General features: G+C 36.7%; 1 protein-coding gene across 2 annotated transcripts; it reads left to right on the plus strand.

Annotated features, from left to right (window-relative positions):
• Positions 1 to 21,675: 21,675 nt before the first annotated feature.
• LOC131162339 (ubinuclein-1-like) lies at positions 21,676 to 56,368 on the plus strand. 2 transcript variants are annotated; one of them, XM_058118700.1, is made up of 9 exons: positions 21,676 to 22,241; positions 24,502 to 24,588; positions 25,165 to 25,257; positions 25,382 to 25,458; positions 37,481 to 38,096; positions 54,746 to 54,845; positions 54,974 to 55,083; positions 55,346 to 55,384; positions 56,003 to 56,368. In XM_058118700.1, the coding sequence occupies exons 1-9, from the start codon at positions 22,008 to 22,010 to the stop codon at positions 56,273 to 56,275; spliced, it is 1,629 nt and encodes a 542-aa protein (XP_057974683.1). In that variant the 5' UTR covers positions 21,676 to 22,007; the 3' UTR covers positions 56,276 to 56,368. The 2 variants fall into 2 exon arrangements, with proteins under 2 accessions (XP_057974683.1, XP_057974682.1); XM_058118699.1 differs by lacking the exon at positions 55,346 to 55,384 and having other exon boundaries at positions 21,696 to 22,241; positions 54,974 to 55,101; positions 55,982 to 56,368.
• The last annotated feature ends 15,721 nt before the right edge of the window (positions 56,369 to 72,089 follow it).

Here is a 72,089-nt window from a genome sequence, read left to right on the forward strand (position 1 = left end):
AAGCTAGGGATGCGGAGTTGGTTGAGACTGTGGAGAAAGTACAGCAGGGATTGGCTACGGATTTTAACATCTCTGAGAGAGGTGTGTTGAGGTTTGGGATCAGGCTGTGTGTTCCAAACAACGATGGGATCAGAAGGACGATTCTAGAGGAGGCACGTCATTCATTGTATACGGTACATCCGGGCAGCAAGAAGATGTATTGGGATTTGCTCGAGTTCTTCTAGTGGAGTGGTATGAAGAGGGATATTGTCCGGTTCGTGGAGCAGTGTCTGACGTGTCTACAGGTGAAAGCTAAGCATCAGAGGCCGGTAAGGCCGTTACATCCCTTAGCTATTCCGGTGTGGAAATGGGAGCACATTTCCATGGACTTTGTTACCGGATTACTGCCAGCGCTTCATGGGCAGAATGCTATCTGGGTAATCATGGATAGCTTGACAAAATCTGCTCACTTTGTACTGATGAAGGTTAGCTACCCTTTGAGTAGGCTAGCAGACTTGTACGTGCATAAGATAGTAAGAATGCACGGGGTACCGGTGTCCATTGTTTCAGATCAAGACCCGAGGTTTACTTCTTGATTTTGGAAGAGCTTGCAGGAAACATTAGGGACAAAGCTTACTTTCAGTATAGCGTTCCACCCCCAGACTGATGGATAGTCGGAGAGGACAGTACAGATTTTGGAAGATATGTTGCGGGCTTGTGTGTTCGACTTCGGTGGTAGCTGGATACAGCTTATGCCATTGGTAAAGTTTACCTATAACAATAGTTTCTAGGCTAGTATCGGGATGGCACCATTCGATGCTTTGTATGGTTGGAGGTTTCGATCTCCTCTGTATTGGTAGGTTTGATCCGGGATAGGATTAAATCGGCTTAGAGTCAGCAGAAGAGCTACGTAGATGTTCGCCGTTGTGAACTAGAGTTCAAGGTGGGGGATAGGGTATTTCTGAGAATCGCTCCGATGAGAGGAGTGATGAGATTCGGGAGGAAGGGTAAGCTAAGCCCGAGGTATATCGGACTATTCGAGATTTTAGAATGAGTGGGTCTAGTGGCGAATTACACTACCCCCTACGCTCTCGAGGATCCATGATGTATTTCATTTATCCATGTTGAGGAGGTACATATTGGATCCATCACATATTATTAGTTACGAGTCCTTGGAACTTGGGGATGCTTTGGCATATGAGGAGGTACCAGTTCAGATTTTGGACCGAAAAGTTCAGAAGTTACGTACCAAGGAGATACCGTTAGTGAAGGTTTTGTGGAAAAATCACGTAGTTGAAGAAGCTTCTTGGGAATTAGAAGCGAAAATATGTCGAAAGTATCCGCAGTTGTTTTGAGTAGTAGTTAGATAGCAGGGTTGGCATGGGTATGTATGTATGTATGTAGTACTCTGTTATCGTATTAGTATCGTATGGTTAGTCTCTAGGAGAGTCCAGTTTTATTGTGAGCTCCTGAGCTCGTGTATGTATGTAATCACGGTATTCCTTTGCCATAAGTGAGGGAATGTATGTATGTATGTATTATGACGGGGCTACGTATAAAAAGCCGCCACTTCTTTGTAGAGTGTATATGTATTCGGTAGTATAAATGAGTTCATAATAAGAGATTGCAAATTTCAAGGACAAAATTTTTATAAGGAGGGGAGGTTGTAAAAACCCGAACCGTGATATATGGATTAATTATATAAAATAAGGGTAAATTGGTAATTGAGCATAGTTCATCGACGAAGCTAGAGTTCGTTGATGAAGTCCATATTCTGCTCGTCGACGAAATTCAGACGCTCGTCGACGAGGAGAAGCTAAGATATTTCGAGAACCCGGGAATCTCAAGCTCATCAACGAGGTCACCATATTGTCGATGAGGTGTCTTCAGCAACTCGTCGACGAGGACTTTATTTCGTCGACGAGGACGGTTGAGTCAAGGGCTATAAATATCAGTTTCCCTTACTTTCAAGCTAAGTAATCTCAAAATATCCTCTCCCTCTCTCTCTAGAACTTGAAGATCGCTCTCTCTCTAGATTTCTTCACCGTTCGTTGCTTGAATCATAAATCCGACGTTAACGCATAGATCAGGGCAAGATTCTCTTCGTGAATAGTGGGTCGGAATCTCATTTTGAGTAGTTTTGGGTTTTGGTTCAAAATCGAGGTAAGGCTCGATTTCCATTTCTGTTTCACAATATGTGTAGTAGTATGAGTTGTAAGGAAGTATTGTTTTGCGTTGTTTAGGTTTTGGTTTCTCGGTTCGTAGTTTAGGGAGTCGAAGAGTTCGTGGCTCGGTTTCAGGTTAAGGTAAGGATATTCTGTTTATAGTTTATTTTTTGAAATCGGGATCGGTAAACCTGTAGGTTACGATTGTATGTATGTTTTGACTATTTATTTAGGGAAATCTATAGGGTAAAAATGCGAGACTTTCGGGTTACAGTTTTTGGGAAAATTGGGATTTTCGGGTATCATCTCTACTTTGATTGGAAAACTGTACGTTGTGTTTAAACTGTATTATTGAGATGACCGTATCCATATTCATATAAAATTGTATGCTTGAATTGGAAAACGATATGATTTATGGTATACCAAATAACTGTGGAATTTATGGTTGTATGTAATTGTTTCAGGTATTTTGTAAAACAGCTAGTGGCAGCTAATTACTGTATGTTGATGAGTATAGGAACATGAGTGAAATCAGCTAGTGGCTTCTAATTACCGTACGCTAAAACAGCTATGTGGCGGCTAATTACCGTACACTGCGCCATGTATCGATTCATTACAGTGGGTGAGAGTGTCCGACTCTATATCTGAGGATGTGAAATATCACCCATGTGTTTTGGTTGGTCTCCGATGGGTGTGAGCTACACCATATTGGCGACGTACCACTATGAGGCTTCAGTTATCACAGGGTATCGGTTGCTCTAGTGTGACGACACTGACTGTATGTTTGGGTATCGTATGAACTGGAATGGATTTGTGAAAATATTGGAACTGTATAGAACTGTATGGAAATGTTTCGAAATTGTATCGTACGGTATAGTGTTATGTTTTACATAAAATAACACTGGTATGACACACACTGATATAACCTGCTTTCATCCTTACTGAGAGGTGTCTCACCCCGAATGTATATACAAATGTTTTCAGATCCTTCGAGTAGCCGAAATTAACATCCTAGCATCGGGAAGCGGGGGTGTCGTTTAGCTACAGTTAGTGTCTGGATAGGTACGAGTTTTGTAACCAGGTGGTCATGATGGTTTTTGTAGACACCCAGAGTATGCTTTGTAATTATGGGAACGTATATCCTAGTGTTGTGTAGACTCTGGTATGGTATGTTATATGGATAGAATGAATATTTTCCGCTGCGTATTTGATAAGTACGGATGTGAATGTATATGTTTTCTTTTAGGGCTTCTGTGTACCCCACGGGGTCGAACCCTCTTCCAGTATTGTATCATGTATGTTTAATTGATACAGAGACAGGTTAGGTTACTATTTTCACACCTGGGACCCATCTGCGGGTTCGGGGTGTGACACGGGGTGCTACTTTAGTAATATCTGTATTCCTGATACCATAATCATCATACAAAAGCAGCGAAAATAATTTAAACATCTTCAAATACATTACTAGAGTTCTAAAGTGCCATCATACAAAGAGGTCTCCAAATACCCATATTACAAACCAAAAAATGAAAGAAAATTATCTCAGTCCATACAAACCACTTACTACTATTACTAGATATTCTAAACTTAGCCCCCTTAGCCCGCTCAGCACGATCCTTGACACCTCCTGAAAAGTAAAACGATTATTGGGGTGAGACACCTCTCAGTAAGACGGATTAAGTTAATATCGGGGTGTGACCAACATGAGTTTTAGTAGAATCAAAAAATATTCATTTATCCATTTAATAAAAAATAGCATTTGCAGAATTGTACTCACACCTCTACCTTTGGAAATACATATTCACTCCCATAGTATAAACCAGTTCGATTAATAGATAACACTATCACATAAATTCACATATGTGCGTAGAAGACACCGCCTAGGACAAATGACATGATTAACCCCGATGATAGGTTGTGCGTCCGGAAGGTTGGACTTAGCTTGGGTGATCAACCCAAACAAAACCTTCTGCAAGTATGTCTGCAGGCATCTGCAATCCTAGCTCCAAGTCAGATTGCCTTACCACTTCCTGGTCTAAAACCCAGGGAAGGTACTATAATACTTTGTAGGCCAACCGGTTAAGACCCCCTACACTTCCACTACAGTGTGGCTGCACTTGGCCAAACAACTAACTAGCAACGGTACCATGCTCTCAATACAACCAGTCCTCAGGGTTCTTAAAACATATCATGCAATTTAAGTAATGAAAATTGTAATTTAAATCTCATTTTCATCACTCAGTACAAAATATGACATATCACAACCCGGTATACTGCTACCATATCAAAACTCGGCATGCCTCTGTCATATCAAAACCCCACCCTACAACCGTCATATTACACTTCCAATACTTTGCATAACCAGTATAGATCCCAATTTTGTTGTAATAGCATACCAATACTGTAATGACCCGAAGTATAATGGTATTTAAATAATAATTAAGAGAGAGAAAAATGGGAATAGAAAGGGGGCGCAATAGACTTCGTCGACGAGGGTATGTCTCGTCGACAAGAAAATACTGAGAAGGGTTTTGGCAATTCTGAATTTCATCGACGAGGGGTGAAGGTTCATCAACGAAACTCTTGAGGGACTCATTGACGAGGTGATGTGTCTCGTCGACGAATCCGGCTCTATAAATAGTGCAAAAACTCGGTTTTACATACAAAAAATAAAAAATTTTCACATTCTCTCTCCTCCCTACAGTTTCTCTCTCCTCTCTCTTTGATCTCGGCTCCGTCGTTCGCTAGATCAACGATTTGAGGCCACCACGATGCTCCTGGAGAAGTTCTCTCCAAATTTGCCGAAGCAGATCGTTGGTAGAAGCAAGTTGAAATTCATCCCTGAGTTGAGGTAAAACTTTTTATGTCAAATTTGGTCTTTTCATAGTTATAAGAAATGATATTCACAAAAAAATACTAAAGTTTAGTTCTGGGAGTAATTGTTTTTAGGGAGTTGAATGGGAAATCCTGCGAGTGCAGGACCAGAATTTTTAGGGGGTTTCTTTCCAGTGTCAGGTAATGGAATAAATTAAAACAGTTATTTTCCACGCGTATTAGTATTATTTATCAGCAAATTAATTTTCAGGGAAGCATGTGTTATATTTGAATATTATTGAGAAAATGCATATTTGGGAAAATACTGTTATTATACAAAAAATGTGATTTTAGAATGAAATGTACGAATCTACTCAGCTTTGTGTGGCATGAATATTATTTTTCATGGAAAATATTATGATACGACAATTTTGCGAGTAAAACATGTTTTTAGGAATTATGAAATAATAAAGTACATTATGATTTTGAAAATACATGATAATTGATTTATTTATTCAGAATGATATGTATGAGATATTCGGCGCAAGGTCATGTATGTTATATTGATTTCGGCGCAAGGTCGTATTTATGAAATGTTCGGCGCAAGGCCGTATTTATGAAAATGTAAGAATGCTATCAATCTATTCATGTTAAACGTTATATTATTATGTATTATATGATATCAGAACCCAAATATTAGTTTAGTACAGTTTCAGGAGCACGGTACCGTAACTATACAGATCAGATATCTATGTTCAGACTTATGCTAAACACCCCACAAGGGGGTGGGAGATGGATAGTCAATGTGGCTTTTAGTGTAGAGTTGTAGACATTCACCTGACAATCCGGACCAGGGTGTGGCGGGCCCATCGTACTTATAGACATTTTTTACTCAACAATGGTCGGCTTGCCATTGTCGGGTCCAGCCTTTAGGCTGCACAGCCCGTCATGGGGGGTAATACATAACATCAGCTAGCTATTAATCCCGGGTATGTTTTTAGTAGTATCAGTTATATCAGACATTTTATGAACTATATGATTTATTAAAAATACGAAAATATTTGATTATTCAGTATGTTATGATGAATATTTCAGATATATAAAATGTACTGCATATGTATAATTGTATCAAATATTCATGTTGCCACACAACTGTATGTAGTTTATTTTCTCTTACTGAGAAGTGTCTTACCCCCGAACATTAAATAATTTTCAGGAAACCCAGAAGGACCAGCTGGTCGTGGCTGCCGTTGAGTCTGTTGAGTTACCCCGCTAGGAGAGTAAGTTTGGACTAGGATCAGAAGTTTTTTATGTGGGATCCTAGAGATATATTTCGTATTATATAGATATTTTGTGGTTATCGGAATGATGATTTATATTTACTGCTGCCTAGGTTCCGCTGTGCATGACAGGTGTCCTCGATACCCACGGGTTCGAGTTGACTATTTTACATATTATGTTTTATTATATGTTAAGAGAAGCAGGTCGTTACAAATACTTAGGTTGAGTTACCTAGTACAACAATGTAGATTATTCTCATGCCACACAATTTTAGTATTAAAACATAATCAGATAAACAATTGGAACACATTTCATAATAGACTTAGTTTGCATTGATGAAAACCAGGGCCTAATCGTCTTCATGGTTCAATTTACTTAACATATATATACATAGTTACAGGTTTTATAAAAATACAGATGAACGCCCCTCACCCGTTTTGTTTCCCAATTTACGTGTATGATAACAAAACCTACAAATTCAACCGTTCAAAATCCTGGACAAATTACCATATGAAAATCCCATATTTATAAACTCAATTTTATACTGTTGGATTAAAAACCTGATATAACTTAATCCCCTTACATGTTCTTGAAAATAAGTCAATTATGTTTCGGAAAACGGGAAACCCTAGCTTTCGAACTTGCCGCCGGAAGTGAGTAGGCAAGTCGATAGAGGAGAGAAAAATGATCAAGGACCGATGACGAACTCCATTGATCTTAGAGAGAGAGAGAGAGCCACGTGAGAGAGTGAGAGTAGAGAGAGAGAGTGTAACGACCCAAATTTAAAATGAAATTTAAATAATAAAGAAAGGGAAATGGAAACCGAAAACAGAAGGAGTTCATCGACGACCTTGAACTTTATGAGGGAAAATGGAAAAAGGGATCAGTAGGACTTCGTCGACGAATACAGGGGGTTCATCGACGAAGGCTTAAGAGAATTCGTCGACGAACACATGGCTTCATCGATAAGAAAATACTGAGAGGGGTTCGAAGGCAACTTGAATTTCGTCAACGAATACAAGGTCTCGTCAACGAAATTTGTGAAGGACTCGTCGACAAAGAACGAGCTCGTCAACGAAATCCCTTGTTTTATATATATGAAAAGCCAGATTTTTAAAACTTCTTTAAGAAGCTAACTCTCTCTCTCTCCCCCTTTCGGTTCTCTCTCTTTCTCTCTCTTCTCGTTTTTGGGCTATTTTTACTCCGGATCGACGATCCAAAGTCACCACGACACTCCTGGCAAAGTTCTTCTGAATCTGCTGGAGCGGATCATCCATGAAAGCAAGGAGAAAACCATCCCAAATCTAAGGTAAGACTTTATACTCAATTTTTGGTTTTCTGACAGTTGAGAGAAGTGTTGTACGCATTAAAATATTAAATTTTAATACTAGAAGTTTCCGTTTCCAGGGGTATTGATTGGGAACATTGGGAATCATTCCTAAGTTGAGGTAAGGCTTTTAAGCCTAATTTGACTTAGTGATAGTTATAGAAAATGTTGTACATACGAAAATACTGAACTTAAGTTATGGTGGATTTCATTTTCAAGGTATTGAGTCGGAAACCCTGCGGGCGCAGGGAAGAGTTTCTTAGGGGCTTTGCAAGAATCAAGTAAGGGGATAAACTAAGCTAGTTTCTGTTTTTGAGAAAATGCTTATATATATATATATATATATATATATATATATATATTTATCATTTGATTTATGGAAAATGTATATGTTTATATATATGTTTTATATTTGCAAAATACTGTGAAAATGATCATATGTTGAATATGTGGAAAATCTGTTGTATGGCATGAGTAAAATGTTGGGAAATACTGTTTTCTGGGAATGTGGATGGTATGGATTTTTATGAGGGAAAAATGGCGTACGGGCCAAGATATTTTTATATATATATATGTGATTTGCCGGTGTACGGGCCGTGCTATGTGGATATGTTTGCCAGCGTACGAGCCGTGCTATATGGATATGTTTGCCGGCGTACGGGCCGTGCTATGTAGATGAGATTTGCTAGCGTACGGGCTGTGCTATGTGATTTGCCGGCGTATGGGCCGTGCTATGATAAAATGTGTAATACCAGCATACGGGCCGATGATTTTCATGATACACGTATATATATGAAATGATATGATTGATGTGAAAATAAATGATATAAGATATCTATGTATCACAGATTTAGTATATATTATATGATATCATAACCTAGTTTGCTTGGTCTAGGCTAGCACCTGTACAGTACCGTTGTTATGTGTCCATGGTTTTCGTGATCATGATATCTGTGTTAACGCCGCTGTACAGAGTGATGTGAGATTGGATGGTCGATGTGGTTATTTTCAAGAAGTGTGCTGTTATCGCCCCTAGTGTACAGACCAGTTTGCGTAGACCCATCGAAACTACAGACTAGACTATTAACTTGGCAGTGGTCGCCCAACCATTGTCAGGTCCCGCCTTCGGGCCACACAACCCAATCATGTGGGGGTAATACATGACAACAGCCAGCTAACCTACCAGGGTTGTTTTATGTTATTATTATGATATGAGATGAGATATGTTTATGAAATGCAGTATGTTCTGTCATGTTTTGATGTGCTTATGTTTTTCCCATATTTGATAAACAGTGCTAAATGTGTTATATATGATATATGTTGAACACGAAATACTTATGTTGCCACACACTAGTATTAGTTTATTTCCCTTACTAAGAGGTGTCTCACCCCTAAATTTCATAAACTTTTCAGGAGCCCTAGATAGGAGAGCGGGAAAAGCCCCGCTGACATAGTGTGAGATATTAGCCCTTTTTGGAAGGGTAAGTTTTTGGTAGGGACAGTTGGGTTTTTGTGGGAATTGTCCTTAGATTCCATTTTTGGAATGTATATACGGAGAGATAGTGATTGTAGTACTCTGGTATGTTGTATTGCACATTATGATGAGATGTATATGATTTTATACTTTCTACTGTGTAGGCTTCTGCTGCATGTTCTGATGTATCCCTGGTATCCACGGGTCCAGGTGGATTGTGGCTTGCTGAGCTGGAATGTGAGATGTGTGATGTTGATATTATTATATATATAAAAAAATTTTGTGAAAATGAGCGGGTCGTGACAGAGAGAGTCTCAAAAACCTAATTTAGAGAGAAAGGGAAATGTTAAGTTATGAAATAAAATACATTGCTTACTACTTAAGTAAGCTTGCCCAGAGGAAAGCCATCGATGGTTTTCTTGGGGTTTCTGAAACCGTCGATGATTTGGTAGTTCACTGCTCTCGATTGTTTGTAGCCGTTGACGGTTTCTCCTGAGCTTGGTGAAACCGTCGACGGTTTAGGGTCCTGCCAAACCGATTTCCTTTTTTTATTTTCTTTTTCCTTATTTCTCTTTTCTTTTATTTATTATCTTTTCTTTTCTGGGTTCGGGTCCCTACAATCTCCCCCCTTACAAAAATTTCGTCCTCAAAATTTACTAACTATTACCAATCACAACCTTTGGAGTTTTCCTTAAATAAAATCTACTTTTATAGAAGAGTCGGTAGCCTCCCACATAATGGCCCCATCCCAAGTTTTTTAAATACCCTCACTTACAATGGTAAAATACCGCGGTTACACACAATGTCTCAGGAGATTACAATACCCATAGAAAACTCTCCGAAAAACCATTCATATACTAAAATCGTAAAAACACTGATAAAACTAAACAAACCTACTTGACACAACTTGTATGCAAAATCGAACACTTACCTGTGCTGTCACACTGACCTGTCTAGTGTTGAGTTTCTCTGAAAAGCTATGGATATTTTTGTCGTATTTCTTTTTCTTGTTCCCAAGAAGCCTCCTCAACTGCGTGATTCTAGCACAACACTTTTACTAATGGTATTTCCTTAGTATGCAATTCGTATATTTTCCGATCCAAAATCTGAATTGGTACTTCCTCATAAGATAAGGTATCTCCGACTTCTAAGAATTCATAGCTTATCATGTGCGAAGGATTTGGAACGTACTTTCTCAACACCGACAAGTGAAAAACATCATGAATCCTAGACAAAACTGGGGGCAACGCCACTTTGTAGGTAACTTGACCAATTCTCTCCAAAATCTCAAACGGCCCAATGTACCTAGGGCTCAACTTACCCTTCTTTACAAACCTTATAACTCCCTTCATCAAAGTAATCCTCATAAATATCCTATCCCCCACCTCAAACTCTAGCTCCCGTCAGCGAGTATCAGCATAACTCTTCTACCGACTTTGAGTTGTCCTAATCTTATCCCTGATGAGTTTGATCTTCTCAGAAGTCTGCTGCACAAGTTCTAGTCCTAAAACTTGCCGTTCAATGACCTCATCCCAATACAGCGGAGATCGGCACCTACGACCATACAAAGCTTCATATGGTGCCATTTCGATACTAGCTTGATAGCTATTATTGTAGGTGAATTCCACCAGTGAAAAAAATCGAATCCAACTTCCTCCCAAATCCAGCATATAAGCCCGCAACATATCCTCTAATATCTGAATTGTTCGCTCTATCTACCCATCAGTCTGCGGGTGAAACACGGTACTGAAAGTAAGTTTAGATCCTAAAGCTTTGTACAAACTCTTCTTGAACTGAGAGGTAAACCGTGGATCTCAATCAGATACTATTGAAATCGAGACACCATGAAGTCAGAATATCTCTTGTACATATAGCTTTGCCAGCCTATTCATGGAGTAACTGACTTTAATAGGAACAAAGTGCGCAGTTTTATTTAGACGATCCATTACCACCCATATAGTATTTTTTCCATGCACCACTGAAGCAACCCCATTACGAAGTCCATAGAGATATGCTCCCACTTCCACTTAGGAATACAAAGCAGTTGCAGTGGTCCCGCTAGCCTCTGATGCTCTGCTTTCACTTGCTGGCACGTCAAACACTATTTTAAGAAGTGAACAATCTTTTTTTTTCATATTGATCCACCAGAAGGATTCTCGCAGATTTCTGTACATCTTTGTGCTTCCTGGATGAACAATATAGAGAGAGTAATGAGCCTCCTCCAGAATCATCCTTTTAATCTCCACGTCGTTAGGTACACACAGTCTAGTGATCTGAGAATCCCATCATCAGAGATACTAAAGCCCATTTGTTGTTTACTCCGTACTTTCTCCTCAATTATTATCAACTCTACGTCTCTCATCCGAGCGACTTTAATTCTTTCCTGTAAGGTTGGTTGAATAACTAGACTAGCCATGAACGTCTGGTGATTTCCTTCTACTAAATCCACACCCAACCTTCCTAGGTCCATCCTGATCCGATGTTGAGCTACAACTGCTGAGACTGAAGCACCCACTGATTTCTGACTCGACGTATTAGCTAACACATTAGCTTTTCCTGGCTGGTAACTAATGGTATTGTCATAGTCCTTTATGTACTCAAGTTATCTTCGTTGCCTCTTGTTCAATTCCTTTTGGGTGAAAAAGTACTTAAGACTCTTATGATTAGTAAAGATCTCGCACCTTTCACCATATAAGTAGTGCCTCCAAATCTTTAATGCATAAACTAGCGCTGCCAATTCTATATCATGCGTCGGATAGTTCTTCTTGTACTCATTAAGTTGGCAAGAAGTGTACGCAATGACTCTTCCTTGCTGCATTAAGACACACTCGAGTCCTTTCGAAGATGCATCACTGTAGATCACGAATCCACCATCTCCTGATGGAATGATCAACACTAGGGTATTGACTAATCATTACTTCAAATCCTAAAAGCTTTGCTCGCATTCACTTCTTCCTCGTAAGCCGTGTTAAAGGACCTGATAATCTAGAAAATTCCTCTACGAACCGACGATAGTATCCTGCCAAACCCAAGAAACTTCTGACCTCTTGCATGTTCTTTGACCTCGCCCAGTTAACAACCGCCTCTATTTTTCTCGGGTCCACTGAAACACCTTTCTTGGACACTACATGTCCCAAAAATGCAACTTGTTCCAACCAAAATTCGCATTTCTTAAATTTAGCAACAACTTCTTTTCTCTAAGTACCTGAAGTACCTGTCTCAAATGAGCTTTATTCTCTGCAGGGCTTCTCAAATAAACTAGGATGTCGTCGATGAACATAACCACGAACTAATCTAAGTACACGTGGAAGACCCCCTTCATCAGGTCCATGAATGCCGCAGGAGCATTGGTCAAATCGAAAGGCATAACCAGAAATTCGTAATGGCCATACCTAGTGCGAAAAGTTGTCTTTGGTACATCCTTTGATTTAACCTTCAACTAATGATACTAGGATCGCAGATCGATCTTGGAGAAAACATGTGTACCCTGTAGCTAGTCGAATAGGTCATTAATACGGGGTAACAGGTACTTTTTCTTTATTGTCACTTTATTGATTTCCCTGTAATCGATGCATATCCTTATCGACCCATCTTTTTTTTTTTATAAACAACATCAGTGCTCCCCAGGGTGATACGCTTGGTCTGATAGACCCCTTGTCAAGCAATTCATGTAACTTTTTCTTTAAATCCTTTAGTTTATCTAGAGTCATTATGTATGGAGCCTTAGAAATTGGTGTCGTCTCTGGAATTAAATCAATAGCAAACTCCACCTTGCGATCAAGAGGCAATCTCAGTAAGTCCCATAGGAAAACATTCGAGAACTCCCTTACAGTGGGGATATCCTCCAACTTAATTTCCTCCCTCGGTGCTTCCTTCACAAATGCTAGGTACCCCTGGCATCCCCCCAGGAGTAGCCTCTTTGCCTGAATAGCTGAAAGAATCTATGGTGCAGAGCGCACACATGACACTACAAATTTAAACTCGTACTTCCTAGGAGGTTTGAACACTACCTCCTTCCTGTGACAATTAATACTCGTGTAACTAGATGCTAGCCAGTCCATCCCCACAATGACATCAAAACCATGCATGTAAAAAGCAATCAAACTAGCAGGTAACATTCTCCCCTGCACTTGCCCCAATACCTCTGATGGCATCTTGGACAGGTAGAATGTGATGAATCCCCCTGGTGGGCTCGATGTCCCATCTCCTGTCGTTGGCACGTAAATTCCCAAACCTCCTCCATGTCCCCTGGCTGGTGCTGGTCTGAAATCCTTGAGGCAAGGGCCTCTTCTTTTAATGCACTATCCCCCGCACTCCTGTAAACTGGCCTCCACTACCATGACCTTGTCCACCAACTCAGAGAAACTCTGGCAAAAAATGCCACCACCTACGCATGTAATTCATGCCTCAAACCTCTTTCAAACCTCCAAACCTTCTTCGGCTCGTCCAGGACCATGTGTGGAGTGAAGTGAGATAGCTTCACAAACTTGGTTGCGTACTGCTGTACAATCATGGGCCCTTGGGTCAGATTTAGGAATTCCTTCACCTTAGCTTCTTGGGTGGCAGCGGGGAAATACCTGTCGAAGAAGATCTCCCTAAAGCGGCTCCAGGTAATAACTGCAAGTCCTGGCCCCTACTCTTCCACCAGCTTTACTGCTCTCCCCCATCGTTTAGCCTCTCAAACTAATTTAAAAGTAGCGTACTGCACCCTCTGCTCCTCAGTGCAATGCAGAACAACCAGAAGCTCTTTTATCTCTTGAACTCAATCCTTATCCGCGATCAAGTCTACTTCTCCTGCAAATGTCGGCGGACTCATCTGGGTGAACTGCTCGATGGTGCAACCCCAATCTACTAGTAGTTGATTCTGTCCTTTGAAGTCTCGTTGGATCTCCTTCCTAACCTGTCGTGCTATACCTTGCAACACCGCCGAGGAATCAACATCCTCCTCGCTGGAAGTCTCCACATGATTATCCTCTCCGGCATCAATGTTCTTTCCCTGGAATCCATCCTGAACATAGGATAGAGACAGGCTTATAATTTCCACTTTTATCATATTTGGTGCAAATATTGAACGAAAAAGCTAATATAACATATGAGTTCTCAAGTTAAAAATCCATTCATACGGTCCTACCACAAAACAATCGACGGTTTTTATAGAGGGTCCCAAAACCTTCGACGGAAAACCTGAGATATAACGAACCTATTTTGGAGAAAACTGTCGACGGTTTGTGTTTCCCCTAGGAAACTGTTGATGGTTTGCCTCCTGCAAACCATACTAGCCCTTTGCTTGTATTCCCTTAGTCATTTCAAAGTGTCGGTCTCTAATCACTACACCAGCACTACACACATACTCAACCGACCTAACATTCCAACTCAAATTTCCAAGTTTCAGTCTCTCAACCCAAAAACGAAACCATCGATGGATTTACCGTGGTTTTCTTGAAATCGTTATTCCAAGAAAAACACATAAGATAGTCAAAGGATTTCCTCGTCTAAGCTTCTAGGCCGAAATTCAACCTAACCTACCCACTCCTATCCTTGAAATAATTTAAACATCCTCAAATACATTACTAGAATTCTAAACTACCATCATACATAGAGGTCTCCAAATACCCATATTGCAAACCAGAAAATGAAACAAAACTATCTTAGCCCATACAAACCACTTACTACTATTACTAGATAATCTAAACTCAACCCCCCTGCCCTGCTAAGCACGATCCTTGGCCCCTTTTGAAAAGTTAAATGATCATTGGGGTGAGACACCTCTCAGTACGACGAATTAAGTTAATATCAGGGTGTGACCAACATGAGTTTTAGTAGAATAAAAAAAATATTCATTTCTCCATTTAATCAAAAATAGCATTTGCATAATTGTACTCACACCTCTACAGTTGGAAATACACATTCATTCCCATAGTATAAACCAGTTCGATTAATAGATAACACTATTTACATAAATTCACATATATGCGTAGAAGACACTCCTTGGGATGAACGACATGATTAACCCCCATGACGGGTTGTGTGACCCGAAGGCTGGACTTAGCCTGGGTGATCAACCTAAATAAAGTCAAAGTAACCATTTGCAAGTACGTCTGCAGGCATCTGCAAGCTTAGCTGCAGGTCCAAGAGGTTCGGTCGACTGGCCTTTGGCAATTTTCAAATCACCGAGGTTCAATCGACTAGGGCTCAAGGTCCGGTTTGCCAAATCATCAGGCTGGCTGATTGGGCTTCAACAGGTAGTTTTAGGTCGATCGATTGGGGCTATAAAACAGGCCATTTTGTCTGGCCAGTCGACTAGGCTTATCATGCCCTTAAGGGTCCGGTTGACTGGTGCTATTCAATTATGGCTGGTCGACTGAGGCTTACTAGGCATACACGGGTTGGTCAACTAGGCATATACAAACCTGGCCAATTTGACTGGCCGGTCAACTGGGCTCAATGAAAAAACGATTTTTAGTCTTGATTTGTTTTCAAAACCATCTTAAAACATTTGTATAAGTTTAGCAGTTTATGTGAAAAGTTTTTTATGAAAGGTATGGTTCCCTAGGGTTAGTCTATGGTCTATTGAGCTTTAGATTATATTATGCAAGACATGCAATATTATAATTAAATCTAAATGCATTTACAAATAAAAATATATCTCTCCTTCTTCTTCTTTTAATATTCACTTTTCCAAGGAATATGCCAAGTTGTATGTGCTTTAAGTCCCTTATTGGCTTCCATTTCCCCTTTACCTTATATGTATGCTGAATTATGAACCTGCTCAGTTACTAAATGTACACATAAGATACAAGTGGTTTGTCATTATTGGAACGGGATAGGACTGAAAAAGTCAACAAGTAATTTTAATGTTCCAAAGTGTTTGTTACATACAAATTTTATACAAATTAAATGTCTAAACATATCTTCAAAACAAAAATTCAAAAAGTTTTACTATTTTAAAATTATAATAGCTTATCAAACATATTGTTAGGACAAAAAAAACTTAAGCTATAATCCAAAATTAAAATTTCATAAATTAAAGTTCTAAAATTGAATATTATTCTTTTTGTTACTAAAATGTAAATAATAAGTAGATTAAAAAAAAACTCAAGTTTAAATTGACCTTGCAATTTGAGTGCGCTAGTTCATCCAAAGCAGTTGATTTGTCAATTTTCTAATTTATTGGGGTTGCATATTTGTCTACTATAAAATATGATATTTACCCATAATTTTTCATATATTTTAATTTTTTTGAAATAATAATAGAATTACGTTGTTATGGATGTCAATAGTTTGAAACAAATCGATCAGACTAGTTGCACTAATTAATTCGAGAACTAGGGTATTTAATTCATTTACTAGTTTGGTTTTCAAGACATTATACATAACTAACTAATTTTTTTCAACTGAAATTATCAAAATCATGTGATTTTCCTATCATAATTAATGCAAGGATAAAAATAGCATTCTATTAAGGGTAAAATTTATTTTTTTCACATATACTTTATAGTTGAGTGATTATTGACCGACTGAATGTTCATGTTATTAATAAAATTAAATTTTGGGGGTTTTATTAGTTTTCGTAAATTAAGGAGGTGGAGTATCATATTTATAACTTAAGTGATGTTATTAAATTTTATCCTAAAGTTTCATACACACTTATACCAAAAACTCTGATTACATAATTGAGGCTCTAAGGCACCCATGCACAAGGAGTTTAGATTTTGAGTAAAGAGTTTACACATACAAATTAGAAATACAAAATTATTATTGTAAGAATAGCAGCAATTTATGGCCTATGTCAATTAGGGTTCATAATAAAATAACTCAAGCATCTCGAAAATTTGATGAAAATATTGAAAGAAATTTAAGAATTTACTTTCAATGGAGATATTTGCCATCAAAATATTAATTTAATATGAAAAAATAGCAATTTTGGATTCACCTCAAATTAATTCTTAATAGAAGTAATTCAAGGCTTTTCAAAAATTTATGAGATTTTCACAAAAAGGTCTAGAGATGTAGATTCAAATCAGGAGTTTAGTTATAAAAATATCAAATTTAAAAGGCCAACAATAACATTCCTATTGTACAAAAGAGCTGAAACTTAAAAATTGAAATCATATTTGAGGAGAGTGCAAATATCAGGGTTGGTGTAGCATGTAGTCTAGTTGTAGAAGATAGGTCGCAAGGAAGGGGGTCTAAGATAGCTATGCAAGTACGATGTCAAGCGTATGGGATAGGGACTGTTGGACTAAGGTAGAGATGGAGGAGATAGCGAGTCAAATTAAGATAGTGAGGTTATCAAAGAGAGGGATTATTGTTTAGACTTCAAGTTTGCCTCCTTAATTTCCTTCACTCTCACTCCCATTCTCTTTTTATATCTCTTTCTTTTAAAATTTTGACAAAACCTCTAGTTTTATTTATTTGATCTTATATCCCATGCAATAGTAAGTTGAATAGTGCAATCCCAAAAAGTAAGCTACTTTGAGCTTACTTACGTATATATTGTAAGGGTTTTTTTGGTCAACTAAGTGAGTACTAAAGCCTACACTCAAACTTATGTAAATTTGCTTACACTATAATAGACATTGTGATATGTGTAATAGTCTTGGCTCAATTGCAATGTGATATTGTTCGCTCTACCCACTAGCATCACAAATTTGTCCCATAAAAAACATCTTACAAAGTTGAAACCCGAATCATTCATGTAAGCCCAATATCTCCCTAGTACACGTCTGCTAAAAGAATGTAGACAACTGCTAGATGATGATATAGATCAAGAAGATAAAGAAAGAGAATAGAGAGTTGATTGTGTGTCTTATAAATGACTAAAGATTGCCTATAAAATTATAGGTTATATAAAGGGATAACCTTCGGCCTTAGTTGTTACAATAAATAAATACATTTGACTATTTAAATACCATCATATATAAACTCATATAGTTACACCATAAAAAACTAACGTCATAAACTAGAAAATATAAGTTCGGAAAACAACAAAAAATTTGAAACACTATCGACAATCCATACTAATGCATGAAGAACTAACTCATATATGCATAACCAAGTGCGATATGTTTGCATCAATATGTAAATAATTTATTCCACATGCATTGTATTTACATGTACACTACCCTCACTACTTACATTAAAAAAAATAGAACAAAACAAAAACAAAAACAAACACTTGAAATTACACATTAACTCATTCAGCCCTAAACACATACACATCTAGTTTTACATGTTCACGTATAACACACACTATGATGCATCTATGACATATATATGCATGATGCTCACACACATTTTTTCATATATGCATACATGTATGAACTTACATTAGCATAAACTTGTATACATACATGGATGAATGTACAAACGTATTTAATATTAATTTACCCACACGTTCATAATCCTATTTTACCAAGCATATAGCATGCCACTGCACATAAATTCATGCTTGCATGCGCTAGCGCTACCCTAAACATACTTACATGCAAATGAACACAACTCGTGCATTCATACATACTCTCATCATTACATTAGCACACATTGCATGTAATGACCCCCAAATTACTACCATTTTTTTAATTATTTTTGCAACAACATTTGTTACTCTGATACCCATAATAATTTTCACTTTAACATCCCGTACCCAAAGTGGTGCCGATGATACCTGTCCATCAATACCAACCATCTAAGCAGCGAAAAACATAAAATATCCAACCGTATATACAATATCAAAATTCTACTATGTACATAAATACACATATACATCGCCAAAAAAAACACAATGTCCTAGGGGCATACCTAAAAACACAACTCCCAACTCAAAAACTTACCCTGTAGTTAGGGCAGTCCTAAAGTCCCCTCTATCTCGGAGCTCGCTCCGCACGTCGGTTTGAATTTCTTGAAATGCTTGAATTTTTGGGGTGAGACACCTCTCAGTAAGACAAAATATGTTATTACTAGTGTGTGGCATATGAGTTTACATGAATAATACATTTACTAATTAAGCTGTAACTAAGATAACATTTTAGGGTAAAGCATATCATTACTCACACCTATGTCACTTAAAATACAAGTGTTCTAAATTTTCTATTTAATCATACTTTTAGTTATAATAGATAAATCTTGATTTTTGTAAATCTACATGCATATATAATTGTGAAAACTTCCTTTGATGAATAACTGTATGCATGAATTGACCCCGCATGTTCGGGTTGTGCGACTCGTGGGTTGGATTTAACTCTGGTTGGCCTATCAGGTTAAGTCAAACTGTAACCTCTATAGTATGATTGGCACCCTCAACCTGGTATTGACTACCAGTGTAGAGACTTGAACCCATAAAATTAGGAAATAAATAAAAAAGGGTAAAAAGGTAATTTTAGTAGGCTTCGTCGACGAAGCCAAGGTTCTCGTCGACGAAGGCCCTTTTATGCTTCGTCACAGAAATTCAGAGTCTTGGCGATGAAGAGATCCCGACCGATAGGAAAAATATCAGACAAAGGTTCATCAATGAAGGAAGAGGTTCGTTAATGAAGAGCCTTCTAAGGCTCGTCAACAAAGGCACCATTTGTCGACGAGTTTGACCAAGTCAAGGGGTCTATAAATATCATTTTTAGTTGTTTAAAGGTTAAGAAATCACAAAAGCTCACTCTCTCTCTCTATAACTGGCGAACTCTCTCTCTCTCTTTGATCCTTCGTTGTTCATCACCCGAATCAACGATCCAACGTTACTACGCGGATCAAGGGGAAAACCTCGACGATTATAGCGGATTATATCTTCGTTTTGAGGATTTCCAGGTTTCATCCCAAAATCAAGGTAAAGGTCTAAGTTCGTTTTTGGTTTGGTAGATCTATATATAGTAAATATGATTGTATTAAAGTATTGTTCTTTGGTTGATAGGTTTTAAGAACTCTGTTCGCTGTTTTGGGAGCCGTATAGTTCGTGTTTTGGAGTTCGGAAATAGGTAATGGGATTTGTTTATATCAATCTTTTTAGAAAACTAAATCGCTAAAAAGTTAGCTTATGTTTATATGCACATATTGACTACTTACTTGCAAAGTTTTACCGAGTAAAAATGGTTTTACGATTTTACAATTTTGGTAAAAATGAGGGTTTTGGTATATGATCTCCAAACTTTCAAACTTTTTTATTTGTATTAAACTTAATGTAGGAGATGCTTGAACCCATTGTTTTCCTTTTAAATGTTACTTTTCAAGTTATATACTATATATAGCATATTTTTTATTAAAGGAGTGTGACATATGATATGAAATGGAATATACTGAATCTGTTTAAATACGTATATGAACTATGGGAACTAGAGTTCCATTTTGCTATCTGAAAATGTGGGAAACAGGTATCGGTTATATACCAAGCTTTGTATGTGAAAAAGGTTAAACCGAGAATGTGTGCGCCGTTTATACCACAGTATGGATGAATGAGTTTGTGAAAATACATGAATTGTACAGGTGATTTATGAATTGGAAACAAGTTAATTTGGTTTTATTGTAAAATGTATATATGATATTGGGACTGCAGCTTGTTACTATGAGAGTCTTAAAAAGCTCAATGTTATATAAGAGCCTTAAAAAGCTCAATGTTATATGAGAGCATTAAAAAACTCAACGTTATATGAAACCTTAAAAAGCTTAAGCGTAGTTCCGTTGCTATATTCTAGATACAGTGCAATCACACATCTGTTTTTCAGTGTGGGTATCGAGATAGTTGGCTGGGTTGGAGTGTGCACCACTAGTGGATTAATGGATCAGGTGGATTCAGTCAGACTATAGTAAATGCACAACCTGCGCCATGGGGTAGTATTGACATAGTTATTATTGTTTCGAAGCTGGATGATGTTTTAATTATACATATACATGATTTAAAAACTAAAATGGGCAAAGTCATAGGCTTGAGTACCGGGCGGAGAGATCGTACATTGTATAGGCCTGTACCCTATCCTAAGCTCGGGAACTCTCGCTTGCAATGATGCTTAATTATCTATTGCAAGAAATACAACCCTTTATATGACCCCAAAGTGCTACTACACCTATATAATACACCTGTCTTTGAATGAACATACATATACCACCTGTCCTGAATAGGGACATACAAGTGTTTCATTCTGAATTGTAATATCATGCACAGCGGAAAACATAAGCATTCATATGGAATCTAATAGACAAAACCAGAGTTTCTAATTGACTTACTTCATTCATACATCCATACTTAAAACATAACCTGTTCTTACAACCCCCAAAAAGACGTTCTGAACTAAGTCTATTATATATACAAAACACTTACGTAAGCTAAACACAATACGATCCTCCAAATCCCTTTATCAACTAGGACCGACGTCCTCCAGGACCTGAAAGAAAGGTTGTATGTTAGGGTGAGATACTTTTCAGTAAGGTGAAAGATATTATATCAGTGTGTGACTATACATATTTAAACTAATAGAAAGCGGTTACAGTATGTAAATATTGTAACCGCTTTCTATTAGTAAAATAAATATATTAGTACTATTATATGTAATACTTAAGTATGTAGGTATTAAGAAGATCAAACTTAAAATACCCAAAATGAAAATAAGAAATAGGAAGATTAAAAATAAAAATTCAAGATATGAACTCCATTAAAAAGTACTATTTCCTGATTTTCCGGAAAGGAGAAAAGAAAAGAAAATTGTCTCCCGGAAAAAGGAGAGTGAGACCTCGAAGATCGAAAGATCAAAAACCTGATTTTTGGGTTAATTCCATCTTGGTTTTTTCCATTTTCATTTTCATTTTCTATTCTTTTTATCCCGCGCAGCGCAACCGCCCTAATCCCAAACCCTCTTCTCGCTCTAGCCCAATCATCTTCCCGTTTCCTGTGATTAGGGTTTTTACTCTTTCCTGTTTGTGATCCATTCTGTTCTCTGAACATTCGATTGAAATGCCCTAGGGCGTTTGAATCGTTCCGTAGCGTTCGATGGTGGAGGAGAAGAGCAGCGGCGGCGGCGGCGATTCGTCTTGGGTTTCGTCGCATTTCGTAGCCGTGGGTGATCGGCAGAGGTTCACGGTCGAACTCAGGCCTGGGGAGACTACACTTGTTTCGTGGAAGAAGCTGGTCAAGGACGCCAACAAGCTTAGTGGTTCTTCTTCATCGGCGCCTGAGCCTCCGCCTTCCAACGCCCACTCCGCCCTCGAGTCTCGCATCACCCCGGTGAGACTGTTCAATCCACTATCGCATTTGCACCTACTGTTTTGAATTTCTGCGTTTCTGTGCCGGAATTGATTATTGTTGACTTGAATTAGTCTTTGCGAGTGAATAGTTAAAAGAAATGTGATCCAGTTTCTAAGACGGAGACATTCTCTGTGAACCTAGTGCAGTACAATGTATGCTGTATACTTTTTAGATATGTAATATATCTGTCCACCACTAAACAAAGATGCATAGTTGGTTTTTCAGTCGCAGTTTGAGGGTTTCCCTTATTCCAATATGTTGACAGAACTTGCTATATGAAAAAATGTTGATAGAACTAAGTTAATTTAATGGATTAGTGTTCTGTTTAGTCTCTGAATGCTCCTTCAAGTTCATTGGGTGGTTAATTTGGTGTCGGCCAAACAGGTTTCTTTTTGCTGGATGAATTGGCTATGCCGATTTTAAGAATGAGTTTTCTATTACTGTTGTTTTAATTCCTTAGGAGATGATCATGGTGGTGCAAGCCCATCATTTGCTCTATTAGTAGTCATGAATTGTTCAAAAATGGGATACGTTAATCATATATCTTATATATATGAGAAAATAATTAAAAAAAAAAAAAAAAGAGAAAAATCCCACAAAAAGAGATAAAATAGAAGAACTAAAAAATCAAATGTGGCAAAATACTATAACAGATTATTAAGAAAACCAGATGACTGAGAAAACCCTCTTTAATGCTCCTCTGTCATAGTAACAGAGCTCTTCAGATTGTTTGATTCCCTCTACCGATTCATTTTCCTTACAGGGCTTTCGCCTGGTTACAAGTTTTGAGTTCTTGTCCGCTGAGAGTAACTAGTTTCTGTCTCATTCTTTCCAAAATATTCAGATAATCATCATCAACCGCGTTGTTACCAATCGTATCTTGATTCTTGACAGGAGACTAAACACTTCCTCTCAAATTAGGGCGGGTAACAAGCCTTCTCCTAAATCCTTCTGTGTGTGAACTTGTTCTAATTTTTTTAAACATAATTCTTGGACCTAGTATAGTTTTGGCAGTTTTTTTTTCTTAGGCTAGATTCTATGTTGGAAATGGGGAGAGAGTTTATTTTGGGAGGAGGACCATCGGATTGGGACAGACCCTTTTTGCATTCCGTATCTTCTTTTTTATCATCTTTTGAATTGCTACATGTGTCAATACCTAATGTCTCGTTTTTTGAGGGGACTATTGTTTCATGAAATTTTTACTTTTGGAGGAATTTGATTGAGGTAAGCAGCTAAGCTTGCTCAACTGTCAGTGATTGATTCTTTGTTCTTCCCCTTGTTGTGATCATGGAGTTTGGGTTTTGGATGAGTAAAGGGAAGCTTTTGGCAAATCCTCTTTGCAAAGTTTTATCTACTTTCTGGGATTCAAAGCATTTGAATTAAAAATATCTTGGTACCTAAGGTTTCATATGGGGTTGAATGCATTAAATAAGAAGAAGGAGAAAGAAAAGGAGAATATAGAATGAAGCGCTGAACATAGATAGGGGAGAGAGATTAGAGCACATGAGGTGTTTTTTTTAATGAGCTCATTAATTTCACTGAATGCAATGCATATAATTGTATGCTTAACGACCCTACGGTTAATATAAAGACATTACATAACTGCCCCTAAAGAACTACAAATCACTAACAAGTGTGGTTCTCAAGTTCAATTCAATACACAGTCCCTATTTCCTAAGCCTTCACCTGAAATAGGTCTGCCTAACAGGTGCTGCAGTGCCACCCATGAGTAATATAGCTCCTTTATCAAGGTAGGGATTAATGTGCTTGGTCTCAATTTATTTTCCTCGTATTTGAATGCATTTTTGATGTTTTATATTTCTGTAAAGCAATATGAGTATGCTGAATGATGTGTGTTATGACCTGAATTAGTAACAGTTTGATATATTCCTGTTGCATATACAAGTTTGTTGCATGTGTTGTGAAAGTAGTAGTCCTATTTCCTTTGTATGACCATGTGATATTGTGCAATTGTCCCAAGGCTATAAAAAAAAGCTATTGGGCAATTGTGTGCCTATTCATATTTCATCCTTCATGTATGCTCAACTACCATGCATTATGAGCATCTCTATCACTTCACATACATCAGTATCGAAATGAATGTGGATGCTGTTTGCACCAAGTATATTTTTAGCTGTTTTTTTTTTTTTATACATTTATGATCACTTGGGGTCTGGTTCACTTCTTATAGTACGAGAACTGGCAATCAATCATTTCTGACTTTCGCCAACTATTTTAGGTACAACCTGCTGAGGCAGAACTCCAGGATGCGCCTGCTCCAAATCGTTTTAGTGCCGTTATTGAGAAGATTAAACACCTTTACATGGTATGCAATACATATCTAAATGCTTATAATTAGGGGTGTATTCGAGTTGAGTTGGGTCGACGCCGTAAAATACTCGAACTTGACTTGACTCGACTTGAAAATGTTGAGCCCGAAACTTGACTCGAACTCGATCGATTTCATATTTGTTAAACTCGAACTTGACTTGGCTACAAGTTAATAAAACTTGAGCTCGACTCAATTATAACTTAATATTAAATACATATATAAATATATATAATGTACATATAATATTAAATATGTTTATAAAATATATATTATATGACATATATAATATAAAAATAATAAGATAAAAAGCTTGATTAGGCTCAATACTCGACTCTGGTACTATTATTGAGTTCGAACTCGAGTAGAGTCGAGTCGAGTTCGAGTAGCTCGCGAGTAAGCTTGAGTCACTTATACTCTACTTATAATTCCTTTTAGATTCTTACAAGCATAACATTCTGAATGATTGTTTTCAATGTTGTTGTTTTACATGTGAAATGGAGGGTAGAACATAGTTACCTACTAATTGCAATCCATGTTTTTATATTTCCTAACGTGACTTATCTACCTCAGGGTAAGCAAAGTAGTGATGAAGAAGATCTTAATGATTTTCCTGATGATGATCAGTATGACACAGAAGATTCATTCATAGATGATGCTGAGCTGGTTTGTGTTGTCTTCCATGTCCTGCATTTGTTCATCAGCTGTATTCTTGCTGCACTAATGGGTCGTGTTGTTCTCTTGTTAGAACCTTATGTGTATTACTAAAATTTATTGCGTACATATGCAGGATGAGTATTTTGAAGTTGATAATTCAGCGACGAAACATAATGGGTTCTTTGTTAATAGGGGGAAGTTGGAATACATGTGCGATTCATTCACTTCTTTTCTTAATATACAGTATTCTGTTTTAGTAAATTTGACTACATAATATACTGTATTCTGTTTTAGTAAATTTAACTATGTAGTCTTGTTTTGCCTATTTTCCCGCTGATATCATCACCCCAAGAATTGGCTGCAACAATAAAATCCATTTATATGTAGCCTCCATTCTACCATAAACCAAGAACTGTTCTGTTATTTGCTCTCGAGAGTTAGGATAAGGTTGCTTTCTTTGTCCTTTATTATGATAAAATTTTTGAATATTTAGAAAATAGTCTTGCTTTCTCCACCTTCTATTGTGATAAAATGTTTTTTTTGAATATTTATGGAATTACAATGGATAATTGGGGGAAAGTTGGAAATCATGTGACTCTTTTTTCACTTTTTCCTTGGAATGGTATTCTGTTGTATGAAATCACAATAATTGACTAGTGTATAATTGTGTCCCTATTTCTCTGCCTACATGATCACGAGAGAATTGGCTGTAACAATATCATTTATGTACATGCCTCCAGAACACCATAAATACTGCTTTCTTAGCTAATCTTGAGACTTAGGTCAATCTTGCTTTCTTGAACATCTATTATGATAAAATGTTGTTTGAATGTTTTAAAAATAATCTTTCTTTCTTAATAATGTTTCTTCTTTTTTGATTAAAAATACTTTTAAAATGATCTTGCTTTCTTCACCCTCTATTGTGATAAAATGTTTTAATATTTTTTAAAATATTGCTTTTGTAATCCTTTATTATGTTAAAATGTCTTTTGAAATTCTAATTTTTAATTTTTTTGGGTAATTGGTGTGTTTGAAACTGGGCCTGTTCATATGCAAATTGTCCTGTCCAGCATTGGGTAAATCTCTGGGCACAGCAATTTATGGAAAAAAAATTAAATTTTTTTTTCTTTCTTGGGTGGGAGGAGGGTTGGGAACGAGGAGATGTTTGATCAAAAAATGAATTATTTGAATAGATTTATAATTTTACTCCTCTTTTTATTGGCCCTTATTTTTCATTCTAGTAAAGAATGAGCAGTTATACCAGCAGGTATCTGGAATTTTGTTTTTTTTTATTTTTTATTTTTTTATTTTAAAATTTTTCCTCCTATCGCAGTCTAGTGAAGAAGGTTGCGGGAAATTACAACGTGTAATAGAATAAAATCTTATGATAATTAAAATTTTCCTTATGCATGCATTGGTCATATCTACTAGAAATGTAGAGTTGTATGTACCAAAGAATACCTGCCAATATTATAACATAAGTACAATGATTGTCACTATTTAATTTGCTTTGGAGATTATTGAATGGTAACAAAAATGAGATCTGTAGGAGTTTGCAAAGTCTTCCATGATCATGTAGAAATTAATGTCAAGAAATTTCTTCTTGTTCAATTGATTGATTTTAAAGATTTAAAGAAATTAAGCATTGGAAATTTTCCATGGAATCCTATTCTTATTTGCATAAGAAATAGAATCACTTTGAAATCTTCATATATTGGCACTGAATCGGTTGTTCTCTAAGAAAGTTAAATGCTAATTTGGTTGCTAAATTTTTTAAAATTTTAGACTCTGGAATTTTTTTCCAAATGCAGGTGCTATACATTCTAGTATTCTAAATTTTGTAATTCAGTGTAAATCTAGCACAATTTTTTGATTGAAAATGTAATGATTTAGAAAGTATAATGACTAAAAATTGGAGTGATTTAGAATGTACATTAATCACAAGAAAAAAAAATAATTGCATTGACCAAGATAGAATTTTTTTACAAAAATTCCATGACCAAAGGTGCATTTAATTCTTCTCTCTGGCATCAGAGTCACTTTACAAGTTTTAGCAGAATGAGCTTATACAAAATGCGACTGTTTTTCTGATCAGCAATGAACAAATTAAACAGTAACCAGAAGTGCATTTAACTCTTCTCTATCGCGTTAAAATCACTTAACAAGTGTTAAAGTTTGATATACAGTTAGCCCACAACCTAACATCTTAAGCTTTTAGGTAAAGTTGTAATCTAACGTCGTATTAGAGTAGGTTACCAAGAGGTCTCAGGTTCTAGTCTTCTTGACCGCGCTTATTGTGTGATGTTTAAAAAATTATTTATTCTCAGTAATGGGTGTTATTTATTGTGTGTTTATCTCTCCACGTGGTGCCTGTTGGGAAAAATATTATATATGAACTAATTCCCACAAGTAAATCAATGGAGTAATGCAAAAAATAAATAAAAAATGAGACACAAAATTTAACGTGATTCCCTCAAATGTTGAGGTACGTCCACGGGTTACGGTGGTCCAAATCCACTATCACTAAAATGTTGTACAAAGTGGATACAAAAGACACGAGCCTTACAAATACCCAAGTGTATAAACAAGTGTAGCAAGATGGAAAGGCCTCACCAATATTATGAACAAAGCTCCAAAAAAAGAACCAACCAAATGAGCACAACCGGAAGCTCCCAAAATGCTGATAGTAGTACGCAGCTGGAGTCACACGTAGGAGAGACAAGTAGCAGCAGGTTGCTGCAACTGAGAAGACGGCTCTGGCGTGAGGAGCTGGGTGAGTGAAAAATCCAAATAGAGAAAGAAAAACGAAGGGGGGTGCAGACTACTATCTGTGAAGATTTGAGCTGCTGCAAGAAAATGGAGAAAGGAGATGAAGGGGCCGCCAGCTATTGCTACGTGTGGCTTCGGCTGCTGCAAGCGTGAAGCTGTTCTGGAATTTTAAAGAGAATGCTCCAGATATGCTTCGACTGGGAAGCCAACAAACCCAATTAAAATTCACCCATATTCAATGCATCGGGCCCCACAAGGAGGGAAATCCCAACAAATCTCCCCCTCCCGACTTATGGGGACGACTCCACCAATCTTGCCAAAACTCAACACTTCACTTGCTTGTCTCTAGACAAAACTTTTGTCATCATATCCGAACCATTATCATCGGTGTGAATTTTTTCAAGCTGCAATAATTTCTTATCCAACACATCCCGAATCCAATGATATCTAACATCAATATGTTTTGACTTTGAATGGAAGATAGAATTCTTGCTCAAATGAGTTGCACTTTAGCTATCACAATAAAGAACATACCTTTCTTGTTCCATGCCCAACTCTGTCAAGAAGCTCCTCAACCAAAGCAATTCTTTCCAGGCTTCGATAATGGTAATAAACTCGGCTTCCATAGTAGATTGAGCAACACATTTCTGTAATTTTGATTGCCATGCCATAGCTCCCTTGCAAAAGTCATCAAATAACTCGAAGTTGATTTTCTAGAATCAACATCACCGGTCATGTCGGCATCTGTGAATCCATGGAGCATAGATTTACTATTTCCAAAGCACAAACACACCTTCGAAGTGCCTCTAAGGTATTCGAGAATCTATTTTATTGCTAACCAATTGCTCATTTCTCAGATTAGAGAGAAATTGACTAACAACCCCAACAGCATAAGCTAAATCCGGTCTTGTGCAAATCATTGCATGCATTAAGGAACCAATGGCCGAAGTATAAGGAATTTTCTTCATCTCTTCCTTGTCTTTCTGGCTTGTAGGACTTTGTTTTGTACTAAGCTTGAAGTGACTGACAAGTGGGCAACCAATGAGTTTTGCTTTATCCATATTGAACCTCTCGTGCACTTTTCCAATGTAGTTTTCTTGAGACAACCAAATTTGCCTTTTTTCACGATCACGAACAATTCTCATGCCAAGAATTTGCTTTGCCCGTCCCAAGTCTTTCATAGCAAAAGACTTGCTCAACTCCAACTTCAACTTGTCAATCTTGGAGAAGTCCTGTCCTACTGTGAGCATATCATCAACATAGAATAAGAGAATAATATAAGTACCAACTAAAATTTTTTTCACAAACACACAATCATCCGAAGAGGGTTTTGAGTAACCATGATCAATCATGAAAGAATCAAATTTCTTGTACCATCTCCGTGGTGTTTGCTTTGACCCATCCCTTTTTGTTTGAAGCCTTCCAGCTGTTCCATGTAAATTTCATTTTCCAAGTCACCATGTAAGAAAGCAGTTTTCACATCTAGTTGTTCAACTTCTAAATTCAAATTTGTTGCCATGCCAAGAACAACCCGAATAGATGACATTTTCACAACCGGTGAGAATATTTCATCAAAGTCAATTCCCTTTTTTTGACCAAAGCCTTTTACCACAAGCCTAGCCTTGTACTGAAGATTCTTTCCGTTATTTTTCAACCTAAACACCCATTTGTTTTTCAAAGTTTTCTTTTCAGGAGGAAGTTTAACCAATTCATAAGTGTGATTGTCAACTATAGACTTCATTTCCTCTTGCATAGCCTCCAACCATTTAACTTTATATTCATGGTTCATGGCTTCTTGATAGCTTTCAGGCTCCCCTTGATCTGTTAGAGTAACGTAGTCACTTGATGGATATTTAGTTGAAGGTCTTGGCTCCCTTGAAGACCTTCTCAATGGAGCTTGCTCTTGAACTTGTTGCTCCCCGTCATTTTCATCTTCAACAACACAAGGAATTTCATCATTTACAACATCTTCAAGAGGTGGAAGAACATCTTCCATATTTTCATAATGTGCCAAAGGTGGAGAATGTGACTCTAAGTCAACAAAATCATTCCCATTAGATTGTGGTTGCTCAACCGTGCCAAAATCTTCAATTGTTTGATCTTCAAAAAATACAACATCCCGACTTTTAACAATTTTCTTGTCAACCGGATCCCACAATCTGTATCTAAATTCATCATGCCATAGCCAATAAAAATACATTGCATTGTCTTGTCATCAAGTTTGGATCTTTCATCTTTTGGAATGTGAACAAATGCACGACAACCAAACACTTTCAAGTGATCATAAGTGACATCCTTACCTTTCCAAATTTTTTCGGGAACTTCACCAAGTAATGGAGTTGAAGGGGACAAATTAATCAAGTCCACTGCCGTCCTCATTGCTTCACCCCAAAATGATTTTGGCAACTTTGCATGAGAGAGCATACATCTCATTCTCTCCAGTATGGTGCGGTTCATCCTTTCGGCAACTCCATTTTGTTGAGGGGTTTTCTTGACGGTCTTTTGATGTCTAATGCCTTGGCTGTAACAGTATGCATCAAATGGACCAATGTACTCTCCACCATTATCTGAGTGCATACATTTCACCTTCTTTTCGGTCTCCTTTCAACTTTGACCTGAAAATGCTTAAACACATCTAAAACTTGATCTTTAGTCTTCAAAGTGTAAGCCCAAACTTTTCTTGAACAATCATCAATAAAAGTAACAAAATAAAGTGCACCACCATGAGATTTAACTTTCAAAGGACCACATACATCGAAATGTATCAAATTTAGAACATGAGATTTTTTAGTAACAAACTTTGTACGAAAAGGAGCTCTATGTTGCTTATTGGTCAAACAATGAACACAAGCTTTAAGGGAAATACCTTTCATTCTGGGTAGAAGCTTCTTTTTGAACAAAAACTGCATTCCTTTTTCACTCGTGTGCCCAAGCCGCTTATGCCACAAATCGGTGGAAGAGTGATTCTCAATTGCATTCACAACACCATTACCAATTTTACCTTGCATCATGTATAGTGTACTAGTCTTCTTGCCTTTAGCCACCACCAAATTACCCTTTGTGAGCTTCCATTTTCCATAACCAAAATGGTTGTCAAACCCTTCATCATCATGCTTTCTAGTAGATATCAAATTTAGCCGAATGTCGGGTACATGTCTCACATCTTTGAGCATTAACTTGCATCCAAGATTTGTTTCCAAACAAACATTTCCCATGCCAACAATTTTTGAAAAGCCTTCATTTTCCATCCGAACAACTCCATAATTTCCTTTGGAATAGGAAGTGAAGAAATCTCCCCGAGAAGTGACATGGAATGACGAACTGGAATTAATAACCCAATCGGTCTCTTGACTTGTCAAATTAATACAACCTTCATCACAAACAACCATAAGATCACCATCAAATGCAACTGAAGTTGTGTCTTCATGCTTTTATTCAAAATTGTTCTCTTTGTTGTGCTCCTTAAATTTCAATTTTTTACACTCCTGCTTCATATGCCCTTATGACAATAGTGACACTCAATATCCTTTTTCGAAACTGAGCTGTTCCGGCCTCTTGATTTATCATTACGGTGAGAATATCTGCTTTTGCTTCTTCCTCTCCCCCTGTTTTTTGTCAAAAGTGTCTTTGAATGAGAATAGCCAACTGATTTTCTTGTAATTTCTTCATTCAACAAGCTGCTAGTTACTTGTTTCTTAGTAACAATTCCATCAAGAGCCAAATTACTAACTGTCACAACCAAAGTCTTCCAACTTTCCGGCAAAGAGCTAAGAAGCATTAGGGTCTGCAATTTATCGTCAAAAACTATTTTCATAGTAGCAAGCTGATTGATAATATTTTTCATCTCATTCAAATGCTCGGTAATAAGGCCACCATTTTATATTTCAAATTCATCAATTTTTTGAAAAGAAAAACTTTTTTTTGTAGCTGACTTTCTATCATAAAGACCCTCCAATTTTTTCCACAATTCATGTGCCAAAGTTTCGGTCGATTGCCGAATGACACCAATGGTTTTTCTATTAAGCCTATTCCACTTATCATCACTCGTGTCTTTATGCTTTCGACTATCACCCTCAATAGGTCCATCTAAATCTTTGCAAAATAAAAGGTCTTGCATTTTTGTTTTCCAAGTTACCCAATTGCTTCCATTGAAGCTAATCATACGACCAACATTACCATCCATGATTTATACAAAACTAATGAGTCCAACTAACCTGGCTCTGATACCACTTGTTGGGAAAAATATTATATATGAGCTAATTCCCACAAGTAAATCAATGGAGTAATGCAAATAATAAATAAAAAAATGAGAGACACAAAATTTAATGTGGTTCCCTCAAATGTTGAGGTACGTTGTCACGGTCCGACTATTTTCACACCCTTGTGGAGGGTCGTGCGGCGCTAGCTAAAGCACCCTTGTTTAACTATCCAGCCTATCATTTACCAACATTCATCCACGAAACACTTTCATTAACATTCATTCAAATAGCAACGGAAACAATAATCAATTCATGAAAGCCGTGGCAAGCAAGCAGTAAACATTGAAGCAAACGTAATTCATTAACAAATCCTCCATTGACATTGTGTGCTTAGCGAGGGAGACAAGTAGGCTAAACACGTTGACAATAGCTAGTGAGTTTTACAATGACTGATGAACACTCACCCTCCCCTAAAGAGGTTTTTATGTAATTATCATCCTGACACTAGGAAACATCAAAGTGACCGAGGAGTCATACTGCCTTATTTGGCATACAAAGACACTACTAGTAGAAAATAACCCTACACTAGTATTTACATGATGTAAACCCATCCCAAGCACACGAGATAAGCGGTCACAGGCAAGCATAATGCCCTGAACAAGCTTAGCTCTTGACATTCTCCCTCATTTATGCGGTCGACGTCCTCATAGACTTTGGCGGTGGGTACACTTCAACTTTGTCCACGAGTGGCTTCAAATCTTCCGTAGAAATCCAGCTGATTTCTTTGTCATCAAGGCACTTCCACTTCATTAGGAACTTCTGCCACTTCTTCTTTGAGGATATGAACTTTCTGTCTGCAAGGATCTCTTCAACGTCATGTCTGTCAGGTTGCACTGTCTTCAACGCTGTTTTATTGGACTGACTTCTACTTAGGTCATTGGTGTCGGCGTTGAACGGTTTGAGGCAGCTGACATGAAACTGCGGTCTTCTCCCCTGATCTGCCCATTTCTTCATCTGCTTAGAAGCTTTCTCCAGATTGGCTTGGGCAAACTCTACATTTTGTCTCCATTCTCTGGTGAAGATATACGCCCTGGGACTCTTTCGTTTGTACGGCTCACCCATTGTGTGAGGTAACAGCGGTAGCTGGCCTGTAACAAGCTCAAAAGTGCTCTTGTTGGTTGTTGAGCTCCTTTGGGCTTTGCCGCAGAACGGAGCCACATCAAGTAGTTGCACGCCATTCTTCTGGTTGTCGTTGACAAAATGGCACAAGTACTCTTTCAGTAGCTCTCTAAATCTCTTCATCTGTCCGTTTGTCTGTCGGTGATAACTCGAAGAGATGTGTGACCTGAATATCCTGAAAAATTCTGTCAAGAAGTTGTCAGTGAACATTAAGTCGTGGTCACAAATAATAACTTGGGGAACACCCCAATGTTTCACAACAAGCACAAGGAACAATTGTGTCGTCTCCTCTGTCGGACAATACTTCGGTGTGGCCATGAAAGTACCATACTTCTTCCTCTCCCCCTTGTCTTGTTGGCAAGTGATACAAGTTTTGGTATAATCAACCACATCATCCCATGTGTGTGGCCAATAATACATTCCCAGTAGTCCTGTCATTGGGGTCATTCTCTGCGAATACCCCTCAACGAACTTCCTGCGATATCTAGTAAGGCCAAGAAAGGAACGCAACTTCTTCACTGTTGTGGGGATCTTCCGTTCTTGAATCATCCTTGCCTTCTCCATAATCCTTTGAATACGACTTTGTTCAGTCACATGACCAAGGAATTTGTTGCTTTACTGAGCGAAAGAGAAATTCTCCTTCTTCACACCCAGACTGTTTCCCCTCAGCCTGTCGAACACCTTCCGTAGATGCTCTTCATGTCTCCTCTGAAACAACACCGACGCTCCCAATGGTGTTTTGGAAGGGCGAACACATCCCACTTCCACTTCATCAAGCTGTTTCCCCAACTCTACTATCTCAAGAGGCGTAATTCGACATGGCCCTTTAGCAGGTGGTCTCACTCCTGATAACAACTCGATCTCATGCTCCACAGTCCGTCGTGAATGCAAATTGTGAGGTAGCTTATCTGGCAACACCTCCTTATACTCATCCAACACCGCTTGGATGGTCATAGGCTCCAGCTCTTGGCCTACTTCTTTGTCTGCCACCACCGTGGCTAGACGTGTCTGCTCACCCTGACCCAATCCCTCATTGAGTATGGCTGAAAGGGACTTCTCGTCGTCTCCTTTTGTTGCAACGACTTGCACCATGCACAAGTGATCTCCCATCAGATACAGGGAACCAGCCGAAGGCATCAGCACTGCCCTCGTCCCCCTTAGGAACTCCATTCCTAGAATGAATGGAAAGTCATCTAATGGCATCGCTGTGAAATTCACATGACCTTCCCACTGTCCAAGCTTTACAGTCACTTGCTTGGCTACTCCTAGAGTAGACTTGGCTGTAGAGTAAACTGCTTTCATGCGTCTTGTATCCTTCTCTAAGGATAGGTTGAGTCTTCATGCTTTTAACTGCGAAACAAAATTATGAGTAGCCCCCGTATCCACCCTAGCGCGGGTACTCTTCCCATTTATCCTCAAGTCCACAAACATTAACCCTTTTGCTCGTGTAACTTTCAGTGTTTTGCCTACTTTAACAATGCGCTCACCAGCCGCACTGAACCCACCCCCGGGGCATGATCCTCTTCCTCCTCGCTTTCCACCCCTTTTCCCAAAGTAGAAGCTTGTAAGGCATTGAATAATCCCTTGTGTTGACACTCACTCACTCTGTGAGATCCACCACACAAGTAACACGGAATTTTACTCTTCCCCTTTCCATTTGGTGTGTTGAACCCTTGAGACGACGAAACTTCCTTTGTGGTTGATGATTTAGAGTCGGCTCCCCCACTATTGGGTTTGCCTTTCTTGAAAGACTTTCCACTGTTTCCCTCTCCACCAAACCATTTGGACGAAGCGGTATCATCACCAGCGTAGTCAGTCAAGCGTTCTGCAGCAGCTTGTGCAGTTGACAAGTCTTGAAACCTTTGCCTATGAAGTTTAGTTCTTGCCCACGATTTCATCTCCTCTAGAAAATAGAACAACTTGTCCTTCTCCGACATATCCCGAATATCCAACATTAAAGCAGAAAATTGTTTCACATATTCCCTGATCGACCCCGTATGCTTGAGATCTCTCAGTTTTCTCTTTGCATTATACTCAACATTTTCAGGAAAGAATTGGGCCTTGAGTTCTCTCTTCAAGTCTACCCAACTATCGATTACACAGCTTTCATTTTCAATTTTTTTGTACTTGGTACGCTACCACAGTTTAGCGTCATCAACCAAGTACATGGTCTCAGTATCCACCTTTGCCTATTTTGAGGTCATCCTCACAGCACGAAAGTATTGCTTCACATCAAACAAGAAGTTCTCTAACTCCTTGGCATCATGGGCACCCCCATATGTCCTGGGTTTTGACACCTTGGTCTTGCTAACTCCCAGAGTGTTGGAGTTCCCCATAGCAAGAACCATCAGATTCACCTTTGCATCCAGATCAACCATCCGCGATTGCAAAGTTTCAACTGTGTGGTGAAAGTCCTCTGACATGTCGCCTATCAAACCTGCTTGATGTTTTTGTGATCCCATCACTTCATCAACAAGTTTTCACATCTCGGCCACCTCCGTGACCATAGTGTTGGTTGTTGTCTCAACCTGTGCTTCCAGCACGCTGATCCTCTCAGCATTGTTTGGTGCCATGGCCACTTACCAAAGCTTTCAAAATCCAACAATGAAGGCAATCGAATTCACGTAGCAACTCAACCTTGGGCTCTGATACCAAGTGTCACGATCCGACTATTTTCACACCCTTGTGAAGGGCCGTGCGGCGCTAGCTAAAACACCCTTGTTTAACTAGCCAACCTATCGTTTACCAACATTCATCCACGAAGCACTTTCATTAACATTCATTCAAATAGCAGCGGAAACAGTAATCAATTCATGAAAGCCGTGGCAAGCAAGCAGTAAACATTGAAGCAAACGTAATTCATTAACAAATCCTCCATTGACATGTAATGGGTTTGAGTTGCTGTGTATGCATGTAATGGGTTTTGAGCCCCATTTTTGAATTTTTGAACCTTGCTATATTTTCTCATACAGAATCTTGGAAACTCAATTTTTTAATTTATTTTTATTTTTTATATTTTTGGGTTAGTAAATTCGTACACCTCTTTTGATGTTTTTAATTATATTATTATTTGTCTTTTTTTTAATAATAATTTAAATTTTGATTTCATTTACATCTGAGTTTATATTCCATTGATAACTAGTGTTCAAGCAAATTTATTTTATTTTTTTTCTTCCGTAAAATAGCATAGCTATTTGTTTATTGTGAGTCATGTTTTCTATTTTTTTTCCCTTTATGCTTATTTAGAGGTAAGAACACACACTCTTGTCCTTGCACCTTCCTCAATTGTAGACTAGTTATGCACTTTTGACTTATGCCCTTGTATAAAAAATGAATATGCTAATTTTATGCTTCTTTACATTCATGATTTCTTAGTATAAATTATATTTTATATTAAATTAATTGAGAAGAAGTAATAGATAAGACCAATAGAGGCTTTTTTCTCCATAGTTACCAAGAAATAAATATATGATACAAAATTTGTTGTATATGTTGTATTTAGGTTGATTAAAATTTACTTTGAAATTATTTAGGATATTAGTTTTAGGGTATGAATCCATGCACTCCAGTACAATTTTTTGATATGTGAAAATGAATATCATATCTTTTACCTGGAATATGTATATATATTATAGATGGATAGATAGATGGATATATTGATAGAATGATAGATAAAACGAGAAATTTATTAAGAAGAGAGAACAGCTGGTGTGCAATGTCTACGATAGCCTTCTCCTGTACACTGACTATGTCCATTGCACTGATTACCATTTTTTTCTAAGCCACGAGTACAATCTCACTAGGACTCCAGTTCAGTTTGTCATAATTTCTTTTTTCTTGATTTATATGATAGAGAAGGTGGATTGATGTTTTATATTAATTTAATTATAGTTTTTCTCTACTTTGTGATTGGTTGGTCACGGGTTCAAGTCTAAGGAAACAGCATCTCTGCATAAAAGCAGGGGTAAGGCTATGTACACTGTGATGACCTTCCCCATACCCTTGCAAAGCAGGGAGCCTTGTGGCCCGGGGATGCCCCTTTTTATAGTTTTTCTCTACTGATTCTTGCTTTTTCTCTTGACTAGAAATGAACGTACCTTATTACCTAATCAGCAACTGAAGAAAAGGAGGAGGAAAGATTTGATGAAGGCTTATGGTGAGGGTGATGATGCTCATATACTAAATAAACATGTAAAATTGACCAAGAAGGCCGCTGGAAGGTCAGCAGATTCAGCACCATCTGCTGGGAAGCATTCTTCTACTCCTCAGAATGTAGCTTTGGTATGTGAAAAGCGTGAAGATGTGAAACCTCAGAATCAATTAAATGCTTCTGTGGCATGTGTAAAAAAGAAACCTGCTGATACAAGAACTTCAGAGAATCCTCCTCCATCTTCAAGAGCTCCAAATGTTGATGCATCTACATCTATGGCGGATTCTAAGGATAATGAAAAGCAGAAGACAGGAATCTTCCTCCAGCCTAAGAACCTTGGTAATAAATTGAAAGATTCTAGTGGATTTTCTGAGGATTCACACCAGAAATATCAGGACAGAAGTGCTCATGCACAGGAGAAATATCAAACTGGAAGACAATTGAGCAGTACTAATGAACAAGAACTAGCAGTTCGGGCAGAAGAAAAAAATGGCATTCGTGAATTGCCAGATCTAAATATCCCTGAGGTCAAATATCCTGTGCAAACAGTGGTAAGTAGTTTTTATACTCTATTTCTTTGTAGAGAATTTTTTGGTTCTCCCTAACATTGATTGATGAATAACTATTCTCATCCTAAATGAGGTGCATGGCTTCAATGTCAGCAAATTTCTAAAAACTACATATGGATCTATTATTTTATGTATCATCTCATGGTTTTTTTCAATGTTTTGAGAAGGTTTTTTTTTTGGTCTGTCTTTGAGTATTTTTATGTGTGGGAGTACAATGGAGAATATAAATAAAATGTAACAGCTTTACAAATTACAATAGGACTAGCAGCAAGAATTCAAATGAAGATAGATCTGTGTGTGACCTGTCTTTGGCATGGTATCTTGTTTATTATTGTCCAACATGTTATTCATGGCGTGACTTAGACTTGTATCCTACATATTGTTGCTGAAAAATTCAATGTTCTTTCTTCTGACTCTGTTGTGGACATGCATATTTCACATTTTTTCATTTTGCTTCCTTAGTTGATGTTATGGTCGTACAGTTTTTAGTTGAGCAAGTTGTTTTTTCTATTTATTGATAAGTAAATATTATGTTCTGTGCCTTTACATTTTAAAATTTTCAAATGAAAGTAATTTATGAAAACTTTTAGGTTAGTGGTTTACTTAAAAAGAAAGGTGGTGTGATGGTTGTGCTAGGAAAAGGAATATGGTTACAATAGGGTTAGGAAGATGATCTAAGAATTTGTCAATTATACACTACTCCAGTAGCCTTTTTGCTTGATGCACTTTTATTATAGCTGGTGCATCTAAACCCCTGTCATTTCACTATGTTGTAATTTATTGGATGCCTTTATTTTTTGATTCATTTTACCATATTTATGCTGTCATTTGTTTTTAATTCTTTTTACTATGTATATATATATATATATATATATTTGACAAGAAGTAATTTTCATCTTTTAACACTTCATGCTTAAGTTGGTGTAGTGTATATTGTTCGCAGTGAAGTTTTATTTGTGAAATCATATATCTATTTATACTAGTTTGAGCAGTGTATGATAACCTAGGGGGCAACAGAGTTGGCATGTGGTGACCGTTCGTTGTTGTCATGAAATTATTATTATTATTATTGTTGTTGTTATTTTTTTATTTGTTTATAACATAAGAAAGTATTGAGATAGATGAAAAAGGGATTTCAAACTAATAGACAAGAAGTCCTAGAAAAAAAAATAAAAAACCATCAAACAAACAAAAATAAAGAGTAGAACCTATCAAATAACTAAATGAGAAATGCTATTTAAATCCTTGCATTATAACTAATTGATCACTTCAAATTTTCTGGCTCATTGTACTTCTTGTTCCCGAGGATCAAACAACAAGACGTCCATCTTTTCTATGAGTTGTTGGGCTTCAAGATCCTTCCAAATAATCTGCACCAAAGGAGAGAGAGATAGGCAAAATTCCACCCCTAATATAATGATTCACTTGCTGCTGTTTGCATACCATCATCTTGAGAAACAGAAATTCGATCTAAGCCTTCATGCGTAGTTGCCAGCATACAAGAAAATGCCCATTTTGCTCACGAAACTCATCCAATAATAAAGCATCATCACAAGCAAGTTTGCTGTCAAATACTCATTATTTGACTCATGCCCCCATTTTTTTTTCCCTTTAGACTGCCTTCCTCATCAATCTTCTCATCTGATTCCATCTTAGAGCATTCAAAGTTTCCTTACTGCTAAAATTACCTTCAGTTATTCCTTTTTAAAATTTTACTTGCCTTCGCATCAGAATTAATTCAAATATCATCAAGAGAACTCCTCATTTCAACCCTGCCTTCATCCACTTGACAAGTTTAAAATATAAATGTGATTAAACACAGTCCTATCAGTCTTCATTCAAGCATCTAGAGATTTATCACCACCAATATTTCCCACAATTTGATTCTCTGTTCTCTGCTCCACATCAACATTTGTTCCTTTGACATCTTGTATGCACAACTCATCATTAAGATTCGGACTTGCTTGCCCCTTAAATTCCTTCAACCACCAACCACCAAAAGATGATTTTTGGATACTGTTAGAGGTTATTTATATCTTTTAGTGTTATTATTACTGTGTTAGATGTTAGTTAGTGACAGTTAGTAAGGGTATTATTGTCATTAAAATGTATTTAATTTGTATTATAAATAGATGGAGAGACCTATCATCAAGTTAGATCATTCATTTTAATCAAATCTTAACATGGTATCAGAGCGTGATCCAACCTAAACCCTATTCCCCTCAGCTGTCACCGAAAAAACCATTCTCGGGCTGTCCTTAACAGATCCACCTCCACCCCACATTATTTCACAAAACCAACCATGCACCTAGAAAAGGAACCCCCCAAAGCCTAGCCTCACAAAACCCCATTGCTGGGGGAGTCCCCATGCGCCCCCACGCGCCAGCCAAATGCGAATAGTGCCAAACCTATGTGCCGGCGCGTGAGTGAATTTCCAGCCACCTTTTTTGTTGTCGCCTTGGTCATTCTTCATTGGAAAAGTTAGAATGTCTTGTTCCTAGTTTGAGTTCTATGTCTAATCTCAATTGTGAGTCTTGCCAATTGGGAAAGCTCCATTGTGTTCGTTTTGCTTCCCGAGTTAATAAACAGGCTGCAAGCCCTTTTATGTTAGTTCATTATGATGTTTGGGGTGCTAGTAGGGTTGTGTCCAAGTTGGGTTTCCGGTACTTTGTAACCTTTCCAGATGATTATTCAAGAATAACTTGATTATATTTAATGACAGATCGTTCGGAGTTATTTCACGTATTTTGTGCCTTTTTTTTTTTGAAATAATGACTCCAACATGGTTTGCTAGCTCGAATACTTCGAAATGATAATGCTAAAGAGTATTTTAGTGCACAATTCACTACTTATATGACTCAGTTTAGTATTGTTCATCAATCATCTTGTACCCACACTCCCCTGCGAAATGGGGTTGCAGAGAGTAAAAATAGACATCTTCCTAAAATCACTCGCACCTTTTTTTTTTATCAAATGCATGTACCTAAGGTGTTTTTGGAGTGATGCTATACTTACTGCTTGTTATCTGATCAACAGATTGCCATCCTCTCTCCTTAGTGGTAAAATTCCCTACTCCATTCTTTTTCCTAATTCACCTTTATTTTGTTTCCCTCTTTTGTATATTTGGATGTGTGTCCTTTGTTCATCAACTAACCCTAGGGGGTGGATAAGTTGGATCCTCGTGCTATAAAATGTGCCTTTTTGGGCTACTCATATACTCAGAAGGGATATTTTTGTTATAGTCTTGTGCTGCATCACTTCTTTGCTTCTGCTAATGTTACCTTCTTTGAGTCCACACCTTGCTACACTTAGTCACCAAGTGCTTCTGAGCTCAATGAGTCTCTTCCTTTGCCTAATCTTTCATATTCTACTTTGCTTTCCTTGCCCAACAAACCATCTTAGTCTCCATGTAGTTCAAGTCCTTCTTATTGTCTTGATCATTCTAATTTGCAGATGTATTCGTGACAGTGACTCCAAGGAAGAGAGTCCCCTGTAGCTTCTACTACCACGCCTTTAGTTTCCTTGTCTGATGATCATACTCCCCATGACTTTGATGCTCCTATAGTTGTTCGGAAAGGTTAATGCACATGTACTCAACATCCCTTTTCCAACTATGTTTGTTATGACTCCTTATCACCTTCCTATTACTGTTTTGTTATTGCTCTATCATGTACTACCCTTCCTAAATCTATTTCGGAAGCCTTAGCTCATTTTGGGCGGAGGGATGCTATGGTTGAAGAGATGAATGCTTTACATGACAATGGTACTTTGGACTTGGTATCTCTTCCTCTTGACAAGTTTGTGGTTGGTTGTCGTTGGGTTTACACAGTGAAAGTCAACCCTAATGGTTCTGTGGGTCGTCTAAAGGCCTGTCTTGTTGGTAAGGGATACAATCAAGTGTATGGTTTGGATTATTCTGATACTTTTTCTCCGTTTGGCAAACTTAAATTAGTGCATCTGTTCATCTCCTTGGCTATTACTTGTCACTAGCCTTTGCATCAATTAGATGTGAAGAATGTCTTCTTGCATGGTGATCTTGAGGAGGGGGTTTATATGGAGCAACCATCGGGGTTTGTTGCTTGTGGGGGGGGGGCGGGGGGTTAGGCTTAGTGTGTCGGCTCAAGAAGGCTCTATATGGTATAAAACAATCTCCCAGAGCATGGTTTGGTTGTTTCCGTGCTGTAGTACTTGAGTTTGGTCTTCGACGATGTGCTATGGATCATTCCGTGTTTTATCATCATCTTTCATCGGGTAGGATAATTCTTGTTGTTTATGTGGATGATATTATCATTACAGGTGATGATGATAAAGGTATTTTGAGTCTTAAACTTTTTCTACAGACTAAGTTTTAGAGCAAAGATTTGGGACTGTTGAAATACTTCTTGGATATAGTAGTATCTAGATCTTGTATGGGAACTGTTTTGTCACAGAGGAAGTATGTTTTTTGATTTGTTGGATGAAACTAGATTGTTGGGATCTAAACCAGTTGATACACCCATGGATCCTAACAAGAAGTTAGTGTCGGATATAGGTGATTTGCTACCTAATCCTGGACAATACGTGAGACTTGTTGGAAATTTGAATTATCTCGCAGTTACTTGGCCAGATATATTTTTTGCAACAAGTGTTGTGAGTCAATTTCTAGTTATCTCAAAGGTGCACCTGGGAGAGGTCTTTTATATCATGATCAAGATCACACTTATATCCATTGATATACGGATCATATTGGGTTGGGTCGCCTTTCGATCGGAGATCCATAATCTGGTACTATATCTTGGTGGTAATTTGGTTTCTTGGAAGAGTAAGAAACAAACTGTGGCGGTTAGGTCCAGTGCTGAATCAGAATACAGAGCTATGGCTCATACTGCTTGTAAACTTGTCTAGTTGAAGAACATGTTTGAAGAACTGGGTATTTCTCATTCTCAACCTGTGAAGTTGACGTGTGACCATCAAACTACTCTTCATATTGCCTCCAATCCGGTCTTTCATGAGCGGTTGAAGCACATTGAATTTGATTGGCACTTTGGGAGAAACTTGTGTAGAAGCTCATTACTTCCGCTTATGTGAAGTCGGATATGCAGCTTGCTGATTTGTTTACCAAAGCGTTGGGGGGTGCTTGTTTTAAAAATATTGGTAACAAGCTGGGAGCATATGGCATTTATGCTCCAACTTGAGGGGGAGTGTTGTTGGTTATTTATGTCTTTTATTATTATTATTATTATTATTATTATTATTATTATTATTATTATGCGTGTTAGTATGTTAAATAGTGAGAGTTAGTAAGGGCATTATTGTCATTATAGCGTATTTATTGTGAATTATAAATAGAGGGAGAGACCTATCTTCAAGTTAGGTCATTCATTTTAATCAAATCTTAACACCGTGTGCAGCTTGATTACTTCCTGCTCCAGATTGCGGCTTAGAAATGTTTGCCAAAGCAGAAAAATAACTAAATCAGACAGCCTTGGAAGGTTGCTGGCCTTCGAATGATTGTTAGGCCCTAATTACGCTTGAACCCCCTAAATGAGTGTGTTGAATTCCTTTAGTGAGGGCTGCCACCTTAGAAGTAGAAGCAACTGAACCATGGAAGCTCCTCTTCTTCACTTGTATGGCAGCCTGACTGGGAAGACACAAGGACACATCTGGACCTAGATATAATTTTTTGGGCCTGCTGTTAATTATTCTCGCTCCTTTTCATAAATGGGCCACCCACTGCTTGTTGCAGTGTGTGGGCTGTGAAGTATGCTGGGTCTTCAAAAGTCCTCTGAACCTTTTCCTCATTTAAAATATGGGCCTCTAAAAATTTTTAACAGTAGGCCAAAATTGAAAAATTAAAAGATAAAATACCTGGCCTACTCCAAAATATGGCTTCAGGCCTAGGACCAGCTAAGCCATCTTCTCCCTATGACAATGCTTCTAGAAATCCTAGCCGTTGCTCCTCAACCACTTTGGCCACCTGATTCTTCCCTTGTGCCATGAATCACTGCAATAAATGCAGAAGTCCCCATTTTTTGTGACTAGTTGCTTATAGCAACACCTTCAACCACCTCATTCCATTGAGATCTCTTTTTCTCTTCTAACAAAACACCAAACATATGCATGTGAATTCTTCCTTTCACTGGATCAGCAATTGACTTCAATACCACCAGAAAATCTCTCCATTGGAAACCCTCCTACCACTGGTATGAATATGGAATTATCCGTTCTGCTAAAGTTGCACCCTAACTCCAAGAAATTACTGCTTTTAGTTGACTGAAGCAGCACCACCAAATACCAACAATTCCCAAATGTCTTCCGACCATAAAATCTCTCCAAATGCACAAAAACTAACAAAAGGCACTCAGGAACCAACAGGCAGCCAGTAATGAAACCTCAATTCATTGATTAACACAAGGATTTCGGCCCAACAAGATGACAAATTTGTGACAACCAACCTTCTCTAGTCTCAAATTGAAGGATTTGGGTCTGATCTGGGCTGTTCTCCGACTGACTTCCCTGGTCATTATGTTCAGAAATCTTTCTGTTCTTTGTTAGATATTTCTCAGAATGCTTTATATATGATTGCTATGGGCTTTGGTGAACTGAGTTTTTGCGACAATGAAGAAAGTGTTTCAATTACAATAGACATTATACTTTAACTAAGGTACCACACCACCAAATAGGTTGGCTGGAAAGGGGCCCTTTTGTCAATGGAGGGGTGGCTGATGATGTTGAAAAGCACTATAACTAGCTTTTTGTGTGTTGGTTTTCCTATCCAAGCTTCAATGGAAAGAAAACTAGAAAATTCTCCTAAACATAATCTGATTAGATGGGGTATACTACAACTCCCGTAGTCCCATATGAGAAAGGAGGGGTTGTAGTGTGTGTTGGATATTTGAACTATGAATAAGGCTTTGCTAGTAAAATGGTTGGGGATCTATAAGCATGGGATAATGTTAGGAAGGGTTAGGTGGTCATAATCTGGTTAGATGGGGTATGCTATTGCTACCACAGTCCCATATGAGAGGAGGGGCTGTGTGTGTTGGATATTTGAACTATGAATAAGGCTTTGCTAGTAAAATGTTTGTGGATCTATAGGCATGGGGTTGAATGGAGTACTTCTCAAGATTTGCATTTGAAGTAGGGGATTGAGGGACGGTTTATTTCTGGCTAGATGTGTGACGTGGACAAACTGCTTTGAAGGACCGAGTTCTAGGGTTCAATCGGCTGGCTGCTAATATCAGTGACAGATTCAGTACTTGGTTGTGTATGGAAAGGGAAGAACTTAGTTGGGACTGGAGACTTAGAAGTAAGCTGGAATATGTTGAAAGGGAGGAGTCAAGTCTCTTGAATCTTCTAAAATTCTACAAAGCTGTGGATGAGAGGAAGGGGAGGACAGAGTTGGATGGATTTTGTCAACATAAGGAAAATTCATTGTAAGATCGTATTATTTCAGCATTCTAATTGAGGGAGGGGAGGCTGAAGTTGATAAACTTCCCTTGATAAGCAATCTGGAAAAGCACGGTGCCTTTAAATGTTTCTTTTTTCTCTTGAGAGGCTGCTTGGGGCATAATACTGACTGTTGATAACCTGATGAAAAGTGGTGTGAAGTTAACAGATGCCTGTTGCCCAAAGAGACAGAAGAGTAAGTTTAACCTTTTACTTGGCATTGCAAATGGTGAAGTATTTATGGATCTTGATCTATGTGACTTTGATAATCATGTGGTTTGTGGCGGAGAAGGCTATCCAGGAGATAGATGCATGGAAGGTCTCAAAATGCATGAAAAGAGATGGAGAAATCTGGGATGCATTTCCACTAGCCCTTTTTTGAGTGGCCTGGAGGGAAAGAAATTTTAGTGCTTTCAAGGGGGTCGAGTCTTCTTTGGAGAGAATAAATAGTAAGTGGATCTTTGTCTTACATTTTTGGATGTGGGTACTTTTTGTCAGAGGTTGACAGCCTTGATTCCTTGTTTCAGTTTATAGAGGATATGTTTTTGGGCTCAAATTGATGTAACTCCCTTGTAAGTGGGTGTATTGCCCGTGGAGATTTTTTTAATTCAATTGTTTACTTATAAAAAGTGAGTACTACACACTACAAGCAGACGAAATTTGGAATCAATACTGATATTACCATAAGCAGATAACTTTAGTTAAACACTTCTTTAAAATTCTTAATGCTTTGCCTTGAGGCACTCCTCGACTATTGACAATGTTTTGGTGCTTCTGATTTGGAGAATGAAACATGTCTTAAACAATTGGTGATCCATGTAGTGTGGATCTAGAAAGTTGGACATTGCATGAGAAAAACACTAAATTCAGTGGTTTATTGGAAGAAAAGCTTATCTCAAAATTCAATTGTGAATTGATACAACTACAACAACAGCAACAACAAGCCTTAAGACCCTCTAGGTGGGGTCGGTCAAAAGCGTTTTCCTTTATTAGATTAAGGGCTATTAAATTCTTTCTAACAATCTCATTCGAAGTTATTTTAGACCTACCCGTACCCCTTTTCATGCTAGAAACAATAACTAACTCACTCCTTCTCATAGGTGCTTTACTAGGTTTGCGTTTCAAATGCCCAAACCATCTAAGCCACCCCTCCCTTATCTTTTTTTCAATTAGTGTTATGTTTAAATCATTACATATGTGCTCATTTCTTACTTTACTTTTTAATAATAAACCACTCATCCACCTTAACATTTGCATTTCAACAACATTTATTTTTTGTACATGTTGTTTCTTAGTTGCCCAAGATTCTGAACCATAAAGCATAGCTGCCTTATAGTTTTATAAAAATTTCCTTTTAATTTTAAGGGTATTGTACGATCACACCACACACCTGACGCACTCCTCCATTTTATCCATCCTGTTTTAATTCTATGTACTACATCTTCTTCAATTTCCCCTTCTGCTTGCATAATAGATCCAAGATATTTAAATCTATCAGTGCTATTAATCTCATGATTATCAAGTTTAATCTTCTCTCTATTTCTACTCACATTATTGAAATTACGTTTCATATATTCTCTTTTATTCCTACTTATCCTAAATAGACTCTAATGTGGCTGTTCAAAGTTCTAGCCTAGATTTTACTGCGCTCCTACTATTATTAATCAACACGATATCATCTACAAACAACATACACCAAATCTCATTTTGGATATTTTTAGTTAGTTCATCAATTACTAAAGTGAAAAGATAATGAGTCAAAGTAGAACCTTGATGTACACCTACTGTGATTGGAAAATCTCTTGATTCTCCCACAATCCTAACGCTAGTCACTACCCTATTGTACATATCCTTAATGATCTCTATATATCTACTGCACGCTTCTTCCTTTAAGACCCACCAAAGAACTTCCCCAGGTACTCTATCATAAGTTTTCTCTAGGTCAATAAAAACCATTTGAAAATCCCTCTTTTTTTACCTAGACTTTTCTATTAAATTTCTTTAAAAGATAAATAGCTTATGTTGTTGATCTCCCAGGCATAAAACCAAATTCATTTTCCGAAATCTTCGTTTCTAATCTTATTCTATGTTTAATTACCCTTTCCCATAATCTTAATACCACGATAGTTATTATAGTTTTGAACCTCGCCTTTGTTTTTGTACAAAGGTACTAACGTACTTTTCCTTTATTCTTCTGGCATTTTCTTGGTTTTTATAATAGTGTTGAATAGATTTGTTCACCAATTATTCCTTTATCCCCTAAACATTTCCAAACTTCAATTGGTATTTTATCTAGTCCTATATATTTTTCACTTTTCATCTTTCTTAATGCCATCTTAACTTCAAGGATTCTAATTTTGCGAATAATTCTCTTATTTTTAGTATTCTCCTCATTTGTCACTTCCGAGTTCAATATTTCATTTTTATTTTCATTAAACAACTTATAAAGTATCTCTGCCACCTCTCTTTTGTGTCTTTTTCTCTATTTATGCTGAGTAATCAAGGTTTCACCTCGAATAACTTTACAACCTTTACAAGATATATGATTCCCGTTCTTAGTTAAGGGGAAATCTATTTGAGTTTTATTATACCTACTTTTGAAGGTTATTAAGTGTTATTTTGTTTTTATAAAGCAAGTATTCAATATAACCAAATCGAAAGACATTACAAAATCTACGATTGTATTTCCGACCTCATTTTTATCTCCATATCCATGACCTCTATGTATCCTCTCATATCCTATATTATCCTTTCCAATGTGAACATTCAAATCAGCTCCTATTAATATCTTTTCGGACATTAGTATCTCATGTGCAATACTATCCATATCTTCCCAAAATTGCCTTATAAGATTTTTTGCTAAGCTTATTTGGGGAACATATGCACTAATGATGTTCACTATCTCTAGGCCTCAAGCTATCTTGATTTTAATGATCCTATCCCCTATTCTTTTAACATCTACTACATTATCTTTTAGGTCTTTGTCTACAATAATACCCACCCTGTTTTTATATATCTTTACCAGTGTACCATAGTTTAAATCCCGATTTTTCAATTTCTCTAGCTTTCACTCATCATTTCGTCTTTTGAAGACAGATTAAGTTAATTTTCCTTCTACACATTATTTCCACTATTTCCATACCTTTTCTCGTAAGAGTCCCTATATTTCAAATTGCAAATCTAATCTTATTTTCTTGTGCTAACTTATTATCCCTTACTGTTTTATATTGATTCGGTTTATTCCCTTGACCTAAGTTAAATTGGTAAGAATTCATGATAATAAGATTTGACAATTTTTACATTGGTTGTCAGCTACCTAACACAACCTTGCTCTTTTATTCGGGCATGGTACCAACTACCAACTGTGTATTTAAAAAATTTGTGTTACACAAGCAAAGTATATGATTGCATATATATATATATATATATATATGTAGGTATGTATGTATATTCACATAAACAATTTTCTAAATCACATGCCACAACTAGTAGAAACCGCACACAATACAATGCATTAAAAAATATATATTTTTTTAAAAAAACTTAAAGCATGCATTTTTGGGTGTGGATCCAGCTATACTACAATTAAAAAGAACCGTGCAATAGTACATTTTTTTTGAAAAGTTCTGTATATTCCAAAACCTGCAAATGAAAATCACAAAAAACACAAAATTGCATGTACTAGGCCTACAAAAAACAAAAAATCTGCACTAGTAACCAACTATTGGAAAAAATTATTAATAATAGTAATAAGAAAGGAATAACAAGAGAAAAGAAGATCTCATCAGTGACTGAAAACTAAAAGGAAATGGCAATTGCTTGAAAAATATTACCGTAAGTATCCTTTGCCATAGGAAATTTGATGCTAATGAAATCAGTTGAAGAATATTTAAGCAACGAGGGATTGCAAGAACTCTTTGATCTAAATTCAAGATTCAAATTCAAGAATATTGAAGAAACAAGATTCCTCAAGCCATAAAGTCTTTATTGCTTCTTTATTGATCTCTCAATCCATTGCATGCTACAATTGAATATGAATCCTTTGAAAGCTGCCAAAGCTGAATGCATTTGAATCCAAACAATGGAAGATGAATAAAAGAATACTGTTTTCACAATAGCATAACTTGAAGAATCTAGAAAAGACCCATGTTTCAGAATCCAAGAGAATATTTACGGAATGCTGATCTTTCTTGTTGCTACCATTAGCCCTTGACCCCCGTTTGCGGAGACAAAGAAACAGATCAAGAAGACGCGAAAACTCAGATACAATTCAGGATTTAAAATTCGTCATAGGATAACAGAACTGAAATGTGTAAGAAATTAAAAAACTGCCAAATAAAAAAAAACACCGCAACATAAAAATAAGAAACTCCAAAAGCTGGTGAATCCCAAAACGGCGGCAACAAATCAGGACGCAGTTGAGAAAATGGAAAGATTCTTAAAGAATCAAGAAGGAAAAACCCTATTGTTGCTATAAATTTCAAAATATTAAAGCTGTGTTTCAATCTGACTGCTGGCAGAGTTATTCATCCTCCAAAAAGACTGAATTTTTTTTTTCCTTCCAAGATCCTGCGGAACAGGTCCAAATATCACCAAGCAAAATTAAAATACCGCGAAAATTTTCAAATTTCTCGTGTCTGGACTTTTCTTGCAATTCTTAAAGTATCAGAAGAATGCTGGAAAATACTTTAAGATGTTCTTTGCTGGCGTATGAGCACATTAACTGCTGGAAAGCTGAGATCTCTTGCAAGGAAGCGCGTGTTCGTGTGCTCTATCTGCACAGAAGCGCCGTCGGTAGTTAACCGAACCAGCCACTGGAAAACCAAACACTGGCACTGTCACCGGAATGTGCAGAGAGAGAGAGAGAGAGAGAGAGAGAGAGAGAGAGGAGACCCAAAACCTGACACTGGCGCTATGTAGTTTTGAAGAAATCTTCAACTGTGAATTGATCTCTGGATAATATGTCTGTCAGAGTTGGAGAGTGACTGCTGTGGTGTCTAAGCCAGATACCCATTTAGGTGGGTGGCATGCGTGGCTTCAAGTGGGATGGTGTGGCTTGGTACTGGCTGGATCTGGTTTTATTAGTACCATTACTCATTTGGGTCAGCTTTTGAGCAACAAGGTGCTAGATCCAGTTAAGTCTGAAGGCTTGCACACTGTTTCTGTTAGACAGGCCCACTATCAAATTGAATCTGTATTTTTGAGTAGATGAGCCCAAACCAAGTGTCGCTTCAAAAGTAAGCAAAAGTCTAAGCTCTAAGATTGGATGCTTGGGGGTTTATAATACTGGTATGGGTGATGTTCAGCTTAGCCCCTTCAGCAGCAGCTCTGTGGCGTTCGTAGTAAGCGGCAACAGAACTTTAGGTCTCCTCTCAGGTAGCTTCCTTCAATTCTTAGGTTGTTAGTTTCCACACTCCTAAATGTTTTTGATCCAGATAAAAAAATGGAAGGAATTTGTGGACACTGATGTTCCTTCTAACAGCCCCAAATGTTATTCAAACCCACAAGAAATACCTACCATGGAGCAAGCTTCTAACAAGACAGATTTTGGAATTAGAGTCACTTTGTTTGAGTTCACAAGAGAGAGAGATGCAGAGATGATGTTTGATTGGTTCAACCAGACTGAAAATATCTTTTAACCAATGGTGTAACTATAAATATCTTTTAACTATCAAGGCATCCAACCACATGAAAAGGTTGGTCTGGCAATTAGTTGTCTCTAGGGCCTCGCATGTGTTTGGCTGCAGAGTCTCTTCCATGAGCTCTAATTTTTTGGAAGCAGGCTACAATCTGTGAGTGGAATCTTATGAAGCATTTGATGGGAGAAAAATTCATTCTAAACAATTATGACGGATGATCTATTTCAGGGTATGTGCATTGGCTCAACCATGATAGAAATGTTGAAACATACACGCTTTAGTTTAACAAGCTGGTTGCTTATTGTTTTTTTGATGAAGATGAACATGTAACCAACAATATATTATTTGGTACATGGAGGGACTTCACCATGGATTGCACATTAAGCTTCGATACTTCGACTTAGTTGATCAAGCTGCAGCCTTTAATGGGACTGCTGAGAAAAAAGAGCAAATATGGGTGGCATACTTGTGAGAAAATCCCCATTCCACGGGACATTGAATCCTTTCCAGTTGACTGCTATAATTGTGGGCAAAAGGAACACACTCATCACAATTGCCCTACAAAGACTCATTTGGCTGTAAGGGAGAGTGGTAAAAATCCAGAAGTCGAGCCTAAGATGAGAGAGCTTACTGATGATCATAGTGAATGTGCTTGGGTATTCCAGCCTGTCGGGATGGAGATGAAGAGGGTAAAATTAGCTAGTGTGTATATGTCTGCTTTAGCGTAAGGTTGAATTATTTTTTATCAGCTGGGGGAGAATGATGTAGTTAACATGTTACTTTGTTTATTTTTTTTAATTTAGGATATTTTTTTGGGGATCATATGTTTTGGATGTCAAGATATTCCTATTTAAGAATGTAATATTTTATATTTAGGTTTCTAAGAGCACTTTTCTTATTTTCCAATGATTGGATGCCTATAAAAGCATAGTAGTCAAAGGTGCAAGGTGCACAAAGGCGCCAAGAGTATCTGGAGCCTAGGCACAAGGTGCGAGGAGAAGGCCTGTGGTGGGGCGAACATTAAAATTGTTTGTAAAATGCCCTATATAATCAATTCTAGATTGTAACTCATTAGCACTAATATATGAATTTAAAGTACCAAAATATTCAATACAAGAACACAAGTGAATACTAAAACACAAATTTTGATCAATATACTATGTTCATGACATTAGTTCCACAAAATAGAAGCAGATCAGTGAAAGCAGCAGATCAGCTGTGACTGAGATGCCAGAAATTTCAGATAACGGTAGCAGAAATGCCAAGAAAAAGAATTGCTTCCAGAGAAAATTGCTCAGTTCTTAATGAAAGAGGAAAAAAAAAAAGAAAAAAATAGGGCAAAAAAGGAATATTGAAAAGGGGGTTCAGAACAACAGAGCAGTTCAGAACAAAAAAGAAGGGAAAAAAAAAGAAGAAGACTGAGGAGCAGTAGAGCAGAAATTTCAGGAAAAAGGAGCAGAAATTAAAAAAAAAAGAGGAAAAGACAGCTGAGGGGGGAAAAAAAAACAAAAGAGGGGTTGCTGACTGAGAGCAGGCCAGAGGATGAAGAATGATAAGAAATCTGAGAGCAGCCGAGAAGACAAATGAGGAAAAGGTAGCAGAAATTCCATAAAAAAAGAAAAAAAATAAAGAAGAAAGGAAAAGAGGTCACAGCAGCTCTTAACTGATAGAACAGAGCAGCTGAATCACTGATTTTGTTCAATCTAGAAGAATGAAGAAACAAGAAGAGAGATCTGGTCAATCAAGATGAAGAAGATGAAGAAAAGACTGCAAGTTGATCATCAATTAAAGCTTGAGAGTTGGCTTTGAGAATCTAGGGTTTCCCTTTAATAAAGCTCTGCCTGTATCACTAGATGCTGAGATTATTTTCTTTTTTTTGAGATAATGCTGTCTTGCTGAGAGTTGGAAGATATTAGATGCAAGATAAAACAACTTATTATATTGTGCTTTTCATCCTCTTATCTCTCTTTTATATATATATATATATATATATATATATTAAATCACACCCACAAATCAGATGGCTGAGATTAAAAGAGAAAGGGGGAAAAAACAATGTGTAAGGTATACATATGTGAGGCACACCTCACAGCACCTTTTAAAGGTTGCCTCGCCTCGATCCCTATGAGCGCAAGCCTCATTGCCTCAGTGCGCATCGAGCCTAGGCTCACCTCAGGTGCACCTTTGACTACTATGTATAGAAGACCTTTTGTACTAGTCTTAGTTAAGTTGAATTGCAATTATTTTGTGTTAAGTCTTCAACTACTGTGTCTGGCTCTGGCAAACCTGACACTCCACTAAGGGTGATGATGTCGGGTCTTGAAATGCACGAAGTCTTTGAAAAAAAATTCCGTCACCCAAAGATGTGAATGCAAAAGATTATTTAGAGAAATAATGATGGACATCTCTCACTTGTGAACAGGCTGAATTAAACAAAACAGTGATTCCATTCCAGTTCTGGGGTGAAAGGTTGTAAGGGAGGACTTTTTATGGGGGATAGGAAATGGGGTGATGAATAGGAGGAGATTGAGTATAATAGTGAGTTTGAGTGTGTTAGTGATTTATTGTTGTATGAGTTTCCGGATGGTATGTCTGTGATTTGGACTCTTTGGCCTTTATGGGTAATGTTTCCCATGCATTGGAGACAATTACTGAACGTTTGGAAGGATTTGTTATTTTGAGGAAGGTGTTAGTAAAGAAGCACTTCTGAAGAAGTTGGTCAAAAAGGGGATGCTATCTTGCCTACTGTTGTTTCTCCAGTGTAGAAGGATAATGAAAATGATATTGAAGCTAGATAAATCATGGAGCAGTTGGGTTGTGGCTGTTTGCAGCCAGAGGGAAAAATTCATTTGGATTATTGTAATACCAAGTTAAAAAAAGGTTAAAGAGAGTTGGCTAATGTAAGAGGCTCGCTCTCTTAATTATTATGAAAGAGTTTAAAAAGGCCTCTTGAATTAGCTGTTTTAATTTTTTTTGTTCTATTTCTTTTTTTTTTTCTTTTCTGATTTTAGCTTTGAGGACTTCCAGTCCTTCATTAGATTGTACTTCTTTCCTTTATTATGTCTTGCCCGAATCAATTTTATTTTTGCGGTCCAAAAGGAAGAAAAAGAAATAACGGTTGGACATTCCAGGAGTTGAATAAATTTTTTTTTTGGTCCTGGCCAGCCAAAGATAGGCAGACCTGGTTGATTAAGTTGCTTATGTCTCAGAAGTGCCAAAATGACATGGCACAACTTTTCTTACATATCCCAATGAGTTGATCATGATGTGTCTTCTTATCTTTGCTTGCCCTGATCCACACTGATTTCAGGCATAACGGCACTCTCCATGCAGCTGTGCTGGTGCACTGTGAAGTTTTACTGTGACTTTCTTATTTTTCTATACAAAAATATGCATTCATAGTTCCTTGATAATTTTTCTTTTAATTTTTTCAGTTTTAAATTATGATTTCTCATCAGCCTTGATATTCTAGTTTATTTGTATGCTCCTCAGCTTTGTGTTAAACAGTATGTAGTATTTGATATTTTTGTCACTGATATTTATTCTTTCTCTGATGTAATTCAGAAAACACCGCACATGCATAGAAAGGAAGGTTCTAGTGTTAGGCCAAAAAGCACAATGCTTGAAGAGGCCATAAGAGAGCTGGAGAAGATGGTTGCAGAATGTAAGTTCAGCATCAAATATTATGACATCATTAAAATGGGACATCTAGGTTATTTGTTAATCATAAATTCAAAATTCGGGGAAGCTCCTTTTGAATTAATCAATCATTACTTTGCATGAATATTGCAGCACGACCACCATCTATGGAAGTTCAGGATGCTGATACTTCATCCCAGGCTGTGAAGAGGAGATTGCCCCGAGAAGTAAAGCAGAAGCTTGCTAAAGTTGCTAGATTAGCGGTATTGTCAAAAGCTTTGGTGATTATTATTGTTTGGGGTGCTGTGTTTAGTATCACTGGAAATATATGAATGAAATGAGAATTGAAAACTAAAAATCAGAAATAGAAACTAAAAGCTGAAAACTGATCACATGTTTGGTTATATTCCCACTAAAAAAAATTTAAAAGCTGATTGAAGGTATGTCTATTTTGTCCTTGGATTAAGTAATAATGATTTATATCATAACATCCTTCAGTCACAATGTATTTTTTCATGATGATAGGTAGCCAATCAGTGTCTAATGGCACGTGGTGGCCTTGAGGTACAATCATCTTTCTCAGCCTTATTATTTGAGTGATTCTGAAAATGAAAATAGCATGCCTTTCTATAATGAATTGCAGCAGGATTATTTGTACTCTCTTAAAATGCTCGAGAAGAAAATTAAGAAAATTTCTTATTTGAAATGTAAAATAAAAAAATTCTCAAAGCTTATTGAAAAACAGATTGAGTCTTATGCATCTGTGATAAAAGAAAATGATTTAAAAATTGCGGAATTGGAAAGAAATTTAAAAGATAACTCTAAAATTATCCATAAGTTCACAGAAAGTCAAAGTAATTTTGAAAGACTTCTTGGGGCACAAAGAAATTTCCTAGATAAAGGAGGACTTGGCTTTAATGTAAAAAAAAAATTGAAACAAAAACATCTTTACATGGGTTATTTTATAGGAGAATCAAAAGCTTATACTCCATAAAAAAACTCCTATAAATATACCACATGCTTTAAATGTAAAAGAATGAGACATATAATTTGATTGTCCTTTTAAAAACAAAGATGTTAAAATTAAAAAGGTATGGAGAGTTAAAGGAGATTCAAGCACTAATCTCCATGGACCCAAGAAAAAATGGGTACCAAAAATAGTTACTTAAATGCCTATTGCAGGTATGCTTGAGATCATCTTCCTCAAAGGATAGATGGTATATGGACAATGGATGTTCACGACATATGATTGGGGATAAAGCTAAATTCGCGCTCATCACACCAAAGGACGGAGGATTTGTCACTTTTGGGGACGATGCAAAAGACAAGATTATAGGAGTAGGTAAAGTTGGTAAAAATACATCACTTATTATAGATGATGTTTTACTGGTTGATGACTTAAAACATGACTTATTAAGTATAAGTCAACTGTGTGATAAAAGTAGTATCCTTTGAACATGACAAGTGCATTGTTGAATGTAAAACTAATAACAAAATTCTATTTATTGCTGATCCTTATGAAAATGTATATATTACCAGTTTTGATAACTTAACTTCTCAATGTGTGACATGTTTCTCTGCTATGAATGAGGATAGTTGGATTTGACATAGGAGACTAGGACACGCAAACATGAACTTAATATTTAAACTAGTTAAGGGAGAATTAGTTAAGGGATTGCCTAAGTCAAAATTTGTGAAAGACAATCTGTGATGCATGTCAATTAGGAAAACAAGCAAGATCTAGTTTTAAGAAGAAAGTAATCTCTACTATTAGACCACTTCAAATGCTACATTTAGATTTATTTGGTCCATACCCAATTCATAGTTTAGGAGGAAAATCATACGTTTTTGTTATTGTTGATGATTATTCTAGATTTATATGGACATTATTTTTAGGTCACAAATATTAAACATGTGAACAATTCATTAAATTGTGCAAGAAAATTCAAAATGAAAAAGGATATATAATTATAAAAATCCGAAGTGATAGTGGTGTAGAATTTAAAAATCAAGGTATGGAAGAATACTGTGATTCATTAAGAATATCTCATAACTTTGCAACTCCTAAAACACCACAATAGAACGGTGTAGTTGAAAGAAAAAATAGGTCTATATAAGAAATAGTTAGAACTATGCTTAATGAACATACGCTACCTAAGTACTTTTAGGTTGAGGCAGTGAATACTGCCTGTTATGTTTTAAATAGAGTTTTGATTAGACCAACTCTAAGTAAGACTCCTTATGAATTATGGAATGGTTATAGACCAAATATCTCATATTTCCATGTCTTTGGCTGCAAATGTTTTGTGCTTACAGATAATGAACATTTAGGAAAGTTTGATGTGAAATATGATGAATGTATTTTTCTAGGATATGCCTTAGATAGTAACACCTACATGTATATAATAAATGAACATTAACCGTTGTAGAATCCATTCACGTAGTTTTCGAGGAGTCCAATTCATTTGCTCGAAAGTCTGATGAAGAGGATGAAATTGAGATAAATAAGAAATTTGAAAAATTGTTTATTGAAAATAATTCACATAAGAGCACTCAAGTTAAGGAAACACTTTCTGAAGATAATTAAGTAGAAAAAGAGGTTAGTAAACTACTTAGAGAATGGAAGTACATAAAGAATCATCCTATAGATCAATTTATAGGTGAACCATCACGTGCACGATTCTCACTTAGAAATATGATTAGTCATTTTACATTCTTATCTCAAGAAGAACCTAAGAATGTGAGTGAAGCAATTGATGATGAATCATGGATAATATCTATGCAAGAAAAATTAAATCAATTTGAGAGAAATAAAGTCTAGACATTAGTTCCTAAACCTGAGGATCATACAATTATTGGAACAAAATGGATATATAAGAACAAGAAAGATGAATATGGAATAGTTGTTAGAAATAAAGTAAGACTAGTAGTTCAAGAATATAACTAGGAGGAAGACATATATTTTAGGAAACTTTCGCACCTGTAGTTAGAATGGAAGCCATTCAAATGCTATTAGCTTATTCTATTTTTAAAAATTTCAAATTGTATCAAATGGATGTTAAAAACGGTTTTTTAAATGATTACATAAGTGAAGAAGTTTATGTTGAACAACCCACAGGTTTTGAAAATCATAAGTATCCAAATCACGTTTATAGACTAACTAAAGCCTTGTATGGTTTAAAGCAAGCTCCTAGAGTTTGGTATGAAAGGTTAAGTGGTTTTCTACTGGATAATGGATTTATCAGAGGGAAGATAGACACAATACTTTTCATAAATCTAAGAATGATAACATGTTCCTAGTACAAGTATACATAGACGATATCATCTTTGGAGCAGCAAATGAAGAGCTGTGCAAAGAGTTTGCAAGTTGTATGCAAAACGAATTTGAGATGAGCATGATGGACGAACTTAATTTCTTCCTAGGACTTCAGATCAAACGAGCAAAACATGGAATTTTTATAAATCAATCGAAGTATATTAGAAACTTGCTCAAAAGGTTTAATATGAAGATGGTAAAATTTTAGGAACACTTATGAGCTCTTTAGTAAAATTAGACAAAGACAAGCAAGACATATCAGTAGATGTTAAGTTCTACCGTGGGACGATTGATAGCTTACTATATTTGACTGCTAGCGGGTTTGACATAATGTTTAGTGTATGTGTGTACGCAAGATTTTAGGCTGCGCCTAAAGAGTGTTACTTATTAGCTGTCAAAAGAATACTTAGATACCTGATTGGAACCATTGAACTTGGATTATGGTATCCTAAGTATACCTCCTTTGAGATTGTTAGCTATTCGGATGCTGATATTGCCGGTAGCAAAGTAGATAGAAAAAGTACGAGTGACACATGTCGTTTCTTAGGACATTTTTTAGTATCTTGGTTTTCAAAGAAGTAAAATTCAGTTGCTCTTTCCACAACTGAAGCAGAATATATAGCGGTTAGAAGTTGTTGTGTTCAAGCTCTATATATGAAGTAATAACTTATGAATTTTGGATTACACTATGACACAGTTCCTATAAAATGCGACAATACGAGTGCAATGAACATCTTAAAGAACTTTATATCATATTCACGAACTAAACACATAAAAATTAGACATCATTTTCTTCGTTATCATGTGTAAAGAGGAGATGTGACACTTGAATTTATATGCACAGATGAGCAATGGGCATACATATTCACGAAACCACTTCCGGTTGATAGGTTTATTCAAATTAAACGTGAATTAACATTAAACTACATAATTAAGGGTAAGCATCTTCAATTAAAATTCACATTTGGTTAAAATTTTCACATTTGGCTAAATTTTTTTATTTTTTTTTTCATATTTGGTATTAAAATTAACGAATGGTTATTGGCATGTTAAATTTTTTATGGATACATGATACATGTTTATGTAAATTGAAATGCTGTGTATGTTCACATTGAAATTTGATTCAATAACACAGATATACCTTGGAAGGGGAAAAAGTAAGTTGAGTAACATAGAGGGAGATATATCTTGCAGTACAATTTTGACATAAGGAAAAAAAAATTTTAAAGATGAGATATATTTATGTTAGAGCAATTTTTTATATACCTTTTTATTGATGTCAAAAGGAGGAGAAGTATATAAAATATATACTAGAAAAAATAATTTTGAATACAAAGGGGGGAAGTTGTACTAGTAAAAATATTGCATATTTTACAATGTGTATGAACTTTATTGAGTGTAAATTATATTACTAAATTCTAAATTATGCATTATCTTAGGGGGAATCCTGTTTGGCGTAATCCATTTTTACTTGTGTATTTGTCATCATAAAAAATTGGGAGATTGTTGACTCTATGAGTCTAATCATGTTTTGATAATGACAAATCACTTGGTATTTAACCTGTGCAATTGAGTTTGTGAATAAGATCATGATTTAAAATGCACGAATGATAAGCATGATATGGAAGTCATGAGTAATCTAAAGTACATGTCACTTGGCTCAATCCATGGAACTAGAAGAGTAAGAGGATGAAGAAACAAGCTTCAAGTTCAAGATCTTCAATTGGAATGAATATTTAGAATTGAATGTATTTACTTATGTCATATGATATAATTCGAAGCTTAAATATACCTTAGACTGACTTTAGGGCTTATGCATTTCATGAAAGATTCATTTACATTAGTTATAGGTTGAATGAATTTTTAGAGACAAATTTTAGAAGCCTCATCGACGAACTCATAAGGCCACTTGACGACGAATGATGTGTTCTTGTCAACGAGAAAATATCGAGAGCCCAAAAAGTTCAGATAGCTCTCTTGTCGACAAACTCAGGTTCTCGTTGACGAACGGGTGTTATACTCTCGTCGACGAATGCGTCCTCTTGTCAATGAATGTAATGGTCTTAGCGCGGACATGGACGAAATTCTTTAATTCTAAATGATCCAACAGTTAGGATTTGATCAACTACCGAGAATACTTATAAACCTAATTTCTAAACCCTAGAGCATAACTTTTTGTCTACATTATGAGAGCTTTGAATATATTGTTGGATTTTTGCCTGCACTCCAAAACATTCACATCTAGTTTGGGCATTTGTTACGTTGATCAAAACGCATTAACGCACATATTTTGCAATCGTCGTTGATATTGAGGTTTGAGTATTTTGAGCATTCTAATCCTATTTTTTTGTTTCTCATATTCATTATATTTAATATTTTTCTTGGGAGCAAAAATCATTGCTGTGTATTTTATATTCATTGATTGAATAAAATACTTGAGAAAATTTTTTTAAAACTAAAAATTTTGAGATAATCAAATCGATATTTTCAATTCAAAGATTTGCTATTTGGTTATTGCAAAAAATATTTGATTGCAAATTCTAAGAGCTTCTAAATACATATTCTTGAGGGATATCTTCTTGAAAAATATTGTTTAAATCTTTGAAATATTCAATGTCATATTTTTATTCAAAGATTTAATTTTATAAATTATTTGATAGCAAGAACTTAGATCTGCGTATTATTTAAGATTATTTTGAAAAAGATCTTATGTTCTATTCTTATATAAAGTAATCTGACATCAAACCCTAAGCTCTCCAAAGCATTTATTTTTAAGAAATTATTTTTGGGAGATATTGATTAAAAGGTAGATTTGTGAAGTATCTCATTATTCATATAACGATCTTATCATTACATACATATTGAGTTTTATGTTTTATCATATGAGTATGTATTAGGACTTTTATTATACTCATTAGTTTGGTTAGAAGCATTTTGAGTTTTGCAGAAATTGTAATCTTTATATTGTATTTACGATTCGGGTTGTGAACCGAGGTTGATGAGGAAATTACGCCTCTTGTAAGCAGTAGACTGTAAGGGAAGTTCTGTTCCAGTTAAAGGAGCAGGTATTAGTGGAATCCTTGAGTGGGTTGCTCAAGGCGAGGACGTAAGCCGGGGTAAACCGAACCTTGTAAAAATCGAGTTTGCATCTCTTTTACGCTTATTTATGTGAATATTGTGAATGTTTTAAATATATAGTAGGTCTGCAAAGTAATTGAGTAAAATTGGTTGATTGACAAAATCACACATTAGATTGATTAGTTGTAAAACATTGAGTTAGTTGTAAAGTAGATTGTAAGTAGGTAATTGAAAGTTTTTAAAATTAGAAATTAAAGGACATAATTTTTAAAATATCCAATCCACCCCCCCTTTTGGGATAACATCGAAATTCACGGAGTGAACATCCATAATTTTATTTAACTCAAAATATATGTTTTTCAGGAAATAGAGATCATTAACCTACTCACTTTGGTTTTTCTCAAATACGTATAATAATCAAAATCGCCAATTTCATATGCTTGAATCATTTAGAAAATCGTATACAATATTTACGAATTCATATACTCAAGTTTAATCAGTTCAAATTCGAGAAAAAGCTTATATAATTTATTCCCTTTACCTGTTCCTGAAAATATGCCTACCACGTTCCTTGGAACGAATTCTAGGTCCTTAATATGACAAGGAGAAAGTCGCAGGCACGCTGAGAAAAGCGAGAGAGATGTGTCGGAGCCCCGGGAGGCCGTAGGAGAGAGAGAGAGAGAGAGAGAGAGAGAGAGACGTGAGGGTTGAGAGAGGAAACCCTAGGAGAGAGAGAGTGGAGTTAAAATGAAATAGAAATAAATGATTCTAACTTATAAGCCTCAGTCCCACAAGCAATCGTCGATGGTTTCCTGAAATTGTTGACGATTTGGTCACTTAAGAAACTTGTTTCCTCGTGTTCTTATATATACACTCTCGGTTGTTTAAGAAAATCGTCGACGGTTTTCCCTGAACTCTTGAAACCATCGACGGTTTGGTCCTGTGCCAAATCGATTTCCTTCTCTTTTTTTTTTTCTTTCTTTTTTTTTTCTTTTTTTTTTTGGTTCGGGTTCCTACAAGTTCAGTGGATAGGACCACATGCTGTAGCCCATTTTAGGTTATCACCGAATATAGCCCTAGAAAGCAAGTAGATCTTATTCCATTACCACTTAGGTCTAGAGTGAGTGAGCCGACTGATGTATTTGTAAAACATATACACAATCTACACTCTGAAATAAGAATGAAGGTTAGTTTGAATATTGAACATTATAAATCTTGTGCTGATATGCATTGCATGTTGAAAGAATTTTCAAAGGGTGATATGGTTATGGTCCGTATTCGTCCTAAGCAGATTCCTATTGGAAAGGTGAGAAATTTGCATGCTAATAAGATGGATCATTTCAAAATTTGAAAGAAAACTAGTTCTAATGCTTACATGCTTAATTTTCCTATTGATTTTGGCATAAGCAATGTTTTCAATGTTGAAGATCTAACTTCATTTCTTGTAGCATCTTCTTTTGTAGAACCTTCAACTTCTAACCCTGTAGGTGACCCCACTCCATTTCCTACTCCTCTTAAACCTGAAACACCAAAGTTACTTTTACCCTCACCTTTACCAATACCCAAGAATCGTGATGAAATTGAAGAGATCTTGGATGACAAGATGACGTTCACACGAGCAGGATCATACCAAAAGTTCTTGGTCAAGTGGAGAGGTAAACCACTTTCTGAGCGTAGCTGGATTATGAAAGAATACCTCCTTTATCTTAACCTGGAGATGTATTCCAATACACCACTTTTAATTCTTCGGAGAAGAATTCTTTTGGGTTTGGGAGAGATGATGGGGATCAACATGCCTTATGTAGTAACTCGAACCCAGAAAAGAAAGAAAAAAGAGAAAGGAAGAGAAAAGCATGGAAATGGTTTGGTTTAGCACCAAATCGTGGACCGTTTTAGGCCATCTTAGAAAATCGTCGACGGTTGCAACAATCGAGAGCATTTTAAGTGTCAAATCATCAACGGTTTCGTCAAGCTCAGGAAAACCGTCGACGGTTTTCCGCGGGCCAGCTTCTTTATAAATAGGTTTGATCTCATTTTTTTAGAAAATTCCAAATTCTCTCTCTCTCTCTCTCTCTCTCTCTTTGCTAGGGTTTCAGTTTCCTCTCTCTCTCGCGTGCGTCTCTCCCACTTCTAAGGTCTCCCGAGGCTCGGGCTAGCTCTCTGATCATCTCCCTCGTTTTTCTCGGCTTGCCGGTGGCCTTCTCCTCACCGTATTTAGGAACCTGCGAATTGTTGTAGGGAGCGGGATAAATAGTTTTTCAGAAACAGGTAAGGGGAATGGATTATGTCTATGTTTTCTTGAATTTGAACCAATTAAACTCGAGTATACGAACTCGTGTATGTTATATATGATTTTCTGAATAATTTAGACATATGAAACTAATAGTTTTACCTATTATATGTATTTGGGGAAAAACCAAAGTGAGTAGGGTTTATCATCTTCCTTTCCCTTGTTAAACGGGTATTTTGATTGGAATAACATTATGAAAATGATCAGACCTAGTTTTTAGCAAAAATATACATATTTTCTTAGGCAGTTTATGGTATTACCAATTAATGTACAAATCGTATGGCATGAGGTTAATCCAATTTATTGTATAAGTAAATATGCGCATTACTATTGTATTATTCAGTGAAAAATGTGATTTATATGGTTTTATGGAATTATTGGAAATGTGACATGACAGCTGAATGTCAGGTTTGATATGACGACTGAATGTTGGGTTTTGATATGATGGTTAAGTGCCGAGTTTTGATATGATGGCTAAGTGGTGGGTTTTGATATGACGATTAAGTGCCGAATTTTGATATGACGGCTATATGCCGGGTTTTAATATGACATGTTTTATACTGAATAACGAAATGAGTTATATAATAGTTTTTATTATTTAAATTACATTATATGATTTAAGAACCCTGAGGACCAGATGTGATGAGAGCACGGTACCATAGCTAGTATGTGAGATAATGCAACCACACTGTTCTGGATGGAAGTGTTAATAATGAAAAGTCGATTTGGCCACGGAAGGGTTGTGTACCCTTTGGAGTCTAGACCAGGCTGGGTAGGCAAATCGAACTTGCAGACATTAAGTTTGACTTAACTTGGTGGTAGGCCAACTAGGGTTAGGTCCAGTTTTCGGACCACACAACCATATCATGGGGGTTTGTATATGATGATGTTGTATGTCTAAAAGGGGGTTGCTTCTACGCATATATGCGAATTTATGTAAATGAGGTTATTTATCGAACTATTTTATATTATAAAAGAAATGTGTATTTTCAACTGTATAGGTGCGAGTTATATTGTATGTTGGCCTAACATGGCTTTCAAATCATATTTTGATGATAACAAATCAAGACATTTTAACATGTTGTGGTTTAAGTGATAATATTTCAGGAAACCAAGTATTTAAAGTTCAAAAGTTCAAGTATTAAGAGTCCAAGATCACAGATGCTATGAAAAATTATACTCCAACAATAAAGTGATCAAAAGGAAGCTTAAAGGGACAAAGACGGACAAAACTTATGAAAACTTAAAGGATATTGAAGCTCAAGACAAGGTGGACTCAAAGCAAAGATGTACATGAAAACTTGAAGTTTAGAAAGTTTTAAATTCTTAAGGAAGTTTTATGTAAGTACTTCATTTAAATATCAAAATAAATGCTTTGAAACTCATTAGAGTTATTCATGGACTTAGAGACCTTATTTTGAAACCTTATTTTGAAAACTCTTGAAAATATCTTCAAAAGTATCAAAACAAATTGACAAGAGTTTTTGGAAATAAAGTTTAAAAATTATGTTTTAATTGTTCAGGCGACTGACCCTCGTCTGGTTAGGCGACTGACAATTTTTTGCTGAATTGAAATTGGAAGATAGTATAGGCTCAGGTGACTGACACCTTCGAGTTCAGGAGACTGACCTTGTTTCAACCTTGAAAATACGCTGATTTTCAAAGGCTCAGGCGACTGACCCCAACAAGTTTAGGTGACTTACCTTCGTAACGGCTAGTTTTAAAACAACATTTAAATGTTTCCAAAATTAGTTGCTTGTGCCCTAAACTTAGTCAAAACTTGAGAAAGACTCCAAGTAACTTAGATAACACGAAAATATGACTTTTTAGCTCTATAAATACATGATTTCTCAAATCAAATTGTATACCATGAATTGAAAATCTGGTTTCAAGTTATATTACTCATATTCTTTCAAAGCCTTCTTGTACACATCTACTTCCTGAGATTTTTTTAGAATTGCTGAGTAATTGTTCACCGATCTATGAGCACAACTTCTGAGTTTTGAATCAATCAAAGAAAGATCCTGGCGATATACTCTTTGAGCTTCATTTCTATTATTCATTGATATTTACATTGACGTATTGATTAGCTGTGCTATATCTTGTACTAATCTGCTATATTTGAGAGTAATTCTTGTACACAAGAAATTGTTCTTGTTTTCTTATTTTCTTGACGGTTCAGCGCTGTTGAATAGTTGTACCGAGTGTGGGGTATCACTTGGAGAGGAGGACTCCAACCTATTGGAGGAGTGTTTATAACGGTTTGCTCTGCCCGTAAAGGAGTGTTATAGTGGAATCCTTAGGTGGTGTGCCTAAGGCGAGGACGTAGGTGGGTATAGCCGAACCTCGTAAAAACTCGGTCTCACTCTCTTTCCTTAAAAATCTCTTTAATTTTTTGCACATATATTAACTATGTGGATTGAATACTAAATTGCTAAGAATTAATTTGTTTTTAGGATTTGCGGGAACCAAAAAGGGAGTACGTTGGTTGATCAATTCTTATTGCAAAAACCATAAGGGAGTACGTTGATTGATTAACACTTAAGGCTCATTAATTTAGAAGTTGTTCATTTAAATTATGAGTTTTGGATGCTTGATTGGAATATTTAATTCTTTTCATATTGATATCAAGCTTATCTTGTTGAGTGAGTTAACATATTCAAAAGCCAAAGCCTTGGAAGCATTGCTGATATTCATACTTTATTTAAATTGACTAACTTGTGAATTGGGTTGGCTTGTTGATTGGATAATTAGTAATTGAAATTCAACCATTCTTGTGTGATTGCTAATCTTACAACAAGTTGGGGAAATTTTTTTTAAAAAGAGTTCAAAGAAATTTTAAAACTCAATTCACCACCCTCTTAGGACTACACCTTACATTTCACTGTACAAATGTCATATCTGTCAGATAAAGTGAATTAAAGAATGTGTTTAAGTTCACAAAACTCATGTTAACCACACACTAATAATAATTTATTTCATATTACTGAGAAGTGTCTCACCCTAGCAAATATATCAATTTTTCAAGACCTACAGGAAATCGAGTCTAGGAGCTCTGGGGCGGGACTTAGACGATTTAGCCGAGAGTGGGCTTGGTAGGATATAAACGTAAATATATTGATCAAGCATGTATATACATCATACTCTGGGCATACCTAGGTTAAAGGGGAAGGCTAAGCCCCCATCATAGTTGCTTTGCAATACAATAAAAAAGGCAAGACAAAAAAACCTTCCTAACAAAATCTCATTTCATCAAGACTATCAGAACATTAAAAGTAAATGCAAGAACAACAGAAAGTACATTTACAATGCAATCTAACTTGGATCTCTAGTCTCGTGTTGAGAGAGTGATGGGAGTTTTTCGTACAAGGTTCTATAGACATACACCTGGATGCATTTGATGATAGCCTCAATCGGAGCTTCTATTTGCTCAAATTTGCTTTTGTTTCTGAAGTGTCATATCCAATATATTGTTGTAACCACATAGGCCCTCTTAGCCACTGATAGTGTTCCTGTACCTTTTGCTTCTTTAATTAATTACTTCAAGGCTGCATTTAAGGTTGTCATTCTCCTATTCTTCTGGGGGTCTGAATATTACTTCTCTCTGATAGCAGTCAATGTTGATATAGTTGGCAACTAGCCAGTCCACCCAAGATTTATCTCAAAACCATGCATATCTATGACTACCAAATTAGCTGGCAAGGACCTCCCCTGTATACTGATTGAATAATCTCGAAATACCTTCCTACACAACACTACATTCCCAGTCAGCGTAGTCACTGATAAACTGATATTTAAGGACTAAGTTGCTAAATCACACATCTTGATAAACTCACGGGCTATGAATAAGTGAGTCGCCCCTAAATCAAATAAAACAATAGCTTTATATGATAAAATTGAAATAATACTTGTCACTACATCGTCAGCCGTCTCTGCATCTCCAAGTGTCAGAGCATAGACTCGTGCTAGGGCAGTATTCCTATGCTGACTGCGTCGGGGTACCTGGTTATCTCCTCGATACGATCTAAGAGCTGGCACATTGCCCAATGGTACACAACAATCTCGTGCTATGTGTTCGGGTCGACTGCATGGATAACAAATACCTTCCCTAACCCAGTATTCTCCTCGATGACTCCTATGTCACCTAGGACAACGAGGGTACAATGGTCCGCCCTACACAGCTCGGTCTCCCATCCCCTGCCTCTGACTTCCTCTACCACCATGCCTTCTTTAAGGCCCGTGGCTGGTACCTGCTTGAAAATCGGGAGGTGTGAGTCTTTTCCTCTGGCTCTGTGTTGGGGCACCTCTCTGTAGGCTGGACTCAATAACTGCAGCTTTATCTACCAGCTCTGAAAAAGTTTGGACCTGAAAGCCCACTACTTGCTCATATAAACCCTGTCTCAGGCCCTCCTCAAATTTTCTCGCCTTCTTTTCCTCGTCTGGCACCATGTATGGGGCAAAACAAGATAGCTCGATGAATCTAGTGGCATATTATTGTACCGTCATGTGCCCCTGGGTCAAATTCAAGAATTCTTTTGCCTTAGCATTTCGGGTAGTAGTAGGGAAATACCGCTCTAAAAATAACTCCCTAAAGCAGCTCCAGGTCATGGCTATAGGCATAGGCATCTGCTCCTCTAGTAATATCGCTGATCTCCACCAGTGTTTAGCTTCTTCTATAAACTTAAACGTAGCAAATGATACCTTCTGCTCCTCAGTATATGGGAGAACTGCCAACGTCTCCTCAATCTCCTAGACTCAGTTCTCAGCCACGAGTGGATTGGCCCCCCTAGAGAATGACGGGGGATTCATACGTGTGAACTGCTCAATTGTGCATTTTCGCTCCCTTGAACTCCTGACCATCTCTAATATCACATGTTGGGTGACACTACGTAGCATCGCATCTGGATCTTCGCCGCCCATACTAGAAGACCCTGCATCGTCACCTCCAGCATGTGCATTATTACTTCCAGTGTTTATCTTAAAAATGAAACAAAATAGTCTTAGAACTCTATCCTCATAACAAGACCAACACACTCATTAGACTAAGAACCATAATATACTCTTATAACCATTCATCTTAACATTCTTATTCACAATTTTAAGATTCGGTCTTACCACTCAGAAATAAGAATCGGCGATAGTTTATCAGGACTTTCCTGAAGTTGTCACCCAAGGAAAATCATAGAAACCACCATGGAATTTCCTACCTCTAAACTGTGTGACAGAACCTTAAATATTAATCTTAACCTCCAATAAGGACTTACTATAATCACAGTCTACCCATCTCTTATCCTCATCAAAATCCATTTCTATACTCTGGTATTGTATTCCGCTGAAATCTTCAGAATCTAGCAACCTAGGCTCTAATACCAAACTGTGACGATATGATTTTTCCTACCATTTTTTTTTAGAAAAAATAATAAACAATGATAAATCATCTATCGAATATCTCTGATACCATATATCAATATGACCTGACTCGAAGTGGGGTATCGGGTGATCCAACCATCACTTAAGAATAATACCAAGCAGCGGAAACAAAATATGTATATAAGCCCAACTACAATACCAGAGTACTAACATCATCAAATACATTAGTATCTCTCTACAGACCTAGACTTTAATACAATACCAGGAGTCCCAAAATATCACTATACACATGACATATCTCACCAAAACTTACCTTAAATACTAAGGTAATGAGATCTCCTCTACCTCGGAGCTCTCTTTGCTCGTCTGTCCTGATTTCTTGAAATGTTTAAATTCTGGGTGAGACACCTCTCAGTAAGACGGAATAAATTATTGACAGTGTGCGGCAACATGAGTTTTGTTATATCATAACACATTCATTTAAATAATTATATCAACCGGGAAAAACATACATGTTTGTACTCATAATCATATATATATATATATATATAAACATAGTTTCATAAGCTTTCGAATCGTTTCTCATATTCATATGTCAACATGTTTATAAGCTTTCATTTCTCAAAATCATATATCAACAACTTTTCATAAGCTTCCGTTTCTCATAATCATCTTCTAGCTCATGAGCATCCACCAGTATATAGCATCACGCGTTTGTAGCTCATGGTTGTTCATTTTATCATTTCATTTCTCATATCCATATTTTAGCCCATGAGTATCCATCAGTATATAGCATAACACGTCTGTAACTCATGGCATACAATTATCGCGTCTATAATGAGAAACCATCCTGAGGATATTCATACTACATCATCATGTATTCATCCCACATGACCGGGTTGTGCAGCCTGTAGGCGGGACCTAACTGTGGTTGGCCTACTAGGTTAGATAAAAAATAAATGCGTCTGTAGTACGACTGATCTACCCAATCCTAGTCCGGACCCCAAGGGGTAACACAACCCTTCTTAGGCCCAATTGACTGTCTCGCCACACTCTATACAAGACGTGTGGTTGCACTGACACATATGCTAGCAACGGTACCGTGCTCTCAAAATAACTCTGGTTCATCAAGATTCTCATTTCTACATTTCAGTATTCATATTTCAACATGTCTGTTTAATTCTCATCACATCTGTATGTATATATCTCATCATTTCTGTATAATTCTCTGTTCAACATTTTTGTATAAAACATCTCTATATATTTCACGTATCATTATTTCAGTATAAAAACATATCTATATTTCTCATTTCATTATTTCTGTAAAACATTTCTGTATATTATATTTCATCATTTCTTAGTAAAAGCACACCTGCATATAAATCTCATATCATCGCATATATATATATATAACATAACTGGGTTTCCCATAACTTCACATCTGAATAAAAACATATCTGGGTATCTCATATTATCATATCTGTATATCACATTCAATATCAACCACATTCCTAGTAATAAAATTGTTATTTCATATTCCTCATGCCTCACAATTTTTAATAGATAATCGTAACATAATAATCACAGAAAAAATAGCAATATCATAGTTTTCAAAACTATATACCATATGCTCATTTTCACATACTCTAATCAACCAGTCAATTTCCTAAAATAATTGTTATAATTTATTCCCCTTACTTGCTTACTGAAAGAATTCCTGCGAAGATCCTAAAACTCAAGCTTGCGGCGTTTCAGAGCTCAAAACCCTGAAATCACATTTTCCCAGTTCAATCAACTCAATCCCAGAATTACAATTATTTTAGCATTTCCTAGGCCCACACACTCCCAATAACTAATTAAACTTTAAAAGTAATTAACTAATATAATTTCATTATCCTTACCCTAGCCTTGGAGTGGTTCTAATTAAAATAACAAGAATCGAAGCTAGGACCTCGTGGTGGTGCTCGATCGTCGATTTGGCTAAAGATTTGAGAAAAAATTGAGGAGAGAGAGAGAGAGAGAGAGAAAGAGAGAAAGAAAGAGTTTACCTTATCTCAGGAGTAGTGCCTACGACGGCCTAATCACGAATTCACTCCGGTTAAAATGTTGGTGGCTGAGAATAGAATCCAATGATATTTTTCATTTTTCAATCGGTCGAAAATCAGAGAAGGAATTGAAGAGAGAGAAAAAAATGGCGTGAGGAGAGAGGGTTGAAAAACCGTGAGGGGGGGTCTCTAGTTTTGCGCAAGGGGGGAGATTGAAATCTCCTTCAATTTCTTTCAACAGGAAGCTTAAAGAAGTTTCCTATTTCTAACCTATCTATATATGTATGTATATATGTTTATTCCAATAATTTTTTTTTTCATTTGAATATTATTCATTTTATTTGTTTAATTAATTAATTAATGTTTTTTTAAAAGTTACACACATATTAGTTTTGGGGTCGTTACATAAAGACCTATAGACATCTATGAGAGGCCAAGGACTTGTTGAAGGATAGTCCACAAATTGGCCACATTGTTTGATGGGTCCAACTAAACGTATCAGAATTCTTAGATAAAAACCTACATTCAATTGGTTGATGAAAACGTGTGGAAAAACATTCTCAAGGACTTAAGATTTCCATTGAATTGAAGAATGGTGATATGATTCAAAGTATAAGGATGAATGAAATGAGACAGAGGATGGAAATATTCAACTTAATGAAAAATCTCTGAATGTCATCTGTTGTGCTCTAATTAAGGATGCTAGCATTTCTTTCCAATCAAATACAACAAATCATAACCAGAACCAGAACAGTACAACGATAGAAAACTTTCCTCTCTTCCCATTTACTAAAACCCCTAAATATCGTAGTCTGAAACTCTCCATAGAAGCAATAACACCCAATTTTCACCAAAAATCCTAAACAAGTTATTCCATAAAGCCCATGAGAAGGGAAAATGTAAAAAAAAAGTGTGAGAAGTTTTCCTCACTCCTAAAACAAATGACACAAACACCGGGAGTTATTCCATCCCCAAGCCAATGATCCTCTCAAAAGTGGATTCTCTCCCCACTACCCCTTTAACGACAAACATTAGGAACACACAAGTAACATTAGGATAGAAAGAACGATAATAAAAAATCACACAAAAAGCATTACATCCTTTGTAACGACCTGCTAATTAATTTAAATATAATTTTTTTATATATACTGACATATGCTGCAATTGATA

The sequence above is a fragment of the Malania oleifera genome, chromosome 8 (assembly GCF_029873635.1).
Source record: "Malania oleifera isolate guangnan ecotype guangnan chromosome 8, ASM2987363v1, whole genome shotgun sequence".
NCBI lineage: Eukaryota > Viridiplantae > Streptophyta > Magnoliopsida > Santalales > Ximeniaceae > Malania > Malania oleifera.

What these genes read in the sequence shown, in the direction of transcription:
- LOC131162339 (XM_058118700.1), top strand. Translation starts at nt 22,008, where the DNA reads ATGGTGGAGGAGAAGAGCAGCGGCGGCGGCGGCGATTCGTCTTGGGTT. An exon ending in AGATTAAACACCTTTACATG is followed by an intron (nt 24,589 to 25,164) that starts GTATGCAATACA and finishes TATCTACCTCAG; the next exon opens with GGTAAGCAAAGTAGTGATGA. An exon ending in TCATAGATGATGCTGAGCTG is followed by an intron (nt 25,258 to 25,381) that starts GTTTGTGTTGTC and finishes GTACATATGCAG; the next exon opens with GATGAGTATTTTGAAGTTGA.